Genomic DNA, 72,089 nt, shown 5'->3' with positions numbered 1-72,089 from the left:
TGTACCTCAGAAGACACTTCCAATAGCTGGGAGGTCCACGAATGTACCTCACCAAGGAGAATACTGGCCTCCAACATATGGCCTATACAGCCAGACTGAATAAACTCCTGCTTTACTCAGTGGCATCTCATTTACCCAGAGATGATCTCCGCTTGCCAACACAGCCATGTTGAACTCAGGCTTGATGGATATGCTCCACCTATGGGAATCCATGTCACAGTGAGCCACACACTGTAGTGAGCTGAACCTTGCCACAACAATAACTGGAAGATGCTGGAGGGACAGCTTCCTGTCACAGACACTCCCCATACTTTGGAACAACATCCCTAACTACATTATACAGAGCCCCTCATTAACAGTCTGCAAGAGAAACCTTAAAGAGTGGATGGGGAACAGTAGATGCACCCCAGGGATCCCACCATTGACTCTGCTCCACAGAGGGACAGTTAATGAATCAATGGGGTGGCAAAAGCTGACACATTATGGCTGGGCTTATGAATGGCCTCTAGCAGTTGTCCGAGTACCTACCTATGAATCTATACATACAGTATCTGCATATGCTGATAGCTTAATTTACTGTTCATTTACTGTTCAGGTGTTGACTTATCTTGTGCCAATGGCAGTTGTGTGTGCAATAGTTGAGGGCTGCCTATGTTGGATGCACACAGTAGACTGCCTATACATGGCAATTTACAGATAGTCTTGTGTGTATGCCATCCAGTTTTACTGTGTGTGCAGGTGGAGTAAGGTGTCAGTCCTTAGGTACCTACACTGTCAGTGTGTGTGCTATACGTTCCCTCTTTGCCAAGGCATGGGCATACTGGCCATGCCTCCATCTGCCTACTGGGGCTGGCTCAGGGTGTTCGTGGTCTGAGTACCTCTGTGCCTGTGGAGCCCTTGGCAATGGTGGTGGGCTGTGAGGGCCTTCACCATTCTGCCCCTGCTGCAGCTGTTTCCCCAGGACCATATTGTGTAGCATGGCACACACTATGAAGTTGCGGGCACATGTGCCTGGAGAGTACTGCAAGGCTCCACCAGATTTGTCCAAACAATGGAACCATGATTTCAGCATCCCAAACACATGCTCTATGATGATTCTGGTTTGTGTGTGTGCCTCAATATGGCATTCTTGCATGGGTGTGTGTGCATTTCTGATAGGACTCATCATCCACGGTTTCAGTGCATAGCCAGCATCCCCCACCAGGTGGCCATTTGGGATGTCCCCCCCTGGCAAATAAACGATACAGCTGTGAGGCATGCCAGATGTGGGAGTCGTGATAGCTTCCAGGGTTGCCAGCACACGCATCCATGATAATGCCCTGGGCATTGCACATGACCTGTCAGTTGATGGAGGGGTATCCCTTGTGATTTATGTAGCGCCTACCCTGCTCAGTGGTTGGTGACTTGAAGTGTATGTGCGTGCAGTCTATTGTACCCAGTACCCCTGGGTATTCTGCCACATGGTGGAAGAGACGCATATTGCTGGCCAACTCCTCCTGCGTTAGAGGGAAGTATATGTGCTCATGGGCATGTGGTAACATGGCATTCAAGAACTGGTGTAGTACCCTGGATGCTGATGCCTGTGAGATACCCATGATATCCCCAGTTGGTCTTTGAAAGGTACCTGTAGCTAGTATTCTCAAGCTTGTACATACCTTCGTATCCACTGGGATGGGTTCCCTTCTATTTGTTCTGGCTCTGAGGCATGGTCGGCACAGCTCCACAAGTTGCTGTCCCTGTCCACCCTGTAATGATCTACTATCTCCAGATCATGTAGCCCCTGGTAGGTTACCCTGGGTCTGAACACTCTCCTCCTCCTATGGTGCCTAAGGTGGTCATGTGCATCATCATCCACACCACCTTCAGTCTCCAACACATGCTGGTGGATCATAGCTATGGCAGCCCCAAACATGTACATAATAAAAGTTCCCTGTCTGTATACACCACTGGTGCAGAGTGTATGGGAATACACAAATGTGTGTGAGGTGCTTTCACATTTTATAGTATTGTGCTATGGATGCTGTTGATGTCAGTGGGTGTGTATGAGTTATTCCAGCTGCAGTGTGTCTTAATTATGGGTTTTGAAATGAGTATTGCAAGTGTGGGGCCTTTACTGTGGAGATTTACTTGCCTGCCTTGATTAATCTGTTGCCCTTTAATTCACTTTTAGACCTAGATCCCCTCCCATTATCAGGCATGCATCCACCTGCTGTCTTTCTTGTTTTGTACTTTCCCTACCCAGTCATGGAAAAATCTGCCTTGTAGCTGATATACTGCAAATCGGCTTTGTTCTGCTTTGACACTTTACTGTTTTTTTTGCAGTACAGTACCTCCCCTTTCCTGTTCTGCAGGTAGCTGCTTGCAGCCTTGTTAGCTGTTGTCAGTGGCCCATTGTAGGCTCCTAGGTGTTAATTAGTCATTTGTACTCCAATTTCCCTGCTGCAGCATTTCCTTATTTCTTTCCTATATCTTTCCTCTTTTAGCTGCAGTGCACACCGCGCATACCCGTTTACCGGGTTTACACACGTTTTCATCTTCGTTCACATGCATACTCGGTTACCTTGTGTACTGTCAGCTAAGCATAGCTATGGCCATTTCGACACACCTTTATCCTTTAGCTTTGCCTAGCTAGGGGCAGACCGGTTTAGCAATGCTCCAATGTGCTTACAGCAATGGCGACACACCCCTCTCTTGATGTCATCTTTATCTTAAGGGCACACCTCGGTGTTATAATGCTACACTGTGAGGTGCATCCTTACGCCAGTGAGGAATTTACAATTTACTATTACTCCTCTCATTTGCATGGCATTGCCTACTAATTTCTAGCTACTGCGCATAACACTGTCACTGCCCCTTAGCAACCCTTGCACCATAAGTATGATGTAGCATGCCTGCCATTGACTATTATGGGGAAATTGTCATATGTGTTTCATTGAGGTTTTATTCTATATTTTTATATATTCCTTGAGATCCCCTTTGAGCACCACTTCCCTGTGCTTCCACGTCGTGATAGTGTGACTATATATATTAAATGTTAATTTTATATTTTGCACATGTTTTTTTATGCCGGTGGCTATATATTTAGCCATTGGCATATATTAACAATATAATACATGTGTTTGGTTGGCTGTCAGGCTGTCATGGCTCTGATTTTATGTTTGCAAAAATGTAAACCGTTTTCTATGGTTTACATTTCTGCATGCTTACACTATGCCTGCACCACTTCCTGAATCGCTACATACCTTCATTTGCATGCTACACTGCTGCACATGGGGTAATTAGCATACAAGCTTGGGAGTTGTGCAGGCGTAGCGTACGCAGGTAGTGCACGTGGAAACAGCTCGTACCTGAATTGCTCTGTGGCCATATTTGGTGTTAGAATGCCGATGCTATGCCTGCACCTGGCACAAGCTTCATGAATCCCTGGGCTAGTGTCTAATGGGGGAGTTGATGATAATCCCCAGCTTGCAATCATTTGCAAACTTAAGTCAGCTATAAACTTTCAGCATTTGCTTCTATTTCAGAGAAATAGATGCCAAAAAGAGCCAGCCCAGTACTGAGTCCTGGGGGACTCCACCAGTGACTGGCCTCTTGATGGAGGTGGCCTCATCTATTTTGACCTCTTGGGTCCTATAGTGAGGTATTGTATCAAAAGCCTTGAATAGGTTGAGGTAAGCTGTGTGCACAATCTTACCTTCATCCAATGCTTTTGTGATCCTCTCAAAAGAAATCCACCAGATTTTATAGGCATGACCTTCCTTTAACAAAGCCAAACTGTGACAGGTCCAGAATTTGCAGGTTACCTATGTCCTCATTTATCATATCCATAATGATTCTTTCCATGGTCTTACATATGAGGCTGGTAAGACTTATGGGCCTGTAGTTACTCAGATCAGTGGTTGGACCTCCGTTTTGCAGGGGAATGACCACAGACATTTTTTATTCCTTTGGTACAAAACCTGACTGAAGGCTCCAGTTAAAAAGTGATTTAGGTGGACCAGAGTGGTCATGTTTCATGCTATTCATTAAATATCCTGAGATGTTATCGGGGCCTATCAATGCTGTGTTTTTGGCCTTGGAAAGTGCATTAGTGACCTGTTCTCTAGTAATGGTTGGGGGATTGTGTTATGTGGTCCTTTGGACTATTGCGGGAGGAGTGGGGGAGAAATTTGAGCTGCACCTGTCAGCCAAAAGGTTGGCAATGACCATCAGTTCAGTGTGGGTGATGCCATTTACAGTAAGTACTGTGCATTGTTGTTTATTTCCTCTGAAATTACAGACATAGCTGTAGTTGTGGTTGTTCTTTGCCTGAGAGCCTATTTTTCTTCAAATTTAACCTTTAAAATATTAATTAATCATCTTCGTTGCCTGTTGAGATTGGTCAGGGAGCTTTTATTATGTATGGATTTTTTTCCTCCTAAACTTAAGCCAAGATATTTTTTTTTTTGTTTTGTAGCCTATTGATAGTGTGATTCCACCAGGTTGTCTTGCCTTTTGAGTTTGTCTTATTCTTAATATGAGTGGGCACAGCTTGGTCTATATAGCTATCAATATGGTTGTACAGAGATTTTGTAAACAGCTCAGTGTATTAGTGGGTTTGGGGGTGATTGGAATTTAGCCAAGGTGTTGGTTAGTAGAGACAAGTTAGGCTTGGAATAGTTTTTAATGTTTTTTGGTTTTACTGGATCCCCAGATTTAATTTTTATTTCAAATAATACTTCCTTATGGTCAGATTTGATGAGTGAAGATATAACATTGGGTGAGGAACATTGGCCCCCCATGTTTGTGATTACAAACTCAAGGATGTTTGTACACCTGGTAGGAGAATGGACCAACTCTTCCAGGATGTTGGTATTAATAAAGTTTAGGAATCGCTGAGCTTCTGCATTAGAAGTGATGTAGGATTCTCAATCTATAGAGGAGTAGCTGAGATCCCCCACGGATATCACACTGGGTTGAATGGTGAGGGACTCTAGTACTTTGAGATAGGTAGTATGAGTAGTATGAGTTTCCTGGGACATGGAAGGGGACCTATATTTTGCAAGGATATGGTATAAAACCCTGGTTATTTTGAGTTGCACATGTATGAGATACAGTGGGTCATACACTTTAATTAGTCTGGATGTGAGATTAGTCTTAATACAGACTGACACACTCTACCTTCAGTTCCCTTCTGTGCAGTAGCTGGTCTAAAGGTGTGAAAGGTATTACAACTTTGCATTCCTGGGGTATTCTCCGCGACTTTAAACCATGTCTCCATTAATACAAAGATGTCTACATTCTCCAAGGAGAGGAAGGTTTGTAGGGAGTGAAGTTTCTTGTTAAGACTTCTAGTATTGAGCAGTACCACCTGGAGATATTTCATCATAAGTTTAGTTAAGTTGGTAGGTTTATCAGTTTGGCATTTCCTGAAAAATAAACTACTAGGGTTGAAAAGGCATTTGCCAATGTCTGAAAGCCTTGCGGGGATAAGTGGAGACCAACCCTGGCAAAGCAGCATGGTCTGTCAACCATGTCCTCCCAAACTGTCAAATATTGTACCCCCCTGGATTGACACCAAAAGCTAAGCCAATTGTTAAAATCAATCATTTTCTGCTGGTAACATGGCATCATCCTTGGAGATGGTAGGATGCTGCTCAGGGTTAGGCTCATACCTGCTTCAGCCACATAGACATTGAGCTTGTTCATGTCTTAGTTCATACAGTCAAGCGAGGTATGTTTCAGGTCATTAACACCCACATGGACTATGACAGAATCATACTGCTACCTGTGGTTCAATGACCTGAGTGCCTGTGTGACTTGATCGATCCTAGCCCTGGAAATGTGGCTAACCTTGACTCTCTCCTTACTCACTATAGTGAGGGGGGAATTTAGCTGTGTGCTGGTTTGCTTTAGGGGCTTAGCAGTGGAGGCATTGGATGCAGTGTTACAATGTGTAGCTGTGGGTGGTGTTTCAATGAAATGTTTATGTGATGGCTGAGGATCTTTTCTTTGATTCTACTGTGCAGGCAGTCTTAGTGTTTTAAGAAGGATACCTGTAAATGCCTCAGCATAAATAGTTTTATGTGTAGGGTCTTTACTCTGTGCAGTAGACATGGTGCAAGTGTCACTGACAGCCTCTGTCAGATTAGTTTTGATTGAGAGAGTTTTGCCTTCAGCATTAAAGTGTATTCACACCTCTCACATACACTATCAGTTTCATTAAAAACAAATGGGTGTACATGAGGCAATTGCAACAATCCCTCAGAATACCCTTGTCAAGCAGACTGGCTATAGAGAGTCGAGAAGTGCATATCCATGGCCACTGATCTACTAGGGAGGAGTGAGGAAAACTTAAATATTGAACAAGTCAGTAAGACAAGCAACTTCATGAGCAATGCTCAGCTATGAGCAAACTAGACAGCAATGCAATAAGAGTACAGACCAGAGACCAATTCAAAGACACTTAGAATAACAAGCTTGGGTTGGGAGGGTGGCCTAATGGTTAAGGTGTTTGCCTTACAAACACAAGGTGCATGGTTTGAGTCTCACAAAGGATAATTGGCTAGGCTTAAAATGGCTCGCAAGGGCAGTTAGCTTAGTACTAATCAATGAACCAATGAACCTATGAACCTACAATAAGCCTTTACCAGCAATTCCAAGTTCAGAAGGGTGAAGGCTACCCTCTATTCCCACAAGAGTGTAGACCACAAACATTCTTAACATAAAATAACTGGTTTGGGGCCCAAGTGCTAAAACAGGAACTAAGACACTTTCAGAATAACAGACATAATAAGCCTTCAACTAGCAATTCCCAACTTAGAAGGATGTAAGCTACTATCCTGCCATAAGAATGAAGACTGCAAACTTTCCTTATGTAAGATAACTGGTTTGAAGCCCAAGTGCTTAAATCAAAACTAAGAGGCTTAGAATAATAGTTACAATGTAATCAGGCTACTAACAAGGATGCAAAGATGAGGGCACTTGGAATGAAACTGAGTACAGATAAGGCAATTGTTATGACAGCAAATGGGGGATATCAGAAAAAGCTGAGAACTGAGATAGAAGGGAAAATAATGGAACAGACTAACAGCTTCAGGTACTTGGTGGAGTGTGATGGCTGAGGAGAAGAGACGTCTGAATGAGATCGAGGCTATAGTTAGAGTAATTGGAGGGGCTGTAGCCAGCTGGCACAGAGTGTTGTAAGTAGTGTGTAACAAAAGAATGCCAAAGAAGCCCAAAAGGTGTACATAACAGTGGTCTGACCAGTCCTACTGTATGGTACAGAAACCTGGGAAGGAAATGCAGAACAGTTGAGAAAGCTAGAGGTGATTGAAATGAAGTGCCTGAGATGGGTGGTAAGATGCACACTGAGGGATAGATGAAGAAGAACATAAGAGCAGAAGCCAAAGTAGCTCCAAATTCTGAAAATATCAAAAAGAACAGTTTACAGTGGATTGGGCACATGTGCTGAAAAGCATAAGCAATCTGGTCAAGAAGATTTGGGAAAGAGAGGAAGAAAGCAAGAGGAAATGAGGGCACCCAACAAAGAGGTGTCTGGATTGTGTGAGAGAAAAACAGTGACTGCCAGGCAAGATTGTCAAAGAAGAGAGGAGAGTGATACTGAATGCAGAGATGGTGACAGTTGACAATTTCATGTAGAAAATGGGAAAGGGGGGGGGGTAATGATTATATTCATAACTTCTTTTATAATGCACACATTCAATTCAGTTATTTGTGACAACCTCCATTGCTATCTGAAGTGGCACATGCAGTCAGTACAGAGCTCTGGAGATAGCCTAGTGTAATAGGGAGGGGTTTTAATTGGTAACATCTGTCAGTCCGACCACAATATCAGACAGCATGACTTACACACAGAGAACAGTTATGGCACAAACATAGGGACACCTTTTTCAGATCTTTCCTACAAGGTAGGGCATCCATAGCCCTTATGAAGGAAAGTGCTGTAAGCCCTTCAAGGATGTTCTTCAAGACATAACCAATATGTGTACTTCTGTGGTGTCCATGATTGGTATGCATCTCTCTGATATCTGTCCTGGCATATGTTCAAAATGACATGATGCAAATGTTTATGATGTCATTCATTGCTCAGAGGCATTACCTATTCATAAAAGAATTATGCTCTGTATTGCATGTCTTAATCCAGAGGTTTTCTTACTACTGCTATTGACTGCTATTGTTTTTATGACACTATACAGCTTAATGGCAGATGATGGCTTCCATAAATGTTTCTTACTGCATGGCATGCAGCCAGACCATCAGAAACTGTGATTGGTCCTCTGTTACACTTTCTTGTGTGTTGTTGGTGTTGAATTGCTGTTATGTTACTGTTCCCTGTAATTCCATGTGAGCATGCCCAGTATAGCCACGTCTGAGATGTTTGCATGTTAACAATGTAAAACTTGACATCATGAAATGTCATTCGATCTGTGTTGTTATTTGTCACTTATGAATGTTGTATATTACTATATTCCCATTTAAAATTTACATGACTATACAATACTTGCTTGTCTGTTGCAAGTTTATAGGTGATAACCCCTTTCCTATGGGTGCCACATACATTTCTTTGCGAACACATATCAATTTGTTATGTACATGACACTACAGCTGTAAGCTCTGTTTCTTCTTGAGTATACATGCTGGATTGGAGAAAACAGCTGTGGTGTTGTTTTGCATACATAAATTCCCTGTGCATATATCTCATATGCAATAACTGCAGTCTGTGCATTCATTCCATAGAAGATACATATCTTCTGTCCTTGCTAACGTATCTTGACTTACCATTTAATTAGCATGTTTATCTCATTTTAATTCCCGTTTGTTACACTGCAGCTTCATAACCCTATCAAATCCTTTGTTAGCATGCCCATTTTTATTTATGTGCATAATACTCGTATTGTAATTGACATTTTAACTATCATTGCATCAGTATGGCAAGACTTATGTCAGGAATGTTTCTTTGGCACTTCAGTACATTTGACTGCACTATATGACTACACTTTTATCCATTTGCCCTTGCCCATTAATTATTATGCAGTACAAACTATTATTCCTTGTGTGCAATTCCCTCATTTCACTTACCCTCCTTCAGAATTCTTTCTGTTCTTGCTCTTAATATTTCAGCACTGCAGCATGTGTTGATATCCTAGCCTTTGCATATAAGCAACTGTTTTGTTTACATTCTGTACTTTGTATGCAAGCACCTTTCCGTGGCCACGGACATTATTGCTGCTCACAAACTTGTAGGTGCAATATGCAGAATGCATTGATTAGCATTGGTGCTCACCCTGCTAACATGCTTACATCTTGTAGGCTTAGCACAATGCCTACATGATCGTTAATGAATCCCAAAGGTACAGTTTTCAGCTAACTTCATTTGATAAAGTTTGATGGTCTAATTGTTGCTGTAGCCTCAGTTTACACCTGTTGATTGAGTGTCCCCCATGTCTGAAAATGTTGCACAGAGGTATTATTAAATCATTGTATTCTCATTGCACATTATGTATTATTAATTTAATATTTTATGTTGTCAGCAGTGGTGTTCTGTAATACTTTAGTTCACCTCTTGATCTATGTAGTTGTTTCTTTCCGGGCCATCTAAGCACAGACTCTGTAATGAATTTGCCTGTAGTGCTGGAAAATATTTTGCAGATCTTGCTTAATTTTGCTCAAGGAACACTACTGTCACATGTGATACTTTCAAAATAGAAGCACCAAGACAGGAAGTATACCACAGCTGCAGTCTTAAAATAAGCTCAGAAAAAAAAGACAAGAAATACAAATCAACTCTCGGGCTAGTATGGGTAAAAGTTGCATCTGCATTCAGAAGTGTTCATTGTAACCCTAAATTGTAGTTACTCCTGTTTATGACATATAATTGAGATATATCCTATGTATGAAGCGTTCCTTTGTGAGATGAAATACTCATGAAGTACAATTTCTGTAAGTTAGCTACAGTCCTGTGTAGCAATGTGCATTTCATGTATTTATTTAAAGCTAAGATAATACCTAAAACTGCTGTTAGGATTCTAGGAAAGCAAGCAAGCAACCAGTTCTATAAAAGATGTATTAACATTGTCAGAAATTGAAAAAACAGACAAGTGCACTCATCACAAAGTTATTTTGTCATTAATTTCACCAGCTTTTAATGTGTTCCACATTTGGCGTATCTAAAAAATGTAATGTATTCAGACTTGTACTGTGCCCATTATAACTTCTATGAAATATTTTGTAGTGTAAAGACACAAAAGGCTTCTAATATATATATATATATATATATATATATATATATATGCACATATTTGCCCGCTATAACCATAAGTCTATTACAATGATTAATTTCAGGCTGACTACATTCATGCCATTACCATGCCAAATGACAACTTTTGGTTTTCCTGGGATGAGAAACATATCGCCAGTAGATATTTGAATAAAGCAGCAGCTGTAATATAAATTACCTGTTGCTACTAGTGGAAAGTTACTAGTGTGTCAACCCATTCAAATTTAAACATAGTCATGTTTCAAATGATCTATTATGACTTGGCTCTAAAAATAACACCATCTCTCATTATGTATGATTCATTCTTTAGTATGATTATAAACCCAGAATATCGTAATTGTACTGATGGAACAAGGAAAATGTATGCAGCAACTAAAGGACAAACAGCACTCCTTAATATTTATTTCTATGGTGCGCAGTACAGACAATAATAATCTACAACCAGTAGTTAAAAAGGAAGATGGCAGAAACTACAAATCCTTGTTGATTTATTTGTGATGACATAAAATCTGATTGGCCATATCCAAAAGCCAGAAGTCATGGGTATACCATCAGTTGATTGATAGTGCTGAGATCTACAGTTCCTGCAAAAGATGAGGGTCTGACAATCATGAATGATGCACTCCCACAGTACATGAATTTAATGATCAAAACAATGGCTTACTAAAGGTTAGCATTTGGAGGAATTTCTTTCAGGTGAGAAAGAAAAAACCTCTAGTGCCTTTTGTGATAGTGGATAGGTCTACAAGTTATAGTAGTCCTACCTTAAAAGAGATATTTCAGGCTCTGCTACAGATTACTAAAACACAGATGTTAAGTTGTCAATCTCACCTTCATTCTTGCTGGATGGGTTCGGAGCCGATCCTCGGCTCCGACTCGGTACTTACTAAAGCTCGAGAGCTTATTTTACCGGCTCGAGGCAACCCTATATCCCACGATGCTAGACGATAACTCCCCAGATCTCATTTGCCGCTTTCGCTTGCGAGGTGCGTATTTTTACCGGCTCCTGGTAAGTCTTTATACATATAGTGTTCAGTCATCCTTTTGAGTTAATTTTTCTAGTTAGCAACTACCTTTAACTCTATTACTGTTTTATACCTTCCCTTTTTATCCCTTATATCCCTCCTCCTCCACTCTTAGGTTAGGCCTTAAGCCTGCCCCTTTCCTAAATTTTCCTTAGGGATCCTGTGGAGTGTTTGGGTGTGTCAGTATCCCTATTAACTTTTTTATTGTTATTTTATAGTTTTTTGAGAGTGTGTGTGTGTTTTTCTCTTACCTTTGTGAACCCTCAACACTGTTATGTCGAAGGAACCAAAGGAAACTAAGGTCTCAGGCTTTAAGAAGTGTGACTCGTGCTGTCAGAAAATGTCTCTGACAGACGGTCACACTTCTTGTGTTTACTGCCTGGGACCTCTGCACCTGCAAGAGTCTTGTTCTGTATGTCATGCATTCAGTCCAAGAGTCCTGCAGGAGTGCAGGAACAAACCTTGACCAGATGCGAACAAGATGGCAAGACTCTTTCTGCCGTAGGAGTCCATTTCTCCACCCCTTCAAGACCATACCCTAAGGGTCAGAAGGGTGGGAAAATGTGGTTCTGCAAATCTCAAGGAGTCACGCCTGACGCAAGAGGTCAGTTTACCCCCAGAGGCAGAGGGGGTAACAACAACAGACGCCACCCTAGGGGCAGAGGGGGTCCGCAGAACCAGGGTAGCAGGGAGCCTCTCTCTGACAAACCCTTCCAGCATCCCTGAGATGTTGCCCAATTGTCCACCTTTGGAGGCAGTCGGGGAAAGATTGTCGCTGTACCCAATAGCCTGGCTTTCCCTTACTCAAGACAAATGGGTACAGTCGATCATATCCGAGGGTTACAAAATTCCCTTTATCCAAACCCCAATTCAAAAGGGAACCTTTCCAGATGTTCCACCTGGTCTAAGGGAACTAGCAGTATCAGAAATATCAAAACTGCTAGCAAAAAGAGCCATCCAGCCAGTCCCAGCAGAACAACTAGGATCCGGAATCTACTCAAGGCTCTTTTTGGTACCGAAAAAGACAGGACTGGAGACCAATATTAGATCTCAGCAAACTAAACAAGTTTGTAAAGGGAACAAGATTCCAGATGGTCACGCTACAGTCCATTCTTCCCTTTCTGGGCAAGGACAATTGGATGTGCTCCGTGGACCTTCAGGATGCGTACTATCACATCAAAATACACAGGCACTCCAGAAGGTTTCTCCGCTTTCGGCTGGGGGCCAGTCACTACCAGTTCAGAGCCCTGCCCTTTGGTCTCACTACAGCCCCCAGAGTGTTCACCAAATGTATGGCAGCGGTTACAGCTCACCTGATATGGCAAGGATTCCAGGTGTTTCCATATCTAGACGACTGGCTTCTCACTGCCACCACCAGGCATCAACTTCTCCAAGCCAGAGCTTACACCATTCACATTTGCAGAGGGCTAGGAATCTCTATAAATTTCGAAAAGTCTGCCTTGTTGCCTTGTCAGTCTATTACCTTTATAGGCGCCAACTTGAACACCGTACAACTTTCAGCAAAGTTAACAGATCAAAGAGTCTTAGATATTCAAAACCATGTCCATATTCTTCTTCAGAGCAACAAAATTCAGGCCAGGTATGTCCTGAAAGTATTGGGTCTTATGGCGGCCGCCATAACACTTCTTCCTCTTGCACGTTTTTACATACGTCTTCTACAGTGGATGCTTTTTGGCCAATGGTCTTTTCAGCAACTCCCCATGCACCACAAGATCATGATAACTCCAACTTGCAAAAATCATCTGTCCTGGTGGATATTGTCCCCTCAAGTCCATCAAGGCAGACCCTTTGTTCCTCCTCCCCCGGTCACCACGGTGACATCAGATGCCTCCCTGATCGGGTGGGGGGGGGCATTTTCAGGGCAGGATGGTCCATGGCACTTGGCAACCTTTCGAACGCCACCTGCACATAAATGTCCTAGAGATGAGAGTAGTGCTTTTAACATTGCAAGCCCTCCACGACTCTCTTCCCCTAGGAACTATTGCAATCCAAACGGACAATATGTCCGTAGTGTGGTATATCAACAAGCAAGGCAGAACCAAGTCCTATCCCCTGTGTCGAGAGGCACTCAGACTTTGGCAATGGGCGATCTCTCAGCGGTTTCTGATAGCAACGCATATCCCCGGGAAGTCCAACATCATAGCGGACAGGTTGAGCAGAGCTATACTCATGCCAAACGAGTGGTCTCTGAAACAGTCGGTAGCGGAAGAGATTTTTCAGAAGTGGGGACTTCCTTGCTGCGATCTTTTTGCTACACCCCAAAACAGCAAATGCCCTGACTTCTTCACCCTCTTCCCCCTTCCAGGCCATCCTCTCAGAGACGATCTAGTCCAAGATTGGCCTCGGGGACTTCTCTACGCCTTTCCACCCTTTCCTCTAATCCCACAAGTAATTCAGAAAGCAACCTACTTGAGAGCCAAGTTGATTCTCATTGCCCCTAATTGGCCTCGACAAATATGGTTTCCGTTCCTACATCATTATCTTTTGGTACAGCCTTGGCATCTGGACCCAGCTTCAGATCTGTTGACCCATCAGTCGGGGCAGCTGCACCAATCCCTACATTCTCTCAACCTCACTGCTTGGTTGCTCCACTTCAGTCCTTAGCCAGGCTTCCTATGATTTCTAATCCCGTGTGGGATATCATAGTAGCTTCCCTTAAATCTTCTACCAGAAGGATTTACACTAGTAAATGGAAATGTTTCTCCTTCTGGGCAAAGGCAAGGAATATAGATCCCTTTACTGCCCCAATTCATTCGGTCTTAGACTTCCTAGCTGAAATTTTTCATTCAGGGTCTTCTGCCTCTACAGTAAAGGTTCAGTTGGCAGCCATATCGAATTTTCATACAGGCTTATCGGACCACAACATCATGTCCAATAAGCTTTGCCATCTCAGGTGAGCCGTAACCGCTGCCATACATTTGGTGAACACTCTGGGGGCTGTAGTGAGACCAAAGGGCAGGGCTCTGAACTGGTAGTGACTGGCCCCCAGCCGAAAGCGGAGAAACCTTCTGGAGCGCCTGTGTATTTTGGGTACAGGGTAGCTTTAGCGCGATTTAGCGCGGAGCTGCTACCGTTGCACACTAGGGCAGCGCCGGTTAAGCAGATTTAAACTATTAGGGCTACCTAAAGTTCACTCTTCAAATTTTCCCTTAAAACTACCTTCCTCAAAGTATACTACTGTTCTATTTAGTGTATCCTACAACTATAAATTATCTCTACTTGACTCCCAAGTAGATTATTCTCTATCTGTATAGCTAAGCACTTGCTCTTACAGTACTTATCACCTCGATACAGCACTCTTGTTATAGAAAGTACCCCAAAAAAAAGCAAACCCCATTTCTCGGTCACCCACATCCCCCAAAACCTTTTTTTTAAGTTTTTCTGTCTATTCCTTCTAGCATGTCGAGGGATCAGTTGCTAATGTCCTCTCCTGCTCAGCTGGTGAACCTGGGATTATTGAGGCAATGTTACAATTGCCTCATGTACACAGACAACCCTCTCCTCCTCCCACAAAACACAAATACATGCGAGAGATGCAACTATACGGCCAAACTGGAGGCTGAGCTCTCTCAACATAGGACTGGCAAGACCAGACAGGAGGAGAAGGTAACCACACACACTATAGACCCAGTCTCACATAATACCATCACAACCTCAAATCATACACATAAACACACAAAGACATACTCGGAGGCTCTGATCAAAAATCTACCAAAACAGCAGAGGCCACCAAAGCAGACACCCAAACAACTACCACCTCAGAACACAACACCTGCAACACATAGACCACACAGTCAGAGTGTCAAGCAGTCACAGCCCTTAAGGCCAAACACTATGCCAGACACACTAGTCATTGGTGACTCCATAGTCAGACACACTGACGCCCCACCAGACTGAGTAAGGAGAAGGTCACAGTAAGCTGCCTGTCGGTGCTAGAATCCGCCACATAACGCATGCACTCAGGTCTCTCAACAGCAGGTACAAGTACGACTCAATCATTGTCCACGCTGGTGTAAACGACCTGAGACGTACCTCCTGGACTACATGAAAAGAGACATAGAGGAGCTCTCTGATTATGTAGCCCAGGCAGGTATGACCCTGACCTTGAGCAGTATCCTACCTTCACCAAGAATGATGCCACAATACAGAGATAAGATGATCAGTTTTAACAATTGGCTTAAACTCTGGTGTCATTCAAAGGGGATCCAATGTCTGTCTGCCTGGGATGACATGCTGGACAAGCCACTCTGCTTCGCAAGGGACGGCTTGCACTTGTCACCCTGGGATTCCGGATTTTGGCAAAGGCTCTTGCCACCCCATAGGGCCTTTTTAGGCAAGGCTCAAATTCTAAACCTACCACCCTAGAACAAAACAAAGAAAAAAACTAAGGGTAATGCTGCTCAATGCCAGAAGTCTCAACCTCAAGATGCACGCACTCGAGGCCCTTCTCAGTATGGAGAACATCGATGTCTGTGCTGTGACAGAAACCTGGTTCAAGGCTCCTGAGAGCACCCCAGCACTATCAGGTTTTACCTCATATCATGCGTTCCAGCCACAAAACCTGGACAATACCAAGAAAGGAGGAGGGGTATCCATATTCATCAAGGACACCCACACCTCAAGATTGGTGGCATCGCACGATGCATCGGAAACCATCCAGGTGCAAATAACCATAGGCAAGACTGTTCTGCAAATTGTAGCATGTTACAGGCCACCCTCGCAAACTCAGGAACCTCATATGGCCTTCCTGAAAACACTGGAGGGGATAAATGTATCTCCGAACACCATCATACTAGGTGACTTCAACTACCCTAATATAGACTGGGAACACTACTCGAGCCCAAACAATCTAGCCCAAAAGTTCCTGGAATTCATAAACTCAAATGCCATGGAACAACTAGTCACCATCCCCACAAGAGGAGAGAACATACTTGATCTCATCATCACGAACATGGGAGCACAATGTTCAACGCCAGAAGTATACCCCTCACTGGTGAGATCTGATCACAAACTAATCTCGCTGGAGGTCCTCATCCCGCCCCCCCCCCAAATGAAAAAGACCACAGTAAAGAACTTCTCGAAAGCCGACTTCACACTTCTAAAGACTAGTGTGGTCTTCTTTAAGGCCCCTGAGCCGGCGGTTAACACTACTCAAACCGCTGAATCACTTACAAATGCCTTCTACCAGCACCTGCAGGGCTGCATGGATCAGGCAATCCCAAGCAAAACAAAGACTCTTTGTACCAAAGGCAAGCGTCCAGTCTGGTGGACCCCAGCCATAAACAAACTCTACAACAAAAGGAGAAAGCTACTACAAGATAGAGCAAAATCCTTAAAAGGTAAGACACCGCTGATCACTATAAGTAAAAAGCTAAGAGCTCTCATAAAATCATCCAAAGCTAATTTTGAGAAAAAAATAGCTAAGGACTCTAAAGACAACTATAAGGCATTCTTTAGCTATGTCAGAAACCTAGGAGGAAACTCCCAGATATGCTCAGAATTAGTTCAAAATGATGTGAAGATTACTGATCCTACAAACATTGCCAACATACTGGCTGACAGGTTCAGTGCAAACTTCTCCCCACCCTCCCCGCCTAAAGGAGAGATATCTATACCAAATGATTGTAGCCCCCCAAACATCTCTAACGCTCAGGTGAGAACTGCTCTCTCCAAGGCAAAGAACACAGCATCCATGAGACCTGATGGTGTCCCCGGCTGTGTGCTCCATGAACTCAACGAGGAATTAAACCCACAGTTAGGACAGCTGTTTAATCTTAGTCTCACCTCCGGATACGTACCCAGGGAGTGGCGCACAGTGACTGTGGTCCCACTCCACAAAGGTGGTGCCTCCACCGACCCTGGAAATTACCGTCCCATTAGCTTGACAAGCCTGATCTGCAAAGCCATGGAAAGGATCATAATGGATCTCATAAATAAAGACATAGGGAATTTGCAGACTTTGGATCCAACACAGTTTGGCTTTGTCAAAGGCAGATCATGCCTTTTAAACTTGGTTGACTTTTTCGAAACAGTCACCAAGGCCATTGACGAGGGAAAGGCAGTCCATACAGCCTACCTAGACCTGGCGAAGGCTTTCGATACAATACCCCACTTGGGTATCATTGAAAAACTCATCAGCTTAAATGTAAACCCATACATTACAAGATGGGTTGCAAACTGGCTGAGTGACAGAACCCACAGGGTCAGAGTTGCTGGCGCCATGTCAGACTCTAAGCCTGTCACAAGTGGTGTCCCACAGGGCTCAGTCCTGGGCCCACTCTTGTTTGGCATCTACTTTTCTGAAGTACAAGCAAACACAGGAAGGTTATGGCTGACAAAGTTCGCAGATGACTGCAAACTGGGCCAGAGTTGAAAACACATCTGACACAGATATCCTTCAGAAGGGTCTCACAGAAATGGATAACTGGTGCCAGAGCCATGGCCTCAAGTTAAATGCCAAGAAATGCATAGTCATACCCTTCGGGAAAAATAAGGTTACCCCTAGCTACCATATAGGTGGCAATCCCCTGAACACAGAAGAAGTTATTAGGGACCTGGGAACCCAGGTTGACAGTAGCCTTTCATTCGACACTCATATTGCTAAAGTAGTTAGGAAGACCTTCTACATTGCCCACCTTATCATGAAGGGATTCACATCTAGATCAAGGGAAGTCATAGTCTCCCTATACTCATCACTCATCAGACCAATAATCGAGTACAATGCCCCATTCGGAATGTATCTGACCCGACACTTGCAGCAGCTGGAGAGGCCACAAAAGTTCCTCACCAAAAGGATAAAGGGTCTCAAAAATCTGTCTTATGCTGCCCGACTGAAAGAACTCCAGTTATATTCAGTTGCGTACCGCTTGCTCAGAGGTGACCTGTGCCTGACATACAAGGCCATGTCAAACCCAGATTTGATGAATATGCTTCATCTCAAAAAATCTAGATCCCTTAGAGCCACAAGGGTGGGTGACTTAAACCTCGACACGGTTATTAATAGGACGTACTGGAGGGATAGATTCATCACCCAAAGACTCACTATGCTGTGGAACAAAATCCCGGTTTATGTGAGGCAGAGCACCTTGCTGGCCTTGTTCAAGAGGAATCTTGACCAATGGATGGGAGATCGCAGATACACCCCAGGGGTTACCTCAGTGTCACTGCTCGACAGAGGCACAGCTAAATAATGGGCATAGTTTCTCCAAACTAAGGGGTGGCGTAAGCCACAAAACTATGGGCTAGGCTTATAAATGCCCTCGGGCAGATAGCCTAGTATGAACCTATGAACCTATGAACCTATGAACCTATAAAGGTGTATATTTACTTAAGCCTCCGATCAAAGACCCTCCACCTCAGTGGGATCTTAATTTAGTCTTAACATCCTTGATTCCCCCCCCCTTTGAACCTGCGGTCTCCTGTTCATTGAAATTTCTTTCCTGGAAAACACTCTTCCTAGTCGCCATTACTTCTGCTAGGAGAGTATCTGAGCTTCACACCCTCTGCATTTGTCCTCTCTACTTAATCTTTCATAAAGACAGAGTTTCTCTAAGGACTAATCCATCCTTCTTACACAAGGTGGCTTCGCAGACAAATTTAAATCAATCAATTGATCTCCCAGTTTTTTTCCCAAACTATACTAATAGAGCGGAGCAAAAGCTACATTATCTAGATGTTCACCGCCAGCTCCAATACTATTTGGATAGAACCAAACAAATAAGGAAGTCTGATCAACTGTTTTTATTGTACGCAGAAAATAAGAAAGGCCTTCCTGTTTCCAAGGTAACCCTATCTAGGTGGCTGTCTTCTGTGATCACATCTATTTATCAACTCAGAGGCAGGGGATTAACTTCTAAGCCAAAAGCCCATTTAAATAGAGCACTAGCTACATCTACAGCTTTTCAAGCTAGACTACCAATAGACACTATCTGTGTGGCAGCCACATGGGCCTCTCCTCATACCTTTGTTTGGCATTACAAATTGGACATGGCCTCCAGGGACAGAGCAACATTTGGTTCCACCATTCTTAAGAGTCTGTTCCAATGAGCCACCCAGGATGAAGGTGCTAGGGACGCAGTCTCATCCAGCAATAATGAAGGCGAGATTGACAACTTAACATTGAGAAGTTATGTACCTACCATAACATTCCATGTTAGTTGTCTTCTCTCGCCTTCTTTTTTGCGTCCCACCTACCATCCCCCTAGCCTGGACAGACCGAGAAGATCTTCCCTTCATTGAAAGGTCCTTTTATTCCCTTGTTCACCATCTAGGTGTCCTAGGATATATATAGTGCAGATAATTATCTTTGGGGGGTTTTATCTCTCTTCCTCCTCCTTCCAGTTGGAGGATTTTGTTTTATTGGCCTATGCTAGGTTTTTCAGCTTCCAAACAAGATCTGGGGAGTTATCGCCTAGCATCATGGGATATAGGGTTGCCTCGAGCCGGTAAAATAAGCTCTCGAGCTTTAGTAAGTCACCGAGTCGGAGCCAAGGATCGGCTCCGAACCCATCCAGCAAGAAAGAAGGCGAGAGAAGACAACTAACATGGAACGTTATGGTAGGTACATAACTTCTCATTTTTATCATTGTTTTATGCATTCTAGAATTTGATGCCTTAGTTAAATGGTTTTAAGTAGGCTAGTGTGTTTTTATGATGTAATTTTTCAAAATAAATTAGATGAAGTTAAGGAAAGAGCAAGACAGATGGAGAGAGATGTGCCACTTTTCTATGTAGTATAAGTTTGCATTTTCTTATAGTCAGGAAAAATATTAATGAGAAAAGATTATTGAAACCCTGCTTACCAAAGAATGATATCATACTAAGCTGTGCTAAGCTGATTCCCCAAATGCTAATCGTTTCCAAAATGTAACCTGCATCAAGATTATAGAACTTTGGGTAAGTTATAGTTCCTTTGACTGTCTTTTTTTTATTAGATTTAGCAAACATGTTTGGTGAATTATGTTTCACAGAATTATATTTTGAACATTGAGTGTCTGTCACCAGCCTCTGAATATTAAAGTCATCCACTAAAGCTGTTTATTAAATTTTATGAATGCCTTACATTGAATAACACAAAGTGCTGAGTCAGTACTTCTTTAGTGAAAGAAAAGGCATGTATATGTAAATTTGAAAATATTATATACTGGGAATTCAATAAACTCCATGTAGGCTTAGCGCAAAGGCTACATAGAGTTTACGTGTTTGTGTGGTGAGCCTCAGTACTAATTACATATGCATGCTTTGCACCACGTTAAAATGTAAACAAGTGCAATTTCGTGGCCAGCAACAGTATTGCTGGCCAGCAAGCCATATAAAACAACTGGAACACCTGTAGATATGTGCACCTGTTTACCTATGGGCAAACTAGGTCTGCAGTATTGCATGGAAAGCCACAATGATTACCAGGGTTAAAAATAAAGCAATGTATATAGTTCCAACACATTACATGAAAGTGTATACAGTGCAGAGTAGTGTTGAAACCTGTTTCAGGCATACTAAATAAAAGTTGTGTAAATAATCAGCATGGGCACATAGACTACATTATAAATAAATAGGGACGTGTGTGTGTGTGTGTGTGTGTGTGTGTGTATGTGTGTGTGTGTGTGTGTGTGTGTGTGTGTGTGTGTGTGTGTGTGTGTGTGTGTGTGTGTGTGTGTGTGTTGAAAACAGATGCTCAGATGAATTGTAGGAATGACCACAGGGGAAGAGGACATGTGAAACATGGTAATGTACAGCAGATGAGGGCATGTCAATGAGCACAGTTGTAACTTGAACACTGTCATGTATTGACATGATACAGTACATACTGCACAGTTATTTTATATTATGTGACTGTCCACAGAGTGACAAATCAATGGAGAGGATTCTTTGTGATATATGCATCCTGGGATGAACAATGGACAGGGATGTTATATACAATAGGTGTTAGGTGTGTGATGCCCGTGAACTGGCCCCGTAATCAAGGAGCCTCAATCCTCACCACTAACACTAGTGAAGGGCATCTACATTGGGAGGATAACAAGGTCACACACACACACACACACACACACACACACACACACACACAGTAGAGTACAATTTCCTTTAACAGCACACAGAGATCACAGTCAGTCTGGGGCTGGTTTCTCCGTTTCTTTCCAGATCTCCAATAAGTCTCCCCACTGGTATAGCTATATGGTTCAGATCTCAGCCAAGTGGTCAAGCCAAAACCTCCAGTACCTTCTCTGTCCAACCAGTGCTTCATGTCCCTGCCCAAGTAGCTGACACACACACACACACACACACACACACACACACACACACACACACACACACACACACACACACACACACACACACACACACGCGCGCCCACACAGATACACACACAGACACACGCACACGCAGACACACACACATACACACACACACACACACACACACACACACACACACACACACACACACACGTGCGCACACACATTTTGAGATTTGATTTACATACAAACACACAGACACTCCTGGGGAAGGCTGACACAGGTTCACTAGGTATGCCCCCTTCTGCCCAGGCTATAAGGTAGTAATCACTGCCACAACTACTCTTATCAGCTACTCTAAAAGCCCTTACCAAAGGGTGTCCAATTCTACTGTGCAATGTTATTATTATCCAATTAGTAAGTGTGACAAACACCAAGGCTATTGGAGTGGCTTATACAGTATCACCAAATACATGCAAGTACTTTCAGAGCTTAAATTATCTCTACACAATACAGCCACAGTTAAAAGGTTCAAAATTATTTAATAATAAATAATAAAAACACAAGACAATACTCATTGATTCAACACAGTGACAATAGAGAGTTCAGAAATCACAGGAAATACTTTAAAACAACATAGTAGGACAGTCTGACATAAATATAGAAGACAGTCTGACATAAATATAGAAAACAACTAGACTAATCTGGCTATATTCCTATCTATCTCTAAGACAAATACTAAGATCTGTGTCTTACTTACAGAGCAAATCAAGTGCTGGTGAGTTGTTGTCAGCTTTAGAGCAAAATACAAAATGCAAAATTTTTCTCTCTGAGAACGTCTTAAATTGATAATACACATTACTGCTGATTCATTTCAGATTACATCATTCTTGACACTTCTATTTAAGTTTCCCAGGCTCACAAAACTTAAAATATAACATATCTTTGTAATCTGTTCCTGCCAGGAAGCCACAGCAATAAAAGACACTTTACATGTGAAACCTAGTAATATTCTCTGTCTTAGCACAATAGAAAGAATTTCCTGGCCTAGACATGCTGTCTACATGCTTGAGATCACACCCAATTGTAAATTCTTTACTTATCAGCTTTCATCCAGCAGGGTGGACTGTGGTTACATTTTTGAAGCTCAGAACATAACCCAGTTTTCTTACATTTCTTACACACAAGCCTGTGGATCATATTAATATTTACAATGACATAGAATTATTTACAAAATTCTATCTGGCTAGGTTGGCAGCCTTCACAATGTGCATAATTTGAAGCTATGCAAAATGAATTGGCTGAATATGATTGTATTGTCAACATATGTATCAACCAAGAGGGATACATAGTAACAGGCTTAAGGACAAAAGTAGACAGAAGCATGCACAATCATGGACAATATCAGAATATTGCCACCAGTAACCGCAATGTCTTTGACATAACATATGTGATTATGAGTGATCATGAATCTGCAAGAACATAGTTGTGCAACTATTATGATTTGTCAGCAATGTATGAGGAGAATCAAGCACACCTTCCTCAAAAGTTAACATCTGACACAGGTGTTAGGAGGGACACTGTTACACCTGTATTTGAAATTATAAGCAAGCCTAACTAGCTGACAGACAGGAGTGTATGCCATACATACGGCACAATCCACACTGTCACAAATGCAACCCATATCATCAGTGTTGTCAATCAGTTATGTATTTGCTGTATGTTTCACAGGAACATGTCACACATGCTGTGATGCCTGTGTACTGGCCCAACAATCAAGGAGCCTCAATCTTCACCACTAACACAAGTGAGGGGTGTCCATATAGGGAAAGAATAATACATACACTCAGTAAAGTACAATTTCCCTTAAGACTACACAGAGATCACAATCAGTCTGGGGCTGGTTGCTCCCTTTCTCTCCAGGTTCCCAATAAGATTACCCACTGGCATAGCTATAGGGTCCAGATCTCAGGTTAGTGGGCAAGCTAAAACCTCCAACACCCTCTCTGTCTGACCAGTGCTTCGTGTCCCTGACCAAGTAGCTAACACTCACACACTTTGAGATAAGAGTTTATACAACCAAACAGACACTCCTGGGAAAGGCTGGCACAGGTTCTCCAGCTGTGCCCTTTTTACCCAAACTATACAGTAGAAATCACTGCCACCACCCAGCTAATATTTATCAGCTACTCAAAGGCCCTTATGAAAAGGATGTCCAATTATTGTTGTGCAATATTATTATTATCCAAATGGTTAGTGCGAACGAACAGTCAAGACTTATCTGAAGTGACTTGGTACAGTATCGCGATATACATGCAATGTACTCTTAGAGCTTAAATTATCTCTACACAAAACAGCCACAGTTGAAAGGTTTAAAAATATTTAATAATAAATAATAAAAACACAAGACAATACTTACTACACAGTGCTAGTCAAGAGTTCAGCGATCACAGAGAAATGTTTAAAATAACACAGTAGAAAAGTTCTGACATCACAGAAAAACACAGTCTAATCTTCCTAATCCTAATTCCTAGCTATATATATATATATATATATATATATATATATATATATATATATATATATATATATATATATATATATATATATAAGAAAATACACCATTCTAAAATCCTACTTACATATAAAGCACGGGCAGTGCTGAGTTGGATGTTCTCAAGACAAATTCTCTAATGCTTTCATTCTTTCTGTCCTTAAATTGATAACACAGTACCACTGATTCATTTCAGATTACATAATTTCTTTCTGGTTCCCAGGCTAACAGACTCTCAGAGGTTAATGGCCCCTTTGATCTTGCAGCTGGTCAGGAACCAGAGCAATAAAAGAAATAATGCATGCATATTCTAGCCATTAACTCTGGCCTCAAAACAATAGGCAGGATTCCGTCATCCAGACATATTGGCTCTGAATTTTGACATCAAAGACATATATAAAATGCTTGACTTAGCTTTCTTACAGCAGAGTGCACTGTTGCTATATTTTTGCAGTTCCACATCTAACAGCATTTTTTACCATTTAAAAGAACAAGCCTGTGGCTTACATTAATATTTACAAATGACAGAATTATCTACAAAATTCTATTTGGCTAGGCTGGCAGCCTTTACCTATCTTCACACATCTCCCTCGCTGGAGAACTTAAGCAAGTTTTTCATGTGACCCTTGAGAAACGTTGCTTGAGAGGGTTAGGTCAATCTGAGTATACCTTACCCCATTCCTTGTCTTGAGAGCCCATCTGCGTTGGCATTGCTAATCCCACTGCAGTGCTGCACTGACATATCATATACTTGCAACCCTAGGCTCCATCTTAGCAACTTAGCATTTTGCTGACTGGCTCTGTGTAACAATGTTAGGGGGTTGTGATCTGTCACTACAGTGAATTTTCTTCCATACAGATAAGGCTGAAGTTTCTGCAGTGCCCACACTATGGCAAGACATTCCTTTTCTACAGCTGCATAGCATTCCTCCCTGGGTTGGAGCCTACAACTGAGATAAACCACTGGGTGCTCTTCTCCCTCTGAAGAAATCTGGCTAAGTACAGCCCCCATCCCATGGTTTGAAGCATCCACCTGCACAACAAATTTATTGCTGTAATCTGGACTGGCTGACACAAGGGTCCACCCAAAACTTCTTTAAGCTTCTCAAATGCCTGCTCGCATGCTGTGGTCCACACTACCTTATCTGGCCTGTTCTTCCTTGTCAGGTCTGAAAAGGGAGCAGGTATGGTACTATAACTGAGGACAAACATTCTGTAGTACCCTGCTGTCCCTAAGAATGCCCTCACCTGCTTTTTGGTAACAGGTGCATGCCATGCCTGAATGGCTTCCACTTTGGCCAGTTCTGGTCTGATCTTACCACTCCCCCCTCTATGTCCCATGTAAGAGATCTCTGACATACCCACCTGAGATTTGCAGGGCTTAATGGTCAACCCTGCCCTCTTTAGTCTGCCCAGCACCTCCCTGACATGCTGAAGGTGCTCTTTCCAGGATTGGCTGTAGATGGCAATATCATCTTCATAAGCAAGGACACACCCACTTGCTCCTACTAGGATATGATCTACCAGCCTCTGGAAAGTCACTAGGGCATTTTTCATCCCAAATGGCATCTTTGTGAACTCATATAAGCCAAAAGGAGTCACAAAGGCTGACTTCTATTTAGCACCGGGAGTCAAATGCACCTGCCAGTAACTCTTGGTAAGATCAATGGTGGTAAGATACATTAGCCCCACCCAGCTGCTCTAGGGCCTCATCTGTCCTAGGCATGTGGTAAGTATCTGACTTTCTGTGACTATTTAATTTTTTATAGTCCACACAGAACCTGGTGGTGCCATCCTTCTTTGGCATCAGCACCACTGGGGAAGCCCAGGTACTGTTGGACTCTTGAATTACCCCTAATTCCAAAATTTCCTGTATCTCCTCTCGCATAGTCTGTTTGAGTCTCTCAGGAACCCTATAAGGGGCCTGCCTAATAGGCCTTTAGGGTCCTGTATTCATCTGGTGCTGCACTAGGTGGCTACACCCTGGTTTCCCAGTGAACATGTCCCCACACTCCCATAACACTGCTTGAATTTCTCGAACCTGGGTAGGAAATAGCTGCTGGGACATTACTACCCCTTCCACTGAAGTGTCAATCCAAGCCTCACTGAGGAGGTGAGTCACCAGATCTCCATCAGACTCCTCCTGCAATCCATTGCAAATGCTCAGCACAAGGGCCTCCCTATCATGGTAAGGTTTAATCATGTTAACATGGTACTATTTGTGCTCCTGCCTCCTGCTTATCAGCTCCACCATGTAGTTAACATTACCTACCTTTCTTACCACCTTGTAGGGTCCCTCCCAAGCTGCTTACAGCTTGCTGTGTCTCACAGGAATGAGAACCATTACCTGCTGCACTACAGCATACTCTCTATCTCAGGCATTCCTGTCATACCATACCTTTTTCTGTTGCTGGGCTTCTGCCAGGTTCTCCTGGGCCAAGCTCATGAGTTTCCTGACCCTTGTACTGAGGTTTAGGACATATCCCACAACAGACTCCTTGTGAATTCACACTCACCTTTTCACTCATCTCAAATTAAATCTAGAGGTCTTCTCATCCAATGCCCATACAACAACTCACAGGGTGAAAAACCTGTGGATTCCTGAGGAAACTCTCTGTGAGCAAACAACAGATGGGGGAAATATTTGTCCCACTCCATCTTAAACTGGTCTCCAAATGCCTATTGCATGGACTTGATTATAGAGTTTAACCTCTCAACAAGACCATTAGTCTGGGGATGGTATGTGTGGTCTTCAGGTGCTTCACCCCACAGTACTTCCACAGACAAGCCAGCAGGTCTGACAAGAAATTGCCACCCCTGTCAGTCAGTATTTCTTTTGGAAAACCTACCCTGCTGAAAATCTCTAACAAAGCATTTGGTGCCCTTTCTGCCTCAATGGAGGACAGAGCCACTGTCTCAGGGTATCGTGTAGCATAATCAATAACACTAGGATATACTTTTTCCCTGTGGAACTTGGGGTACTCAGAGGCCCCATAATATCCATAGCTACCCTCTTTAATGGCTCCTCAATCACAGGCAAAGGCATCAAAGGAGCTCTCACTTTGTCTCCTGCCTTGCCTACCTTTTGTCACTGCTCACAGGTCCTGCAGTACCCTGTTACATCTCTGTAAATTCCAGGCCAGTAGAAGTTCTGCACAATGTGTCTCTTTGTACATTTTATGCTCATATGACCTGCAAAGGGAATATCATGGGCTATGGCTAGAAGTCAAACCAAAGTACTTGCTGTAACAACTGGAAAGTTATGTAACTCCAAAATAAAAGAAATCCAATGTCAAGATACTGTTTTATTCACAAACAAGCAAAGCTTTCGGGTCCACACCCTTCTTCAATACTAAAACACATTAACATCAAACATTAGGAATTTAAATAGGAGCACAAACCATCACATGGCTACAGTCAACCAACCATGTGATAGTGACAATATTTATTTAAAAAGGTACATACCTATAAAACATAACATATATATATATATATATATATATATATATATATATATCAATATCTATATATATATATATATATATAAATAAATAAAAAAAATATATAATATATATATATATATATATATATATATATATATATATATATATATATAGCATGAACAAATCTTTTTTAAAAATATGATATATAGTGGTATTCAGAGTTTACACTGCTGTAATCTGGCCAAAATAGGTTTCAAGGTCACTGCAGTGTTAAGGCCATGTGGAACATTTGCCATCAGCTTTAATATCCACTCATATTATTTTGTTTCCAATACATTGTTTATGTCACCTCCCCTTTTGGAGTTATACACTACATCTATCAATCTAAACTTAAATTTATGTGTACGATCGGTGCTTAAGATGTGTTTACTTAGTGCATTCTTTTCATTTTTCCTGTGTATGTCTGACTTATGTTCTATAATACATTCTTTTAATTTTCTCGTAGCTTTACCCACATAGAATGAGGGACATATCACGCAGGTTGCCATATAAACTGCATTCACAGAAACGCAATTTGCTATCAGCTTAAAAGAATAATTCTCATGAGTAACTGGGTGTTGAAAGATCTCACTTCCTTTGCCTAATATATCAATGCAGCATGTACAACCCATACAGCAGAATGTGCCTATTCTTGTGCCTAATACAGATATCAATTTAGAGGCAAAATCCTTGTAGCACAATTTACTTTTCAAATTTCTTAGATTTCTATATGAGAAGTATGGTCTATCATCTAGTACACTCTTAACATCAGGTGAGGCCATTAAAATTAGCCAGTTCTCTTCTATGATCTGTCTAACAAAGTGGGTTCTAGTGTTATATGTCGTAACATATCTAACCTTTTCAGTATTCGATCTGTGGATTTCCATAGAACTATTATGCCCATCTGCTACCTTAAAAATAGGGTTAAGGGACGTCTCTCTTTCCTCAATTACTTTATTACTTAACTCTAACACTTGACTATATTCATACCCACTGGATATACATTCTGCTTTCATAGATAGATGTCGTGTATAATTCCAAAAGGGGAGGTGACATAAACAATGTATTGGAAACAAAAGAATATGAGTAGATATTACGGTTGATGTCAGATGTTCTACCTGGCCTCAACATTGCAGTGACCTTGAAACCTATTCTGGCCAGATTACAGCAGTGTAAACTTTGAATACCACCATATATCATATTTTTAAAAAGATTTGTTCATGCGCTCTCTCTCTCTCTCTCTATATATATATATATATATATATATATATATATATATATATATATATATATATATAATATATATTTCTTTATATATATATATATATATATATATATATATATTATGTTTTATAGGTATGTACCTTTTTAAATAACTATTGTCTCTATCACATGGTTGGTTGGCTCTCTCACCTTTTGTTCCCCACCTTGCCTCCATGGACATCTGTATGCCACATGGCCCCACTGGTTGCATTCAAAACATTTAACCCTAGGTCCTGGACATCTATCTGGACTAGTGGCTTCCCCTACTACAGGCATATTCTGTTGGGGCAGTCTGTGCTGCCCACCATGGGTTCCTTTAGACCAATGAGTAGTACTCTCTCTCTTTCCTGTGCAAGGATGCCCTGCTTGCTAGGTATAGGTCTCCCTTTTTCACCAACTCATCTGAAATAGGACATTGTCTATCAGCTAACCAGATCCTCATGTCCTTAGGCAAAGTGCTAAGGGCTTATTCCCTCACCAAAAGGTCTGCCAGCCCTTCAAAAGTGGTGACCTGACATCCACTCACCCACCTATTAAAATAAGTGCTCAGCTGAGCAACATATTCACACACACTTTCATCTGCCTTGTGTCTATGCTCACAAAACCTTTTCCTATACTTTTCAGGTGTTAGCTTAAACAATTCTAACAAGTGATTCTTAACAGCAGTATAATTAAAACATGCAACATCAGCCATTTTGGACAGCACAGTTACAACTTTACCATGGAGTAAGGGGGTCAGGAACTGTACCCAGAGCCTTTGGTCAACATCAGACTGTTTACATACCCTCTCAAACATATGAATGAAACTATCAAAAGCATCGCTCTCTTTAAACTGTGGAAGAAATTTACTGACCTTTTGTGGTTTTGGGGTCCAGTTACTCCCTTCCCTATTACCTCCATGACTCTAGCAAAGAGTCAGCATCTCCTTCTCATGCTGCCTCTGCCTCTCCTTTTCCTCAGCTTCCAGGCATAGCAGTTTCCCATTCTCCTCAGCCTGCAAATTTCACAGTTTCTCATTGTCCTCACTTTCTAAATGCCTGTTTCTCAGCTGCTTATATTTCCACATGCTTGGCCTCCAACTCAAGTCTCGTTAACTCCAGATGGATTTTTAAGTCCTCTGCAGAAAGGTTGAGCTGTCCATTCTCAGAGTGTGGTACATCTCCACTGCCAGTCTGATCGTCCTCCTGGTTGCTGTTTTCTGATGCAGCCATGACCAAAGCTGCAATCATGTCTGCCTTAGTCAGGTTTCCATGCACCAGTCCCCTAACCTTGCACATCTCAGCCAGGTGGCTCCTTTTCAGCTTTCTGTACTCCTCTGCTGACATGCTGCCTGCTCTCCCCGAATAACTAATCTAACAAAAGAAATAAAACAATTGTGATCTGAACTCTGAGTATTCACTGGTGTCTGATTTAGAGTACAAAACACCTTCAGAGATCACTGTACACAAGCTACAGGAATTCACTCTACCCACACCACTACAAATCAATTAGTATTTGCCAACCAATTAATATGTGGTGTGGATATCCCACCACTGCCAAACAATTAATATGTGATGCCCGTGCAGTTGCCCAGTAATCAAGGAGCCTCAATCCTCACCACTAACACCAGTGAGGGGCATCCATATAGGGAAAGGATAATAAACACACAGACAGTAAAGTACAATTTCCCTTAAGAGCACACAGAGATCACAGTTAGTCTGGGGCTGGTTGCTCCCTTTCTCTCCAGGTCCCTAATAAGACTCCCCACTGGCACAGTTATAGAGTCCCGATCTCAGCCTAGTGAGCAAGCTAAAATCACCAGCACCCTCTCTGTCTAACCAGTGCTTTGTGTCTCTGCCCAAGTAGCTGACACACACACACACTTTGAGATATGAGTTTCTACAACCACACAGACACTCCTGGGGAAGGCTGGCACAGGTTCTCCAGCTGTGTCCCTTTTACCCAGACTATATGGTAGAAATCATTGTCACCACCCAGCTAATATTTATCAGCTACTCAAAGGCCCTTATGAAAAGGGTGTCCAATTATTACTGTGCAATATTATTATCCAAATGGTAAGTGCGAATAAACAGTCAAGACTTATCTGAAGTGACTTGGTACAGTATCATGATATGCATGCAATGTACTCTTAGAGCTTAAATTAACTCTACACAAAACAGCCACAGTTGAAAGGTTTAAAAATATTTAATAATAAATAATAAAAACACAAGACAATACTTCTTACTATACAGTGCTAGTCAAGAATTCAGAGATCACAGAGAAATGTTTGAAATAACATAGTAGAAAAGTTCTGACATAAAAAAAAACACTTAGTTTAATCTTCCTAATTCCTAACTATATCTATGAGAATAGACAGTTCTAAAATCCTACTTACATATAGACACAGGCAGTGCTGAGTTGGATGTTCTCAAGACAAATTTTTTCTGTCCTTAAATTGATAACACAGTACCACTGATTCATTTCAGATTACATAATTTCTTTCTGGTTCCCAGGCTAACAGACTCTCAGAGGTTAATGGCCCCTTTGATCTTGCAGCTGGTCAGGAACCAGAGCAATAAAATAAATTATGCATGCAAGTTCTAGTCATTAACTCTGGCCTCAAAACAATAGGCAGAATTCCTTCATCCAGACATATTGGCTCCGAATTTTTACATCAAAGACATATATAAAATGCTTGTCTTAGCTTTCTTACAGCAGAGTGCACTGTTGTTACTTTTTTCAATTCCACATCTAACAGCATTTTTTACTATTTAAGAGAACAAGCCTGTGGCTTATATTAATATTGTCTTCAAAATTCTATCTGGCTAGGCTGGCAGCCTTTACCTATCTTCACACATGCATCTTGTATAATACCTTGATGGGAGTTCTGCAACATTAACCAGTAATGTTTATACAAAAAAAGAATACCTAGGTATGGTCAATAAGATGTGTGGGAACTCACTGTGGCAAATGTGGTACACTTAGTAACTCATCCCTGGAAGATGTGTTCGGAGGTACATGAAAAAGGGTGCATTGTACTCAGTTATTGGTGTGATGAGGGCTGAGAAGTATGGAACTGTAATGCCCTTTGATGTGGATGTCCCATACATACTCAAGAGTTGTGCTACATACAATGCAGTGCTCACCACTGTGGGTACATGCTGCTGGATGTTCCGCATACCATTTACCTGAGTACACAGTGACATATCACTTTTTCTGCTCCTAGGGGTGCGCTGTCTATATTGTAATTATCTTGTTTATTTGTTTTCATAATGGAACTAATCCCCCATGATTTCCCTTCATCTACAGTATCTCCATGGCTATGGCAGCAATCCTTTGTGTGTGTTGATACTGTCTGCATTATACCTATACCACACTTGGATTTAATGATTGTGCACAATTTACAGTCCTTCACAAAGCTGGTTGGAGAAAGGATGTATGAGTCAGTTTTGACATCTGAGACTTAAATAAAGAACAGGAAATGGCCTAACAAAGAGCCCAGAAGTATGGACCTGGTCACTGGACTCTAGATAGAGGTGAATTCACACATTGCACCATATTTATCAAACACATATGGGATCCAGTTGTCTACCCACTTGGTGATGTACATGTTTATGGCCACTTGAGACAGTTTCTCTTTAATACCTGTGGATTTGTATCAAATGTTTTGGCCAGGTCAAGTTACACAGGATGATAGTGTTGTCATAATGCATGCCCTTGGTAACCATCTTGAAGACAGTGAACAGATGCAACAGACATGATGTAGGCTTAACAAATCAGACATGGGTTTGGTGCACAGTTGGGATATTACCTGTGCCCTTTTAGAGAAAGTCCATGATGACCCTTTGTCTGTCTCACAGATGATGAGAGTTGGGATGTGTCTATAACTCCATGATCAGGTGATGGTCACCCCTAGTCAGAAGGATGCATGCTGATGTACACCCTTCTACAGGAACATAGGCTGTCTGGAGGCTGTGTTGAAGTATGGATCCAAATATGTCTGGTAGGTCATGTTTTGAGTCATGCTATAGGCAACCTGTGATGTTGTCAGGGCCCATTGAGTCTATGTTATTAGCCATAGAGATTGCACAGATGACCTGGTTTCCTTAGAATAAAAAACAAGTAATGTTTGAATGTATACTTTGGCTGATGGGCAGTTCAGACAGAGGGGTGACATGTGAGACAGATTGTCAGCTAGCGGATTATCTATTTCCTCTGGTTGGGTATGTCTGGTGGCATCTACATACAGGTCTGTGCTTAGTTGTGTATTCCCCTTAACATTTCATATGTATTGGAATAAATGATTTGTGACAAGCCCTCTAAATACAACCTTCATCATTCATCACATTCCACACACTGTTACTATGCACACAGTCATTACAACTGTACCGATGTCACATACTTACATCATTTGAATAATATATGCCTATATGTGTTTCATGGGCAAGCTGTGCTTGAGTGGCCTGATGTCATATCAGGACATTTTAAAGATCAGTTGTTTATGGCTCATGCAGAACATTTCCTGACACAAATGCAAATAGTCACACAATAGTGCTGCTGACCACCTCAATAATCTTTTGGTATAGCAACACAATTGCAAATACAATGAATTCCACAAGGTTGCAATTGCATCAAAATGTGTGATACATTGGTTGTATATATCACAGCATAACATTTTTTGCATGAGGCAAGACTTATGTGACCATGTAATCAGTATGAATTTATACTGATGTTTGTCACAGAACATTTAATGACTGTATGTAGATACACCCACACCTGTGCCTTACTCTAAGTGTCACTATGATGGTAGAATGCAAACTGTGCAGAAAGTTGATCTGCTTCACTACAACACATATCCTAATACACCAGCCATATACATACAAGTGCATCATACCATGTCAACAGTTCTCAGGAGGCATATCACATCAGGAAGATGTTATAGAAGAGCATGTACTGCAATGGCATCAATAGCCAGTAATACATTAGCTCATGTTAGCTTACATCATAGTTTGTAATACCCTCTTTTAGCCATACTGTACATCCACACCTCAATATAGCACATGTCATTTACAGCAACATTGACAAGTCAAACTGCTCATAGGGTCATATGATATTATTAGGATAATGACCAACATCATATGAAATCCTAGCCATTATTATACCATGTAAAATAAATGTTCCCTATATCTATATTATGGAAGATAATAACACAATTGTGCATTGTGCATATTTGTTGGATTGCATTACTTCTTGGCACTGTTCATACAGAATATGTGCACCACACCATGACATAATTAACAACCACACATACAGTGGTCTGGAGATGGCAGTGGTCTGGAGATGGCTTGCAGGGGCTCATAGAAGGACTCTGCTTCATGATGTGTGTATGCATATTTGACCCAAGGGCATTCTCCACTTCCCTGCAAGAAGGATGTCAGGAGGCCAGAGAAAAAAGGAGGATGGTGGATGCATGGGGCTGTGTGAAATGAAGAGCAATTCCAATGGTAGTGAAATGAAGAGTGATTCCAAAAATCATACAATGATCATAATGTTCCACCAAACAGACACACAGCAGTAGACTGGGCCTGATTTGAACATTACACCTGTGTAGGTATAAAAGATGAATGCCCTGCAATGTCACATTAGCAGCACCACATATGTCTGACTGTAACACTGTCATGTTGCACTTTATGGAGTATGATAATATCATTATATGCTGAGAAGAACATGTTGGGAAGAGTGTGGGGCATGGATGTATAGTCACATCCCTGTTTAAAATTGTTTCAAAAGTGATAGTTGTATGTATAGACGTGCAAGTTGTCTGCTGTTAGATTAGAACCCCTATAAGTGTAGCTAAAGTAGCTTGTAAATACAGTAGTTAATGTCATTCCCACAGCACATGTTTGTCTAGAATTTTGTCAGAGTGTGTGTTATACAGGATGACATCATCATTGTATGCCATATTGAGATATTCATAGTAGGGTTAGACATATCTGTGGACTTGCATATCATTCTAAAATTGCCACCATAGTGATTGTTGACTCATTGAGACTAGAACCCCTACCTAAGTATTTAGAAAGCACAGCACTTAACGCAGATGCCACAGTACAAGTCTGGCTTTTATAGTGTAGGAAAACACTTTATAACTGATGTCATCAGCAGTGTTTGGTGAGAATATGGCAATAGCAGTGCCCCACATGCAAGTGTAAAATTGTTTCTTGAATATCAGCCAACTGAACACACACACACACACACACACACACACACACACACACACACACACACACACACACACACACACACACACACACCAATTGACCTCAGTGGTAACAGCACCCCTACCTAACTAAGGTACTCAGACTAGAGAGTTCAGTGTTAAATGCAAGCACCATAACACAAGTCTGACTTTTAGAGTGTTGGACAACACTTTATAAATGATGACATCAGCAGTTTCTGGTGAGAAAGGGATGACAATAACAGTGTCCTACATGCAGGTGTAACGTGGTGTCTTGAATGTCAACCAAATTAATAAACACATACATACATAACAGTTGACTGCAGTGAGATTAGAACCACAACATAAGTACACCAACTAGAGAACTCAAAATTTAATACAAGCACCATGGCACAAGTCTGACGTTTGCAATATTGCTGGAGAATTTATAGTGGATAACATCATCAAGGGATTTTTGAGAGAGGATGTTGTGAGGCCTGAATTAAATTGATGTGTAGGCATGTACAACTGTCAAAATATACATACACTATGGGATTCTACTGATGACTGTAGGATACACAGTTACACTTTTTGGAGAGGACACACACAAGTTGACCACAGTGAGATTATAACCCCTACCTAACTAGGTATATCATCTACAGAACTCAGTACTTAATGTAAGCATCATGGCACAAGTCGTACTTTTACAATGCTGCAGGGCAATTTATAATAGATGGCATCATTATTGCTTGTTTGAGAGAAGATGTGAGGTTGCTTGTTTGAGACAAGATGTTGTGAGGCCTGAATTAAATGGATGTGTAGTCATGTACAACTGCCAGAAGATTGGTACTCCATGGGATTGTACTGATGACTGAAGTTAAGACACAGTTATGCTCTTCTGAATAGACAGACATGCACACAAGTTGACTGCAATGAAATTTGAACCCCCCTAACTAAACAGGTACACAAGCTACAAAACTCAGTACTTAACTCAAGCACCACAGCACAAGTCTGACTTTTACAATGTTGCTGGACAATTTATAGTGGATGACATCATCGCTGGATGTTTGGGAGAACATGTTGGGAGGCCTGTATGGAATGGATAGCTAGCCATGTACGACTGGCAAGATATTAAAGGTCTGCATGTTACCAAATTCGTGAGTGTGCAAAGTGTAGTATTGGCTGTTGTGTTTCCAATGTGCAGATAGCTTTACAAACTAAATACAAACATCTGTCCACATTACTACAAGTACTGGAAAATGTGAATGTTTATTATCAGTATAAAGATGTACATGTTATATAAGAAAGCATTTTTTAATAATTTCTGTAGTGTAGTTGATATATTTGGGAACAACTACTTTGAGACCAAGTTTCAAGTGCATGGGTGCAGGTAACACATGTAAATATGTGTTCTTACTTAAGACGTGCCTTCCCTTTGGCTGTGTTTTTACATGTATTTTCATGGGATGAAGACTAACTGGGCAGCAAACATAAATAATACATGCTAATGTGCACATAGCATGTAGCACACTACCAAGCAGCTGGTTTGCATGATCGAGGGCAAAGTGTTTGTGAATGCAAGATACACATTTAAGGACTCTTACTTGAACTTGAGAAGTACTTAGTGGTACTGGCTATGGTAGACACATCTAACAGATACAATGATGTACATAAATAGCTCATATTGGAAATGTTGCATCATAAATTATCTAATCATAAAAAAACTATTTATACTGCTTTCCCTGTTTGCACGTAGTTAAGTGACAAGCAAACATGGACCATTGCTTCATTGATAAAATTGTTTTGTTGTCCTCCGCACTAACATGCTAAGCAGAGAGGTGCAGCAATCATCACTTTGAATAGTAGTGAGTGTAAGAAACAGCACCTATATTACCCAATTGAACATTTAGGTTAACATATACCTAAACGTTGAGCTGGTAATATCCAAACATTGAAACAGTGAATGGCCGATTTAACATGGGGAATGAATTCCCTTGGCTGCAAAAAAAAAATTTAAACCAAAATGAAGTGGGAGGCTTTATCCCCTAAAATCCTACTAATTAAATATACCAACTCTGAGATTGCTCTACAGTGGGAAAGGGGCAAAATTCACATAACAGCCAAGGGAATTTTTCCCTGCATTAAATCGGCCGTTCGCATTTTTTTGCTTTCAATATTACCAGATCAATGTTTAGATATGCTCTAACCAAAATGGTCAGGTAATAAGAAACACACCTGCTGCTTAGCTGACTAAGTGACAGCATGCATAAGTGCAGTGAGGTATTTCTTTTTGATACCAGATGATACAGGGTTCGAATCCAGGTGTATCTTATTCTTTAAAATTTTCACATTCATAACTCTATGTGCTGACAGCCATTCAATGCTGCCTAGTATGTTTGCACATTGGTAAACCATACAGGATACAATTTATCCATTTTAAAATTGTCTACTGCCTGCTTCATGTGTAGTCCATTAGACCATGTTTGTGTGAAGGTAAGCAACTCACAAACATGACAGGCAAAACTTGCCTTGTTTTATCCTTCTATGCAGTGTTTATTGGGTTTTATCCTTAAACGACAAATGTGGGACTTTATCCATGATGTTCAGATAGTATATTCTTTATGGTTCACCATGTTTTCCAGGTGTGCTGCACAGACATTTGATGCACAGGTGTAATTTATGTAGTCTTTATCATAAAACTACAATGCATGAAATTTATTTGATTTATCTGTTTCACCACATTTGTACTAAGTTGCACATCATGCAACTAGTAATATTAAAAACAAAAAAATAATAACTTTACAAAATAAATTTTTGCACACATTAAAGATTTTTACACAAGTCTGGATTTGAACTGTCACACCATTGAACCTACAAAACACAGTAAAGGTGTATTATCCCTCTTTGCCACAGAAACAGCTTTGCAGCAGAAATGCAAATAATTGTGTGTACAAGTAAGTCCCATTTCATCCACACTATTAGCAAGATATATAACACTTGTATAGTCTCAGTTGTTTGTACATCTATTAGTTACATATTTAATGCAATGACTGATTACGCAACCATTTATTAGTATTGTTTGCAGCAATGCAGCTGTCTTTTCTCTTTGCATTGTGTTAATTATTTTCTTATCTGAGCAGTGATCACAGACATGCAATCTGTAAGGCATTTTGTATCATTGTCCTTAAAATGTATGAGAATATTAAATGGCAATAATATGCAGTTTTCAATAAAGGCAGAGGAGCTTGGGTATTAGTGAACAGAGACTGAGAAATGTGTGCTGCTCAATTCCATGTCATAGCTTGGTACAATTAGTTTTACACTTTGTAAGTGTATACTGGCTGACACAACGACTGCAGGTAAGACATCTGAATTGTTGTGTGTTTCTTCTCCCCCCCACTAACCATTCACGGTTGAAATTGATTAGCAACAAACACTGAGGCAGTGGCTGCACTATGTTTACATATGGTACACAAATCCAAAAGTTTAGGATTCAGCAATTTTAATGAGTTCACACCTCATTTGCATATTCATGGTGCTCTGAGGCATAACTCTACATCATTACAAGGTGTGTAGCTGGGGAACTTGAAGGTGAGAGAACTTGTGTATTTGTAGAACATAGAGGAGTGACATTCATTTAGAGTTATCTGCACAAAAGGGTTCTGATGATGCTCAGGTATGCTTATATTTTTCAGGTATATGCTAGATTTGTTCACATGTTATGAAGAGAACTGTTATATATATATGTATTAAGGGATTAAACTGTTATCTGTATGCACTTCTTGTACATCATTCATGGCACAGGAATTTTTGCCATGCATCAACTTTCACAGATAGCCTTATTAACTGTAATTACAAGTGTTATTGTTAAAACTAGTTACCTTACAGTCTTTTTCTATCTTATTCCTTGGCAATACAAAGTACTATATTGTCAGAGACCAGGCTGTAATGCTTCTAAAATGGCCCATAGACACCACCTGGGGAGTGTTGGGTACAGTGAGAGGTGCCTAGCAATCATATACAATTTATTTCTGTGTTGTACATGTGTACACATTTTGTGAAAATTGTGTGGAAAGCATGCATAACAGGTAGATTATGTGTTATTTGTTGGATTCTATGAACTTTCATTTTCCTGTTGTTTTGGGGATGGGCAGCCAAGTACTATTTGTGTGTTTCCACATCACAAGTTGGGTTTCAAGAGTTTTGCTCTTACAATTGTGTAGTTATCCTGGGACCAAGTTGGGTTTCAAGAGTTTTGCTCCTGCAGTTGTGTAGTTATCCTGGGACCAAGTTTGGTTTCAAGAGGTTTGCTCTTGCAGTTGTATAGTTATCCTGGTACTTCCATGGGTGTATGGGTAAATGTGTATGTAATCAGAGACATGTTGTTGCACAGCATTCAGGAAGGATCCTGGATGCTAATTACTATGATATTTCTAGCATATGCCTTGTTAGCCTCTGAAAAGTTCCTGTAGCTGAAATTCCTAGTGCTACACATCCCTTAGTCTCCACAGGTATTGGTTCCCCTCGGTTTGCCCTTGCTGTCAGCTGTGGACCACAGAGGTTGCATAGTTCCTGTAGTGTGTCTCTCTCTACCCTGTAGCACTCTACAATTTCCACATCATGCAGACCGTGGTAAGTTAACAGGGGTCTACATACACTTCTCCTTCCTTGCTGGGGTCTATTTGCAGCAGCAGCAGTGTAGACTTGTACATGTTGCACATACACATGTATAACAGCAACTGTAGCCCCTAATAGTTTTTCAGTGTAGAGTACCTTCTGTGGCTGTATTCCAGTAGGTTTCAGAATTCACAGGGAAAACCTACTACATTATTGCTTTGCAGCTTGTTGAATAGCTGCTCCATCTTGAATCTGTTGATTATTATACAATTCAGCTGCTTATGCTGTAATTGGCATGCCACAATATTTACCATGTTTGCATGGCTATATGCAGTGTATAGAGCCCTTACTGAATACAAAATGGTGCACTATTATGATGCACACACAGCTTTAGAGGACAGTATAGGCTTTATTGAATATGCCTCTCTATTTTAAATAATTGCAAGAGCTGTATAAGAACCATGTGGAATAAATGATTAGGCTGAAACAGTGACTATGGTAATGTGTATTAAGTTTTAGGAAATATGCCAATCAAATTAAGCTAAGTGATTGTATTTAAATCACTTTGCAACAATCTTGTGGTACCAGTTATGTATGACAAAAGTGAATGTAAGCTTATAATTCAGTCTTTGTGGAAAGAAAATGCAGCCATGACCAGAGGAACTAGAAGTAGTTTTAATGTTTTCCTTTTTTGTTAAGTGCAGTACTGTATATTTGTGTTACAACAGATTTCCAAGTTACATAAAATAAGCTCAGTCATAAAATAGTGTGCAACTTGTCAACTTCATAATTTCAACTGGAAAAGAATTATCTGAGCTCATATTGGTGATTTTTATCTCTGTTTGTCTGTATGTGTGTATGTTTGTTTCTATATGTGTGTGGGTGGGTCTGTGTGCAAGCATATGTGTGCATTGTGTCTGTGCGTATGTGCATAGTGTGTATGTGTGTGTGCGCACATGCCTCTTTGTGTACATTATGTACATATGTGTGTGTGTGCATGTGCCTGTATCTGTATGCTCATGTAAGAGGGGAAGACAGAGAGAGACAGAGAGCAAGAGGGCCTCTGTGGTATAAGTTTCTGTAAGTAGCGAATGTGTTTATATGGGACAGCCATTTGTCATATATTGCTGGTGGTGTTTTTAATACATGTGATTTGACAATCTAGGAATGTATTTTGTAATGAGATGTTTGAATACACAGTGTTTTGTGATCTAATGATTCCATGTCATTTTGCAGGATGGTTAGAATACCTGAAGAAGCTGGAAAGACCATCATTTTAACAACAAAATGTACACACTGACCTAATTAAAAGAATACAGTGAGTGAGTAACATGTCCTATGCAAACCACCTCAAGGACATATATCTGTATTCTGTTTCCTAAAGACTTTTGAAGGGATACCTATGTCTGGCATACAAGGCATTGTCAGATTCCACCCTGATGGACCTGCTGCATATTCACAAAACAAACATCACCACAATTACCCATTCTAAATATTTAAATCTCACCTGTGATATAAAATATGACCTGCTGGAGAAACAGGTATGTATCGCAAAGACTACCCCTTCTCTGGAACAGGCTCCCCATCCGTGTGAAGAAGAGTTCCTCCCTAATCCAATTCAAGTGTAAACTGAATAATTGGAAGGGGAACAGGAAATTCATCCCTAGTTTGGGACCTATGTCCTTAATGGACACAGACAGCCTGAAAATGATTGCTCTTCCACACCCCTGCTTGTAAATGTTTCATCTCCCAAGCCCGTTTACACTTATCAAGGGTGTCAGAACTTGTCATAGATTTGGGATGATGGCTACGCTTAAAAAGGCTCCTGTGGTCCTTAGCCTGGTACACACTTATGAACCTATAGACCTATTGCTTTTTCCCAAAACCCATTGCTTCACTATGGAGTTTCATGAAGTGTAATCAGTAAGCATGGACTGGTAATTTAATTATCAGCTGTTTAATCATCATGCATACAAAACATGATGCTGTTAAATATGATTTTGCCCCAGGATATACCTTTTGAAAGACATATACTGGGAACTCTCTTTCTAGGTGCAATTTACTTGAGTTTGAGTCCTTGCAACTTGATGAATTAAAGATCCACACAGAGGTTAGTTCCCTGCTAGTCTGGCAACATCCTTCAGCATCATCCCTATGGTTGTCTTCAACATGTCCAGCCATCTGGTTGTAGAGTGCCTCTTTGCCTGGTTCCTTGTATCTATCCAAACATAATGTCCTTCTCCAGTGATCTCTCTCTCTTCTGATGGTACCACCAAAATAAGACAGTCATAAATTTATCATTTAGGCTTCTAGTGGCATAACTGTTCAATCTCTTCCAAAATCGATTTGTTAGTTCTTCTGGCAGTCCACAGCATACATAGAATCCTTCTCCAGCATCAAAATTCATATGAGTCAATCTTCTTTCTGTCCAGTTTCTGTAGTGTCCAGCTTTTGCATTCATAATTGACCACTGAGAAAACAAGTACATGGTTAAGTCTGATCTTTGTTTTCAGTGTTATTTCCTTGCTTTTGAATACTTTGCCAAAAAGCCTTCATTATAGAGTGACCAAGTGCTATTCTTTGAGCATTTCTTCCCTGCTAGTTGGTTCCAAGTTTACAAAAGAGCCCAGTAGATTACAGGAAACAGGGAATTATAAATACGTGGCACCACTCTGAGATGTTATCTGGACAGTCTAGTTATTAATCCAACAGCAACACTCCATGTGCTTCAACAGGGATTGACAAATTTGGCATACACTGTGAATATGGGTAGAGAGCATTAAACAAACGAAAGGAATTACTTGTATATTGTTTTGTAAGTAATAACCTTAACAAGAAGTTTAATATAATGCACATGGATTCCAGGAGTGATATGTTAATGACTGGCTTGTGACAATCAAATACGTGTTTTTTGTGAAGGCAAATTATTTAATTAATAAGCATTTCAAACTGTGCTTTGGAATCCCACTAAACTTTACATTGCTTGTACAGTTTCTGAGAAAACTATTTTAAGTCAATGGAATTCAAGACTATGAGCTGCATATTAAGTGCCACTTTGGAGTATGTTGCAAAGTATTGTCTACAAGTACTGAGTGTGAGGTAAACATAGTGAATGAGGAATCATGGATTGTATTAATCACCGGAGCATTTTCCACCTATGCATTACCTCAGTGTATACATTATTTTGGGTCTAACATCACTATGCCTAATCCTTCATCCCACATGAACAGTGTCACATGACCGTGCTTGATGAAATAACTGCTTCACTGTCCACAAGAGGCTTTTACAGACTCAGGCTGAGTCATTAATGGCTTATAAGCACAGCTAGATTCCAACAAGATGGCACCACAATCTTGCTACCTTCTTGTCAGGGCAGAATGCATGAGAAGAAAATAGAAATATTTTATGAAGAAGTATTAAGACTAAACAATACACCTGATACACTTGTAGCACACTGACGTCCCGCTCACCAGGCTGAACAAAGAGAGGGTCATGGTGAGCAGCCTGTCGGGCGCTAGGATCCACCACATAACACAAGCACTCAGGTCACTCCAAGGCAAGTACAAATATGACTCAGTCATTGTCCATGCTGGTGTGAATGACCTGAGATGTACCTCCCTGGACTACATGAAAAGAGACATAAAGGAGCTCTCTGAGCATGTAGCCCAAGCCGGTATGACCCTGACCTTGAGTAGCATCTTACCCTCACCAAGAATGATGCCACAATATGAAGACAAGATGATCAATTTCAACAACTGGCTTAAGTACTGGTGTCATTCAAAGGGGATCCAATGCCTGTCAGCTTGGGATGATATGCTCGACAAGCCACGATGCTTCGCTAGGGACGGCTTGCACCTGTCACCCCTGGGCTTTCAATATTGGCAAAGGCTCTTGCTACCCACATAGTGCCTTTTTTAGGCAAGGCTCAAAAGACAAACCCACCTCCATAGGTATCACAAGGGATAAGAAACTAAGAGTAATGCTACTCAACGCCAGAAGTCTAAACCTCAAGATGCACGCACTCGAAACTCTCCTTAGCATGGAGAACATCGATATCTGTGCAGTAACAGAAACCTGGTTCAGGGCTCCAGAGAGCACCCCAGCACTACCAGGTTATACCTCATACCATGGTTTTTGGCCCCAAAACTTGGACCAAACCACAAAAGGAGGGGGAGTATCGATATTCATCAAAGATACCCACACCTCCAGGTTGGTGGCAAAGCACGAAGCATCAGAGACTATCCATGTGCAACTAACAGTGGGTAAAACTGCCTTCCAGTTTATAGCCTGCTACAGACCACCCTCCCAAACCCAGGAACCCCACTCAGCCTTCCTGAGAACACTGGAAAATATGAAGGTCTCTCCAAACACCATTATATTGGGCGACTTCAACTACCCAAACATAGACTGGGAGCATTACTCTAGCTCCAACACCCTAGCCCAAAGGTTCCTAGAATATATAAACTCAAATGCTATGGAACAACTTGTTACCACTCCCACAAGAGGGAAAACATACTGGACCTGATCATCACCAACATGGGGACTGTATGCTCCAGACCAGAAGTGTATCCCTCACTGGTAAGATCAGACCATAAACTAATCTCACTGGATATTCACATCCCGACCCCACCCCCTGCCCAGAAAACCACAGTGAAAAACTTCTCTAAAGCAAATTTCACACTCCTCAAAACTGAGGTGGAATCCTTCAAAGCCCCCGGGCCTGTGGAAAATATGGCCCAGACCGCAGAATCCTTTATAAATGCATTCTATGAGCACCTTCAGGAATGCATGGATCATGCGATCCCAAATAAAACCAAGACCTACTCCTCCAACGGCAGATGTCCTGTCTGGTGGACCCCAGCCATTAACAAACTATACAATAGAAGGAGGAAGCTACTAAATGATAGAGCAAAATCCCAAAAAGGGAAGGCATCACTGATCATTATTAACAAAAAACTACGGGCACACATAAAACTGTCTAAGGCCGGCTTCGAGAGAAAAATTGCACAGGACACTAAGGATAATCGCAAGGCTTTCTTTAGTTATGTTAGGAACCTGGGTGATAATTCCCAGATATGCTCAGAATTAGTCCAAAATGACAAAAAATACATCGAACCCACAGACATTGCCAACATCCTAGCTGACAGGTTCAGCGCAAACTTCTCCCCCCACTCCCCACCAAAAGGGCAAATATCTATCCCAGCAGAGTGCTGCCCCCCTGACATCTCAGATGCTCAGGTAAGAGCCGCCCTCTCCAAAGCAGAAAACACAGCATCAATGGGACCAGACAGTGTCCTGGGCTGCGTCCTACATGAACTCCAAGAAGAGCTAAACCCAAACATAAAACTACTGTTCAATCTCAGCCTTACTACAGGATATGTGCCCAAAGAGTGGCGTACAGCAACAGTGGCCCCCCTCCATAAAGGTGGTGCCTCAACGGATCCTGGAAACTATCGCCCCATAAGCTTGACTAGCTTGGTCTGCAAAGCTATGGAAAGGATCATCATGGACCTCATAAATAAAGATATTGGGGACCTGCAAACACTGGATCCTACCCAGTTCGGCTTTGTTAAGGGCAGATCCTGCCTCTTAAACCTGGTTGATTTCTTTGAAACAGTCACCAAGGCCATTGACGAGGGGAAGGTGGTCCACACAGCCTACCTGGACCTCGCAAAAGCCTTTGATATAATACCCCACTCGGGCATTATAGATAAGCTCACCAGCTTAACTATAAACCCCTATGTCACTAGATGGATTGCAAATTGGCTCAAGGACAGAACCCACATGGTTAGAATTGCTGGAGCCATGTCAGACTCTAAACCAGTTACAAGTGGTGTCCCACAAGGCTCAGTCCTGGGACCTCTGTTGTTCGGTATATATTTCTTGGAGGTACAGGCCAACATGGAAGGACTGTGGCTGACCAAGTTCGCAGATGACTGCAAACTGGGCGCCATAATCGACTCTCCAGCCGACACAAGCATCCTCCAAAAGGGCCTCATAGAAACAGACAACTGGTGCCAGAGCCATGGCCTCAAGCTAAATGCCAAAAAGTGTATAGTCATCCCCTTTGGCAAAAACAAAGTGTCCACAAATTACCACATAGGTGGTAATCCATTAAGTACAGAAGAAGTAATTAGGGACCTGGGGACCCAAGTTGATAGCAATCTCTCATTTGACAACCACGTGGCCAAAGTGGTTAGAAAAACATTTTATATAGCCCACCTAATCATGAAGGGATTCACATCTAGATCAGGGGACGTCATCGTGCCTCTTTACTCATCCCTCATCAGGCCCATAATTGAGTACAATGCCCCTTTTGGGATGTACCTTACCAGACACCTGCAGCAACTGGAAAGACCCCAAAAGTACCTCACCAAGAGGATCAAAGGGCTCAAACAGATGCCATATGCTGCCCGGTTAAAGAAACTCCAGCTCTACTCAGTGGCATACCGCCTGTTCAGAGGCGATCTCTGCCTGACATATAAAGCCATGTCCAACCCGGAATTAATGGACATGCTGCACCTCAGAAAATCCAAATCCCATTGAGCTACGCGCTTGAGAAACTTGAACCTCAGCACTGAAATAAATAGGACATGCTGGAGGGACAGATTCATAACCCAGAGGCTCCCTTCACTCTGGAATAAAATCCCAGTCCAGGTTAGGCAGACTCCCTCATTGACTCTCTTCAAGAGGAATCTTGATGAGTGGATGGGAGATCGTAGGTTTACCCCGGGTATCACTTCTGTGTCACTTTTAGACAGAGGCACAGTATACTAACCTCGAAAAAGGGCATAGCAAAATAAATTTAAAATGGGTGGTGAAAGCCAAACACATTCTGGCTAGGCTTATAAATGCCCTAGGGCAGATAGCCTAGTATGAACCTATGAACCTATGAACCTATTAGAAAAGCATCATGGAATATAATAAATTTGATCTGTATTAGAGAATGTAAACTTCACATTATGGAACAATGAATAATTTATTCAAGAAGTTAAGTTTTGTGGGAAATAAATCAATGAGTACAACAGGGTTATATAATATGGCATACTTGTAAGACTAAAATAGCTGTATGGTGCACAACATACAAAGTGTTATCCTCTCCCATTCACCATGCATATGCATGCTTATACTGCATCCTTCTGTACTCATCACTGCTGTATTTGTGTGTAGACAATATTACACTTTTGTGTACTACAAAAGGTTTGACAAAACTGTACACTGGGGGTTATTCCAGGATTGTTAAGCTACAGCTTTAGACAACAGTACCCCTTAAATCTGCATTAGACACTATAAGGTAATATTCCATGTGAACCTACTGCGGTGTTATACAGGTAGATATGTTCTGTCTTTAACAGCTGTCAAAGCTGTCTCTGTCCTGTTGATACACCATATGTATATACACACACACAAACACACACAAACACACACACACGCACACACACACACACACACACACACACACACACACACACACACACACACACACACACACACACACACACACCAAAGTAAATGTTTTGAAATTTTTGGTTCTCTGCTTCACCAACTAGACCAAAACTATATGAGTTGAGATGACTGGGTGTCTTGGAATGTTTTATGGAAACTGGGGATATACTGTTGACAGTATGCACTGGCTGTTAGCTTGCCAGAGCAGAAAGTGCTTGGTGTGCTATGCCTGCATACCATGAGCTACCATAGAGTCCTGTCAGTGTGCAGACTAATTTTAGTTGGATTTATTTTCATGAATAATATTAATGTAACATGTACAGACCACATCTGGTTGATACATTGTGAATACATGATGGTGGGCAATGTATTCGAATCCACAAGCCCATCAGTCTAATGCAGGCCTAATATTATAGACTTGTGTAAATGTTCAGTTCAGAGAAAAAGTAAAAGTAGCTTTTGGATGTAACTATTTCCTTCTATACAATGCAATTTATATAGTGTCCACTATATATATAAAGGCCATGTGGTTACACTTAGGCACATAGATCTGAAAAAAAAGTATGCTAAAGTTAGATAAAACTTGAAATGGTGACAAAAAATTTGCATAACTTGCACAGGGAGTACCATCAACTAGTCGTTATCCCAATAACCACTGAAATGAAGCCATGCCTTGCTGAGTTTAGTTTCATTTCAACATAGGAGACTTAAAACCAAGAAAAGATCACAATCACTGTGCAGATCTACCTTCCCAGAAGGAGGAATTTCACCCGTGACTCTCCAACATTTGATGAAACAACTATTCAGCATGCTAATTAGAGCAGGTCACCTTGTACTTCTATTTTCCTGAGTAAACAATATCACAATTTCAGAAAAAAATAGCAATAAACACTGAAATACAAACAGTACTAAATTTTACAAAGTTGAATATGAATAGTGTAATTAATGGCGCCATAAAATACCACCTAACAGTGAGTCACCTGCAGTACTCTGAACTATTCCATATAACTTTAACTGCAAACATATCGAACATCTAGCTTTAAGTAAAAATTATGTTATATATGTATACTTAGGTTAGGTTATGGCTGTGCAGTCATCCATCTTGATATATATATTTTTTAAATCCAGTTTGAAACCAAAATCCAGAGTTAATTAGCAAGAAAATACTGTTTTGTGACAAGATCTGCCAGTCAGTGTCTTCTTCACTTGTCTTCTGGGGCAAACTAGAAAACTATGTGACCGTAAATAGTGTAAATACTGTTATTTGTGGCAGAAAAGCTGTGTTGTAGTGTCAGTCTCTTGCAAGGTACCTACAGACAAAATACCAGTATTTTAGAGTGAAGGAAAAAAATAAGTGTGATGCTTCTTGAAGCAAGAGGAAAAAACTATGTGTGTGTGTGTGTGTGTATATATATATATATATATATATATATATGTATATATGTGTGTGTGTGTGTGTGTGTGTGTGTGTGTGTGTGTGCATGTGTGTGCGTGTCTGTGTGTGTGTGTGGGTATATATATATATATATATATATATATATATATATATATATATATATATATATATATATCTATATATAATGTGTGTGTGTATCTTTTTATCTATTTATCTATGTATAAAACAGAGACATCTTCTCCAATCCATGTCCATATCAAACTTAAAAACTATAGTCAGTAACCTTTTCTCCCATTCTGGTCCAACATGTGATTATAAAACTATATAATTGGGGACCTCTCCTCCTGTCTCTTTTTATGGCATCCTTACTGTAAATAAATACATAAATGAACCATTTAACCAGGGCACTTTTTTCCCCATTCCAAGGCCTGGGGCACGCTGTTTCACAACCTGACCAAGCCCTCCAGTGCAGCATCACCTTTGGTAATGGCTGGTCACCTAATTCATAATGCAACAGTTTACTGTTGCAGTGGTAATTTATTTGCTCAAATTTCTTTTATGGGGATTTCCTTGTTTTTATTTTTTTATTCAGCTATTTTTACACAATCATGGGTCGTGACTGCGATTGTGCTTTGGTAACTTAAACTGCAGCCACAGAAAACTCTTTTAAGGTTAGAGTGACAGCAACTAAAAGCACTGCTGGGCACCCCCATCTGGCATATGGCCAATCCTTGTCATAGATCCAGCATAATTGCTCAAACTGAGGAAAAAAATCATCAGGAAACAGTAAAGTAGATTAACTGCATATATGTTCCAAGAAAGAAAATGCAAATCTCTTCCAATGTGGGCACTACTCCTCCAAGAAATGAAAGACAATTACAGCCACTTCTATAATATACCCTTGATTCTACACTGCACCTATTATGTCCAATAAGATGCTTTCTGCATTAATTCTCATGCAAAATGTTAAAAGCACCTGGATCAGGTGAACTAAACTCTGCATACACTTCTGTTTTCTGCTCAGGACAAACAAAAGAAAAGAAGAGAAGGAAACAACAAATGCATAGCTATATCTATCTATCTATACACACACACGCGCGCGTGCACATGCACACACACACACACACACACACACACACACACACACACACACACACACACACACACTCAGATATATATATATATATATATATATATATATATATATGAACCACTAAAAGTGCAATACAAAGCATATAACCAGTAAAACTGCAATACATACCATGCCTTCACAAGGGTATCTTTGCCCCACCTCCAGAGTTACTCAGATATGTTAACTCCACAGTCACCCAACAACAACAACCAAACTAAAAAAGAAAATGTAGTATTTAGTTACTGTAACATTATTCAGCTAAACATGTTTTCAGTATTCAATGAATAGCAGTAGTCCGTATAATATGGAGGATTATGTAACCAGGTTATTATGTGTTTGAAGCATGGATGCCAACAATTTTATCTCAGGAGCAAAGCTCATGATTCTTCACAGCCATATCAAGAGCACATAATAGCTTATGAGTGGACACCAGAACTTTATTCACCGTAGTGCACGGAGCTTTACCTGCTCCATGAACTACTGGTTGTAGGAAAATGAATTTTGGCAGCACATAATATTTTAATAACTTATCTTGTCAAACAGACAAAAAATGGTGGACATGCAAAGCATTTTCTCAACTTTAGCACTCAAAAAGGTAGAAGCGAGGAATGGAGTGCCCCTTTGTAGAACTAACTGCTTTAAAAGCTGTTAGACAACTCATTCTACCACCAGTTTATGAATAAATCAGATAGATTGAAATTCTAACAAACTATAAAAGCTCCTTTTTTCTTCTGCCACTGTTTTTATCAGCCAACAGTTTCTGCTGTTAGTTTTGAGTGTGACACAGGATCTTAAGAGTGCTTAATATCCTAAACAAACGTTTGTTAAGCAACCCTTAGAATATTAAAATTGGGTCTTGCATTACAGAGGTGCTTAAAAATTTTATCTTTTTCCTGATTTCAGACTGTAATGACAATGTTCCATGCACTGCTTTGCATACAGTGACTGACTAGACTGTATTCTAATATGAGGCAAATGAATTATATGTTCTTTTATATGCAGCATTAATTTAGAAAAGAATATCTTTTTGTACAGAGCTCATCCCATTAACCTTTGAAATGCACTGATTCACTTTCTTTTGTCTCACTCTGATTCATGCTCTCTCTGTGTTAATACACACACACACACACACACACACACACACACACACATATATATATATATATATATATATATATATATATCTATATTAATATGAGCTTCTTTCTCAGAAGACTCGCTCATATCTGATACCTTCATTCCACACTGTAATAAATCTCAATCTGTTAGACAAAAGAAGCTTCATGCGGTGTCATCACTAATGATGCTCCCAAAATATGTCAGTCACTATGGTACTCATTTCAACATTTTAACTTCTATATCTCAGTTAATGATGGGTTTACACACACATTGTAGGGGTGCCTGTGCTATATATTTTTACAGCCGTATTTCAGATTTTTTTTTCTTTAGAAGTAGCTGACTTGGGTTATTGGTATTTATTATATAAAATTTGTGTGATAGTTTGAAGGTATATCAACACTGCTATATGAATCATTCAGACTAGGACTCAATGAATATATAACATGTCTCAATGTGACCTATTTTTCTTCAGAAGTATGAAAGATATTATATTATACATTTCTTTTAGTTTTGTGCTTTTGAGGACGTAAGCTAATGATGTTCAGATGAGCTTGCTTCATCCAAAGTCACTTCCTGACAACATTACTACTAAACCTGCTACCATTTATCAAACAAATGTTTTGTGTTTCTGTTGTGCTTCACTAAGAGCAGAAAGCACATCAAAAAGCAAATTCTCCAATGCACATGGGAAAACACCTGAGTTGTAATACAGCATAAAATGAAGCTACAAAACCTGCAGTACACATTTCAGTATATTAAAATATGTTAACATTTAACTAGTGGTTATGGGGCCTAGTGCTGATTTCAGGACATCCTGATACCTGATATGTTACTGAGCTAAAGATGACTTCAGTGACATGTTGTCTTCCTAAAACAGCACGTAACTGTCTGTGGCTTTACTGTCCATCACACTAATCACTATTTGTTGCAAATAACTAAATAACTAGCATAGACCTTAAACAAAGGACTGAAAGCTCATATTAGACAAAAAATATCAATCAATCACAAAGATAATTTTGTCAATTTCTAGATAGCCATTATCAGCCCTGCTTCATTTTATTTGTTTCTTTCTTTAGGCTTGCAAGGAAAAGACAATTTAGTATAACTTCAAGTTTTAATAAAGCAACGCAAAGAAAACATAATTATATGAGTTTGAAATATGTCTTTATTTAAAACTCAAGTACATTTCTACCACAATGTTAAAAAAAAAAACAAACAAAAAAAACAAAGAAATAGAAAATTTTAACTGGGGGTCGGGTGCATCCTTTCACCAGCCACCCAGAAATTGCACAAACAGAAGAGTAGGATCCAGCCAAATACAATTGACTTTGAATACATTAATATTTGATATTCCTTCACTATTCTTTCCACCACTTAATTATTACTAAAGTAACATCTTTCTTATACTGACAAAACGTGGGTGCTGTACCACGTACTGTGATGAATGACTTTGTGTCTCTATCTATCTATCTATCTATCTATCTATCTATCTATCTATCTATCTATCTATCTATCTATCTATCTATGTGTATACATACACACATAAACACATCACACAACAATGACCGGATTGAAGTCAGTGGTAAAAGTGTATCCATGAATATATGTCTGTGCGTGTGTGTGTGTGTGTGTGTGTGTGTGTGTGTGTGTGTGTGTGTGTGTGTGTGTGTGTGTGTGTGTGACTGCACGGATCTCCATAACTCATGACAGACTATAAACCAAAGTAGAGACAACAGAGAGGGAATATGGGCATAAACACAGATGTGCATGCTTAGGAATTAAGGTACTTTTCACTCACTCCAAAAATCACTGTCACAGGGCTCTCTCAGCCTGTCATTAAATGAATTTGGGATCAAATTGCAAGAAAATAAAGATTCTGACAAGACTGTTGGTATTTTATGCCTACTACTAATGTTCTTCATCAAATAGACACTATTCTGAATCAGTATTTTTAGCATTACATGTTAAATGTTGTAACAGAGTTTTGGCCCTGTTTGTTACATATGAAGTCTGTTGCTTTCATTCTGAAAGGAAATCATTAAAAATAATATTAGTTTCTTATACTTCCCATTTGAACTTCCCATTTGACCCGTCTGTACGATGTGTACAGATCATTATTTATTAATAGAAGTTTTGAATGCTTTTCACTTCTCAAGTACTGTACATTATAGCAATATATTAAATCTTGCTCACTAAGAAACAAATTAAATTAACTTTAAACATGCCAATCTTTCTTATCACCTTCATGCTCAGGATCATTTGGTAAATATTCTACCTTTCCAGTGACCCTCGTTTTGGCTCATCTTGGTTTATGTCAGACTCATACCTCTCAACCTCTTAGAGCAAAAAATCTGGATAAAGGCATAAATAAAAGTGGGACAAAGGCCCAAAAATAGGGACAATTTTTAAATATTGCTCTTACAAACTTAGAAAGTTTATAGAACAGCAGGTTTTGCTTTAGTATGAATTTTCTGAAGGGTATAAAGTCTGAATCTCAAATGACTGTCATTATTTTCTATATTCAGTCTTTAATGATTTGCCACTAATTTGTCAGAAAAGTATAATTTTATGAAAAATGGACCAAAAATATGAGGCACACATCTGGACATTCTGCAAAAATCTGTACATTTGAGAGGTATGGACTTAGCTTTTATTAGGGCTGTGTGCACCTCCTAGGGTAGTAGATTACAACACTGTTATGTAGATGATCATAAGTAATTCAGAGTTTTCCTATGTTTACTCCATCAAACTCCCAAGATATATAGGAAGCTATTGAGTTAAAGATGACTACTAAGACACATTTGTTTGTGCAGCCACCTCTTTCAGTGACTTTCAGAGAATATATTCTAAGGAAGAGGTTGAAAAGTATATATATAATTTTTTTTTAACTTACCCTATACTTACGTGCCCTCAGAGTAGGTTATATTAGCTAAGGATATGCGATAGATGAAGACCCTTATGCTTGCCTGTAAAAATTTCCATGAACAGCCAAACAACAAACAGAGCACAGAAAACATAATCAATGCCTAAGAAACTAGGGCAAATGGCAAATTATGTTACTGAACAAAATACAATTTGGCTCAGATATCAAACTTCTCAAGATAAGCCTGAGGTTGGATGAAGGCCAACCATTTCAGGGAGGCTGATACTATCAATGCAAAATAAGATAGGATCTTTGTCACCAAAGACCAAATGGGTAATGACAGCAAAACCTAAGCAGGGAAGATAGCCCAAGCAGTTCTAATGCTGTAGACTTTTGAACACCATCCTAAATTAATCTTAGCATAATAATAATTAGCCAAGAAGCAGGCCGAGAAATAATTGTTGAATTCTGACCAAAATGTGAAGCTACTATGAAACAATCTTCATTTAAGGATCTTACTAAAGCAATTGACACTTAACATGAATTATACAAACATATGGCTGACCTAATTTGGTGATGAGGTGAATAATTATGTAAACCAACAGTGTAGCTGGAGTGAGGCAAAGGGGGCATCCAACCAGGTGCAATGCGTTAGGGAATGTAATTGGCTAATACCAGTTGCTCTTCTGTGCTTACCAACATTAAAATGCCAGCACTGCATTTGTGCTGAAAACTGAGCACTGCAGAGTGTGGTATAAACTGTAGCAACAAATGCAGAGAAAGTAGAAAATACTTTTTTTTTATTTTGTGGGTCACTAGATCAGGGGGTGGCACTGAGCAAGTTATTAGCTAGCTGCACCTCAAAAGTCAGAATTAGACCCTGAATATGAAACAGAACCAAAGCCAATTATTTTTCATAAGGAATTTTATTCTTTTGTAATCTTATTTCTTATAAGTCAGGCAGTTTGTACAGTGGATTAAGGTTTTGAGTTGTTAACAAGCTGCTTCCAATAGTTAAAGATAAAGGGATTGATTCAATTTGCCTCTGTTTGCCTACTCTGTGGACCCGAGCAAGTAACTTAACCACACAGTGCTCCTGGTCACACTGAAAAGGGACACATGTCCAGTGGGCTTACACCTATAAAAATATATCAAAGAACAACATGTTTTAAATTCAAGTCATAATACCTTGACACTACATAAACAAAACATTGTTCACACAACACTATTCAACATTCCTTTATACAAATATTCAAGACACAATATCCTCCTAATACACCAATATGACATCCTCCATACACGATCTTTTCATACCACTCCTACTTTTTTAAAGACTGCAATTATAATTTACCTTGTCTACAACTTTTCTCAGATGTTACAGATATGATAATTCCATTTAGTCTCTTGTTTCATCTTTATTCCTTACTCGGCTAATGAAGAACTGAGTTTTAAACAAGAACATTATCTTATACTATTTTGTCCAGAATTACCTCTGTTCAGAAATGTATGCATTGGCTTTTACCCCTGCTATTTGTATTCAACATACTCCCCTTCTAATTACAGCATTTTCATCCTGTCACTAGCACTTCCCTCTTCTTTCTTGTTTCCATCTTTTTGTCTTCTGTTTTAGCTCTCAGTTCTCTACCATCTGACTCAAGTCTCTATGTTTTAGAAGTCACCCAAAATTTCCTTTCCCATTCTTTACTTTTGTTACTCAACCCCCTCCATCTCTCACTTTTTCCACTATATAATTGTTTGTTATTTAAGTTCTCCAGGTGACCACTTGCAACTCCCTGAACTACCCCCTCACCCATCTTTGCTCCTCTAATGCAACTCAAAAAAAGGCGATGCCACTCAAAAAGGCAGAACTTTCAACTCATTTCTATACATTTTACCAAAATAATGAGTTTTAATAGTGTGTGTATTGGGGGGGGCACAGTACATGGTTCAAAACTGTATAGTGTGCTACCCAAACACATGTACTATGCATTGTCAGTTACATATCAGTTTTGATATAAAATGAAAGTTTTGATACAGTGGGTCACTGGAAAAGTAAGAATACACATGAAAAGGCTGTATTTGTCTGTATGCATTAATGCATGCTGTAATATGATAGACTTTCATCATCTGATGATTTGTGATACTGAAACCACAGAAAGATGATCAGTTTACATGTTAGGGTCCAACTCTTTATTTGAACTATCACTTTTAAAACATAACATCTTTTTAACATCCACTTGTATGAAACCTATGCTAAAAACATAACTTTCATTACAGTAGAGAAAGGTAAATGGAGAACTGTGTAGCATACCACATATATAATAATGAAAAAAGTTGAATATTTTAAATAGATACATGAGCTTTGCTTTGTGGAGAGGACAATTTACATTGCACTAACAAGCTGGAAACACTTTTTTCCTTCTCCATGAAACCATTCTGTTTAGGAATCCTAGCATAATTGTTACAGTATGTCTGATGTTGATGTAAAACATCTTTGCAAAAATATTGATTTCCATGTCCATTTTTGATAGTTTCAAATTAGAAAAGTTATGGTTACAAACATAACTCTGCAGTACCCACAGAAAGTAAAATTAAAGTAGATCATCCAGTTAGTGAAGCTGTTTTTATGAAACACACACACACACACACACACACACACACACACACACACACACACACACACACACACACACACACAAAATAAAATAAAAAATAATTCAAGGTTACTGCACCTCAGGGTAATCAGCATCTCTCTAGTCCCTTTTGGCTTATAGCACAAACATGTAGTCTGTTCTGATCCTTCAATGGACTGTGATCTGCTAATTCCTTTGAACTTAGCAGCAGTTCCACTACTGAGCCTGTGATGAAGACACCCTCAGGAAGCTTCACTATAGCATGGAAATGTGTCCTGTTTTCACTGAGACATTAATATTGGCTCATACTGCCCTCTAAGCTGGATACTCAAACTATCCATACAGACTTCACACATAAGCAGTTGAAGGGTTAACTCAGACACAACCACTAAGATGGTAATTTCCCCTCAACATTGTCTAGATATCATACCCATCTATCTTTTGTAGTCTAAGCTCAAGATCACCATTGTGATGGAAAAGAGGAGTATAGCAACTCTCAGAGCTTTGTGAATACAAATCAAACTGGTGCCCTTCACTCCGCATTTACAAAATCTTCATGCATGCATCCTGCTCTATCATAACATATACTACACCTTGTCAATTGGTCATCGGAAACAACATGCATTCAAACACCAGTCACATAAATGAGATCACAAACCAATACTTGTGCCATTAGACTCACATAAGCATGCCTTTGGAATACAATTAATTAATTTTATTTATTTATATTCGGTGATTGGACTAGAGTACTGTTTCCTCTGGACCATTTTCAGGCTCAACCTAGAGACACAAAGATAGGTGATTATGGGCCAACTTATTCACAGTAAAAATAACACAACTGACAGATAAGAATAAAAGTTCCTGTACTAATACAATTCATTAAAATGTTGAGCAAGGGTTATGATAAAAGTCCAAGTATTTTGCAGTGAATAGTTACCAAATAAAGAACAACTTATTCTGAAAGATTATATAATTTATAGATAAAGTTACATAAGGTAGAGACATTGGTTAGAAGAATATTTTATGGAGGGTGCACACCCAGGGTGGGATATGCATATACGAGGCAAGGAGAGGGAGGGAGGGGTGAATTGTGGGAGAGTGAATAGAAGACAAAATATGGGGGTAATGAAGTGAGGTGGAGGAGAGCATGAGTGTGAGTGTGGGAGGAATGTTGAGTGATATTATTTTATAAAAATGATATCGTGATTGTAGGATGAAAAGGTATGTTAATGAACATCAGACTAGGTTGAGGGAGGGAATGGGTTTGTATTAGCTTAAGTGACTCCTTTGTTGTGTAAGCATTTCCATTGTTCTTGTATGAAGAAGAATGGCATGAATATGGAATGAAGAACAGGAAGGAGGATAATTATTTTATGTGAGGAAAGATGGGCGACCAGATTGTAGGTATAAGAATAGAGGGGTGTGTTCTATTGACTGTCACTTTGATGGGGCATACCTTAGTATAAGAAATCTGAACAAGCATAAAATAATGGGGAGTCAAAGGCCTCAACAAAGGGACAGAATTTAAATGTTGCTGTTCATAAACTTAGAAAGTTGTTGAAATAACATGATTTGTGCTACCATGCATTTTCTAAACAATATGTAGTCTGAAACTTCAATGCATGTCATTATTTATTATCTTCAGTTCTCAGTGATTTGTCTGAAAACCACACATTTCATGAGGTACTGAACAAAAATATGAGGCCAAAATCTGGACAGTCTGGGAAAATGTGTAGGTTGGTTTGAGAAATGGTCCGCTGGATTCCAAAAAGTATGACTCACAGAATGAAAGTGACCAAAGTAGTGAAACCAGTCTACACTCTAATGATTTAATACATTTTTTCAAATGGATAAGAAAATGAGGTATCCTATTATGACTGACTATGCATTGCTTAATTCTACCTTCATGCAGTGGACAATACTTTTCAACCGCTTAGCACAAGAAATTGGCACAACGCCAAAATTAGTTTGGGGACAAAGCCCCAAAATTAGGGACAGACTTTAAATATTGCTATTATGAACTTAAGAAATTCCTAGAATAACATGTTTTGCATTAGTATGTATACTATGAAAGATATGAAGTCTAAAACTGAAATGTCTGTCATTATTTAGTGACTTCAGTCCTTAATGATTTACCAGAAAACAAAATTTATGATGAACATACCAAAAATATGAGGCAATAAATCTGGACATGCTGTGAAATTATGGGCAGTTTGAAGGTATGGGTCAAGGTTTAAGGATAGCATACTGTAAATATGTTGTTTTTGTGGGTGTGGGGGGGTTACACATGCCATATCAGTAGACTATTTTGAAGGTTGTCTACTGTAGGTAAGAATTATATGGTGCTATAGCTCAGTGTATAAGGCTGCATATTGTGAACATGTGCCTCTGTGGAATGGGTACATTGTTTGTACCTGTGCATATATCCTTAGCCAGGCTTATTCTTACTTTCCTCATGTACAAACAGGATTCAGCATGTCCAAGGGAGAAGGGAGAAACAGGATGACTAATTTTAGCAATGTTGAAAACAGCATTCTGGTGTAGAAACCCAAGGTGCCTGGCTTTTGGATGACAGATGTTTGGGCCAACTGTTATGGAACCAGATGTGACAGTGTGTTTGGGTGGATGTAAATAGAATGGGTAGCACAAACCAGGTTCATTATTTCATAAAGAATTACTGAATTCATTTGACTCTTTTGGTTTCTCTCTAATGGAGCTTATGGTGAAGCACTATTCTCTACAGATAGACAATATTTCGACAGAAGTAAACAATTTGGATAAAGACATAAAGTTGGATGTTGATTTTCCTAGATATAAGTATGACTACGCAAGAGCTTTTTGAACATTGACCAATTATTGGAGAAACTAAAAACTAATAAGATTAAGAAATTGAACAGGGACCGTTTAGCGTATTCAAATGGGTCTGCCTATCCAAAGCCTCAACTACCACAAGTTTGGAACAACAAGGCAGCCCCTTTAATTGTTAGTTCTAACCAACTAACTGTTGTTCAACAAAATGTGGAGGCTACTAATATCCAACCTGAGGAACCTTTAAGACGTAGTGAAAGACTACGGTCTTACAACAGCAATCATAACGTGATGGCTAACGGTCATGCTCCTGTTCAACCTTCGAATAACTCTCAACCAGATCAGGTTTTTCACCAAGGTACGAGCTCAAGAAACACTCCAAATCCATGACATCCTCACAACCAGAAGAACAAAGGTTGGAACAACAGGAGGAGGAGATGATGTCTCCACCCTCAACTGATTCTTTTCCAAAATTGATTATACTAAAAAATACTATTGGGGACTTCAACATTTATAATTTTTCATCTATTACTATTGACCCAGTGTTGATTGACTTACTAGCTAAGGGCAACACTTTTGTGCCCAGTAAAAACATAAATATAGCTACGACGTTAATGGACTTAAAATGCTTTGTTCGGAAACTAAATTTATCTTTTTTTACTGGGTAATAATGAGGTAACTTATTCTCATTTAAGACCTTTAAGTACTTACAATCCACCTCTACACACTCTGTTGTTTTTGTTTGAACATATTTGCGAATTGGATTTTAGGCACATTCCTTTTAACCGTAAACAGGGTAATCATCTCAATGGAAATAATGTGAGTGTAGAACAAATAGAAGCATTGAATTTGTTGAGATCTACTTTGGTGCGATGTATAAAACCAGACAAGGGTGGTGGCTTGGTCATTTTTGACATTCCTGACTACAACAATAGAATGGAAATAGTATTGGACAGTCCAGCTTATATTAAAGTGTCATTAAATGAATACAACATAGCTCATCTAGAGTTAAAAATGACTTTAGAGACTTATTTATAGAGGCCAGAATCGACCTTGACACTTTTAACTATATTAACATACCTTTCCCTAAATTGCCACTGATGTTTGGTATTCCTAAAATCCGCAAGGATTTACTAAATCCACCAGTGAGACCTCTTATAGATGCTAGAGCATCTTTGACGTATCCTTGTGCAAAACTCATTGATTCTATACTCCAAAAATATTTGAAACTGATCCCACAGATTTGTAAAGATTCATGGTCATTTTTACATAACCTTAATGGTTTATTTATTGAACATGATCATAACTTTTTGACTATCAATGTGGTTGATCTTTATACCTCAATTCCTCATATGGAGGCAGTTGAATGGGTAGCCTTAATGATGAAGGAAACAAATGCTCCGACTAGAGACATCGATCTTGTGTCTGAACTTATTGACATTGTTTTAACTAACAATTTCTTCACATTTAATGGCCAATATTGTTTGCAAAAACATGATGTAGCCATGGGCTCACCATGTGGAGCGAGTTTAGCGAACCTCTTTGTAGCATATTGGGAAAAACTGTATATATTTGACAAGCCTGCTATCAAGGACTCTTTTATATACTACACGAGGTTTTTAGATGATATTTTTTATCATCCTTAAAGGAGACAGATTAGTGGCTGATAAATTGACTCAATATTTACATTCTACTACTACATTCTTTAAATTCACATACAAATTCAATACGACTTGTATTGACTATTTGGATGTCAAATTGACCAAGATCCCTTGTAAGCACAGTTTACGTTCTAGTATCTATAGGAAACCGACATACTGTAGTTCTTTCCTACATTATTCAAGCGCACATCCTTTTAAACAGAAGTGTTCAATCGTTAAAGGTCAGTTAGTTAGAGCCGCAAAAATGTGCTCTCTTGAAGATGACTTCTTAGTGAAATGTGAATTTTTGGAAAGGATGTTTGTTAACAGAGGATACCCTAAAAACTTGGTACATGACTTAATGGTAGAGGTAAAAGATAAACGTAGGTCAGGTATTTTTTCACCTATTCTGAATGACAGGTTAGTTTACAGCAACCTGGACATAGATGCGAACAATATACTCAATGACTCAGTAACAGGAGACACATCTAATAGTTGTCCTGTGTTTAGTAATGATCAGTTTGACATTGACCATTCGACTACTACTAGTACTACTTTTAAAACTAGCTTTATTACCACATTTAATAACGACAGTTTTTTGATTAAATCTATTTTATTTAATAATTGGTATTTACTGCATAAGGATAACACACTTATGGAAAGAATAGGCCTTCACCCAGTAACTGTCTATAGAAGAGAAGCTAATTTAAAATGTCTTCTGGAGACACACAAAAAGAGATCAAACAGTAGAATATTAGGCTGTTTTTCTTGTGGAGCTTGTAAGATGTGTAAATACATCAAAAGTGGTAGTACATTTACAATAGCCAACAAGAATATATCAGATTTTGCATAAATTTGATTGCAACTCTAAGGGTGTGATATATCTAGCTGTATGTAAAAATTGTCCCGCATTTTATGTGGGAAAAAACAGATCAAAAGCTTCATGATAGAATCTACGAGCATTGTTATGCAATTACTAAAAACAAAGCTGATAATGCTCTAGCTAAACATATTAGCTTTAAACCAGGCCATTCTTTTCAATTTGCAGCCATTGATCATATAGTTTATAATATAAGAGGGGGTCCTACTTCCCTTGTTCTAGAATGTCACGAACTGGAATGGCAATTATTTTTAAACTCTTTTTCATATCCAGGTTTAAACAATAATTCTAATATTGCTTGTCTTCTTAAACTAAAAAGTTGCTTGAGATGAATAATGGTGCACCTTTGTATTAGAGTACTTTATCATTTTAAGGTAATTTTATAATTTTTTACTGTTTATTATTCATTACACATTATACATACTGATTTAGTTGATTGTGTTAACTTTTGCAACATTGGGTCATTATACTGGCTTTTTTGCCCTTTTTGATTACAACTGTGGGAGGTAAATGGTTGAGTTCCTAAAAAGAACATTTAAAAAAAGTTTTTATATGTAGTTTTTAACTGTTTTACATTGCAGTGCCTCTATCTGATTAAATATTCATTAGACATAGCACTGATAGGCTACACTTTTTGGCGCCTACAGCAAGAGATTTTAAAAGTGAGTACACCTGTGTAGTGTATTGTTTTTTTCTGATGAAGTTCCTCAAGTTGAGTGATGAAAACGTTGCTTTGTTTTAATAAACTTTGGATGCGTTAAAGTACCTTCACATATTCTTTTTGATTTACTGCTGGTGAGTGACTGTTTGTACTCTCCATTTGGTTTTGTTAGTAGTTTTTTCATTTTGGTTTGGTTCAGGTAGCACAAACACACAATGACCCAAGTTTGTAGTCATTTGACCAACAAGAAAAGCTGTGCTATGCAAAACGTTATAAGATTTCAAGGGAGCAATTTACCTCAGGAGGTGGGCTTTTTGGTTCAAGAAGTCTGAAAGACCCTTATATCTTCACAGGAAGCAGTTGAAATTCAGTTTATCCCCTACAGGAGTGGGGATGCTAGTGTTGTACTAACCCATTCCACTTGTGTTTGAGTATGTGGTAGGCTTACTAGTATACAGTGATGATTAGCATACAGGTTTTACACCAGCAGGTGTACCTGTGCAATGCAGGCTTAATGCACATTTCTTTTTATCGGAAATCAGGAGTCACCATCAAAGAAGTTAAGGTTGAATAAGAAAGAATTGGCTACATATACATGTTACCAGAACAACCTCTTTTGTACACTATATACTGCTCACTATGATTGTCTGCATGTTATATATTACGAGGTAAAATAAGGCAAAATATGCACACAGCTGAGGCTAACAAAGGTGCTGATTTGCACACATCTAAAGAGTCTGTTGAAGATACTCATGATTTTCGGAGATACACCACATTCATAGCACATGGAAACATTAATGCTTATATCTGTCCAGTACTCCTGTGTGGAGATAGTGGATTGTCTGGGGGTGTGCTGGTTGAGCACAAAGCATTCCCTGTGTGGGAATAATCCCTTGTAGCTGAGAACATCAAAAGTATTGCAACCTGTCTGAAACTCCAGCTTTGGAGGTGTACACTATTTCTTCAGTGAGCATACTCATCACAGACCAACAACATAGGGGTAGCTGACACAGTCAAACATCACAACCCATAATAGGTGAGCAGCATTTGGAATTAATCATCTGATGTGTAGGAGTGTGATCCAGGGATAGTCTACTACAACACAGCTCTTAAGGGAGGTGAAATGTTATCTGCACTCAATAGTGATGCCGCCCACTTTTAAGAAGACACAGAAACCGGGTATCTTGAACTGATTTTTGTGGTGACTGCTATGGTGACACACAATGCTACAGTGAGAACCAGCATCCAGACAATTGCCAGTGTCATTGTATTTTCTCAGAATTGCAGAATTTTCTTTGATGGTGTACAGTACATACACTGTGTGGGTGTGTATATGGGCCATTGCAGATGGTACACGCAACAGGCTTCTGTGGATTTGACAGCAGTCATGTCACATCTCATTTTTAGCAGTGATAACTCTCGAAAAGTGGCACCTCTCCCCAATGAGCATCAGCCAGATCTAGGTCAAATAGTACCACACCTTGCTTATCACAAAAAGTCATGAGCCATGCACACTAGCACCAGAGAAGTAGAGCAGGCTGAGGTCATGACTTAGAATACCATCCATGTCATGGGGGGGCCTTTAGTTCTGACTTCACTTAGCAGAAAAGTAACATAAGAAGACAAGAAACATAATATTTCTCAATCCATGCATCAGGAAGACATGACTGCTGACAAAATCTATCCTTCCATCAATCACAGATCCTGTATGCCATAGTGAGTCATATATTCATTTTCTGTTGTCAGTTTTAAGTTACTGTGTCCCCTGGCTCCCCTGCATCTGTTTCCTTGTGTTCACACCCTCCATCCTATTTCTTCCATCCATAAAACAAAAACAACCAAACCAAGCACCAAAATAATAAAATACATAGATGATCGTATATTTATCTGCAAGCGGGGACATGATAAGATGACACAATTTATTACAGATTTACATAATAATAGGTCTGGTCAACACCAGAATTTACCTTTTGGACTCGTTTTTTATTGTTGTCATGTTTAATATTTTTTTTTATACACCATCTTACTGAACGACTCTTTGGTGGACGTTAACTTCCATATGGTGAACTAATGAGGGTTAAGAGACTGTGTAATGATAAAGAAATATTGGAGAAAGAATTAAAGAAAACAGTTAGAATGTTCACTGAGAGGGGATAAGATGAAGGAATAGTGAGATATTCTCTACATAAAGTAAAGGGTGATACTAACATGGCCATTTATGACCATGAAAGGAATATAATAAAGAACAAACAGGAACAACAAAAAATATATGTGGTTACTACCTAAGTGAACAAATAGTGGTAGTTATAAAACACTATTGGAATTATCTTTTTATGTTTAAAGAATTGGTAGATTTATGTAGGTTTCCATTGTTCTAATTTGAAAGGGGAAGAAGTATAAAGAACAGGTTAGCACATAGTAGATTTATAGCTCCGAGCAGTAAAATGTATAAGGTTCCTATACAGATAGATATATTTCCCTATCGAAAATGTATAGTGTGTAGGTATATAGTTCATACTTTTGATAAAATTAATGGACATAATTTTAATGCTCTGGGTAAATTCAGTTGTGATACAGAATGCATGGTATATGCTTTAAAATGTCTGTCTGATATGTTTTATATAAGGGAGAGCAAGAGGGCTTTCAAGTTGCGATTATAAAAACATGATACAGGTATAAAAAATGGTAAACTTGAAAGCTCTCTTGCAAAACATTTCTTACAGTACCACAATGGTTGCCCAGAGGGCCTGCAGGTTACAATTATAGAAAAGGTGGAGAAACAAAGGGCAGGATTCACAAAACCTCCATGTAACAGGATTCACGAAACCTCCGTGTAAGAGTTAATATGTCTTACACGGAGGCTGCAGTTAAACGGTGTGACATCAGCGTGCCATGCATATTCATGAAGGCATGCTGAATCACACGGTCCATGTAGGAAAGTAGGGGGCGTGTCCGCACAGCGAGTCCTGCAAAGGGATACGCCCCCAGAAGAGTCACAGTCCTGAAAGTAAACTCCCATGAGCGAGTCCGCGGAAATGTCAAGAAACACAACAGCAAACTTGCCCCCACAGACTATAAACCCAACTGTAATGTAAAACGTAAAAATCAACAGTTTAAATTTTCTTTTATAATCTCAAAAATGTTTGCCAGTAATTGCGCTCATTTGCGCGGGTGTGCCCTTCGCTCAGCCACAGTTAGCAGTCATTGGAAAAGCATATAAGATCTAAATATGCAAATTAAGCCAAGTAGCAATACCGTAGCAGTAGAGACGTCGGCCAAAGAGGAGGTAGTCATGGTTCGAGCCCCAACAACATCATTTTCTATTTTTAGTGAAATAAGCACGAAACAATCCCCTGACATATATGTATATATATATATATATATATATATATATATATATATATATATATATATATATATATATATATATATAAAACTATAATTTAAGTAAAATGTAATGAAATGGGCCATGTATTTTTGAAGAAATCTGACACAATAAAAAAAAAAATTTTAAAAGTGCCCATAGCTGAGCAGCGCTCTAACAGGCTGAGTATGACTGCCCGCAGGTGAGCAGTGGTTTAACAGGTGTAATATGAGTGCCCGGAGTTGAGCAGTGCTTTAACATGCTGAAACTGTGTGCCTGTAGTTGAGCAACATTTGACACAGCGTAATATGCATGCTCATAGCCAAATAACGCGTTAACCAGCATAACCCGTTTGCGTGGAGCTGTGCAGCTCGCCAACCGGCGTACCGGCGGGCAATGTTGAGCAAGCTGTATCAAAGCCGCCTTTACACAGACACACCTCCTAGCCTGTCTAGACAGTAGTAAAATAAAAAAAAAGCAATGCCCAGGCTCGAACCCAGGATACTGTGCATCACAGTCAAAGTACTGAACCACTAAGCCATGACAGTTGTACTGAAAAATGCAGTATTCGCATATATATAGGAATGAATGAAAATTGAAGCATGACAAAGCAGGTTTTCTTAAGCTGATACATTTCCAAAATGGCCAATCACAGATAAGTGCGGGAAAAACGGCACATATAAGCCCCATAGGTGGGAATACACAGCATAACTGATTGTGGAACCTATTTGCAGTCAGGATGGCAGGTGTAGGAGAGGGCAGTCACTTCCAAGCACAGAGGTGGGGTGTTGAGGAGTCCAAATATATGGTTTGGCTCCTAGTCCACAATCATGAGGCTCAACACATGCAGGGCCAGGTTCTCTGGGGTGCGTACAAGGCAGAGGCATGGAACTGGTTGGCACATGATCTCACCAGTGCCACAGGCATGCCAAGGACTGGTGAACAGGTCCATCACCACCATGCGGACCTGAAGAGATGAAAGCAGTACCAACTGAACCATTGGATCCAGGCGGCCCGGCAAATGCCCAACTCCACTACTGAGTAAGTATCCATGTAATTAAGTATGTAAGAAATTATCCTAGCTGATATTATGGAGATGTATGTTCCAATATTACTTCATTTATATCACAGCTGCAGGTGTGCGTTCCGTGAATCGGCGAGCCTATGATGATAGGCTGGTGCGGTTGCGCCACCAGGCAGGTTAGTAATTATTTTGCTGCAATTGTTATAGAATATAAGTGAGACAGCTTGTAAAAGAGTTCAGTGTTGTGACATATTAATAAAGTTCAAATAACACTAGAAGAAAGATTCTGCTAGTACTGTATGATTCGATAAGTGATGCAGCCTGTAATCCAGAAATACAAATTAAACAAGTCTGAAACAGAGATTATACACCTGTATTGTAATATCAGATAACTTGCTTCAGCCTGAAAATTACTGGTAAACAAGATAAACACGATAGATGTGTCAAATACATCCCCTTTTAAAATCTGTCATGTGAAACAAGTGAGTCTGTTGGAAAGGATTGTTGTAACCAAGTAAGAAATGTTAATAATGCCTAGAATTAAGTACCATCTTGAATTGTAAAAATAAAACAAGTGAGAGTGTGAGAAAGAGGTATGAATCGACCAAGAAAGCTGTAATAAGTCTTGAATAAAGTTATACTGCAGTCAGTACATAATGAAATGAATGAGACAGCCACAACCAAAGAGTGAAATGTTTGTAATAAAGTACTGAAGCTGGAATGTGTCTGTCCCACAATTTGGATATGTTGCTGTACTCTTGCAATATGGAGATAGTATGGTTGTATGAAATACTAAACATCCACAGTTGTGTAGAGTCATATAAATCAAATGTAGCAGGATGCTGTACCTGAACACAGCCAGATATGAACGTGTATGAATAAAAATGCAATGTATATTAATGTAGCAGTAACATTCCCATCACCAACATTCCTAAGGTTACATATAGGAAACTGTACTAAGACCTGGAGGGTATATATATCTGCAGCTACTAGAAATGTACAGCATATGTATAGGTAGTTGAAGTTGTTAATGAAATATTTCTTCACCCTACCCTATTTTCACAAATAATGCCATTCCACACCAAACTGGGTATGTGTATTCACAATTAATTCCCATGGACATTTGCCCTGTTGGTTCATACATATTTGCATGTACGTTGATGCATGTGCCCTGTTCACATATCCAAACGTGATGGCCTGTTGCCATCAATCAACCATGCATACTGTTGGATTGTGTACTGTTGTTCAAAATATGCATGTGTTATGCTTGCTATTCAATGTTTGGAATTCATTGGTGTTTGGTTAATGGGAATACGGATGAATGCTGTTACAACTAATTTTGAATGGTATTGTTTGTTACTAATCCAAAATGTCATAAAATATTGCTAAACATAGGGCAACAGGGAAGGCAGGTTCCAGCAGACCCACCTCTCCCACCTCAGCTGGCGAGTGCACCTGGCACTAGTGCCCAGGCCGGAACCTCCTCCGGTGGCCCTGTGCCACCTTCAGGTGGAAGCACTGCAGGGGATGGGGCTCATCCCCCCTCTGCAAACATGGCCAGAGGAGAATGTCCACTCACCCTCCAAAGTGTCCAGTCTGTGGTGCGTAGCGAGATCAAGCATTCTTTGCTTGAACCCCTACACCAGCTTGAGGCATGGGTGGCGCAACTCACGGGTGTGAATGCCCATCCTACACAGCCCCCAGCACAGCCCCGTTCTGGGCAGTGAAGGCGCAGTGGCAACTGCCCATGGGTGGGGATCTCAGTTCCACTGTTGCCATCTTTGGGCTCATGGGCTCGCGATATCCAAACATCCATCCCTGTCAATTGTGTTCACCCCCCACATGTGTCATACTCCGCCCCTGTATGCGTCTTGTTTGTGTTGTCTGTTAACCTCCCCAACCTACCTCCCCAAATATACCTACTTTCTGTACGTCACATTCCACTCTCACCTGAAAGAAAAAATAAAAAAAGGGCACTCTGTTCCCACAAAAAAAATTACGCCCCATACATAGCTGCCCATTTTGCAGACATGTCTGCTGGACATGTCAACTGGTAATTACAATTGGCTGTACAACATATTTTGTTTTCCTCACCCCTCTCTCAGGGGTGGAAGGTTTCAAATATCACACCAAATTACACATATACGCACAGCTGTTGCTGATAAAGAAATGGGCAGCTATGGGGCTTTCCTACATCCTTCCTGCAAATCCCGAGCTTGTTTTCCTACTGTCCTACCTTCTTTGTGCCCCCTTTTTCACCACTTTCCTATCTCCCCATTTTCTTTTCTTTCAAAGAAATTAGCACGGGTGTGCGCGGTAGTAAGCACTTTTAAACAGTAGTCAGCGGGTGTGTGCTTGTGTGTGCTTAGCTAAGCGTGTGTGCGCAAAGTTAAGCGACAGTGCGCATGCATGAGCACCACGCAAACCAGCGCTAACCAGCTTGCAACTGCTTAAAAGTGCCTTAGTCACTCTGAATGACAAGGCCTGTAGTCTGCTCAGCAGCAAAATAAAACTCCTCTGTCAGTCTCGAACCCAGGACCTTGGAAACACTAGTCTGTATGACTTACCACTAAGCCATGACTGATATACAAGAACTTTGTGCTGAAAGCAATATATCATGAAATAGTGGGACTGAATGTAAAGGGAATATAGGAAGGCTATTACACAAAGCTTTTCTTGTATCTTTACTTGCAATTCTTGTGGAATTGCATTACATTAGTGTGATAAGAGAAACAGCCATGCTAGTAGGTAATAATGTGACAGTAGCACCTTGCAAACCACACACACTATCAGAGCAGGATAAACACTGCCATATTTGAATAGGTAAGAGGCCAGACCTCGCAACTGTGACTGATTTACAGGGATGTTCCTGATTTGCAAACAAATGTTAACTGTGCCCCACTGACTCCCTGTGAAATGTACTAACAGTAGGCAGAAAGGTGTGGAATCCCATGTAATGGTAACTCTCAATTAGTTAAAGTACACACTACTTGCATGTCAGAAATGGTGTAGTAATACATATGCTCAAAATACCCCACAGTCACAACTGCAGAATATCTGAAATATATCACAGGGTATCCCACTGATATGTACCATTCCCTGAGGCTGCTAAAATATACACCTGAGAGTATCTGAGGCCTGCAAGTGTCGGAAACTCACAGGCACATCATTCTGTCTGCTGTCACACACTGTGAATAGCTGTACAATTGCTTCCACAAGCACATCCTCATGTAGGAGTACAACCCAGAAATATCAAAGGATGTAGCCATCTAATAAAATAAGGACAGTATAGCAGTTTACAAGCACTGCATGTGCCTAATATTCATAACTGTTAGTACAAAGTACAAGGCCCCACTACTGCTCAGCAGCAAAATAAGATACCTTTGTAGGTGTCAAACCCCACACCTTGGCCTTACCAGACTGCATGCAGTACCACCAAACCACACCAAACATATAAGGAATTGCTGCTGAAAGAAATATATCATGCATTATAAGGAGTGAATGTAAATGGAAAATAGGAAAGCCATAGCAACACATTCCAGTAAAGACACTTACAAGGCCTTCAAGGAGTGAATGTAAAGGCTAAATAGTGAAGCTATAGCAACAAATTGCAAGAGCTACTGTTGTATAAAAGTTAATCCAAAGTCCCACAGGAAAGCACATACTCCCATTTAAACAGTATTAGTAGGTGTCAGTTAACATACCCACTAAGAAGAATTAACTGGAAGAAGCAACAGTCAGGTTTCAGTACAACATGCATTTCAGTGCCTACAACACAGCCTTAGATATGAGAGACATACCAACCTTTACATTCACAGAACAGTGTTCACAGCAAATCAGCATGGTCCCCACCTTGAAAAACTGAAAGGGCTACGCCTACCTAACCTAATATTTTATAGCACTGTCCTGAAATCACAGTGAGAACTGCAATTACCACACAGCAGGCTGCATGCAATTAGTAAATGCTGGCTAACAATTGGTGCAGAGGCCATCACATGCACATGTGCAGATACCTACAAAAGCAGCCTGTACACCCAGTCCACACATGCAATTATATCATTGCAGCAACTGGAGGGAGAGAGAGAGACAGAGAGAGAGACAGAGAGAGAGAGAGACAGAGAGAGAGACAGAGAGAGATACAGAGAGAGAGAGAGAGACCAAAAAAATAATAAAAAGGAAAAACCATCAGCAAGCCAGCCAGCAGCAAGCCAGCCAGCAGCAAGCCATCCAAAACAGCAGTCAGAAACAAAGGTAATGTAAAGTACATAATCTAATAATCTACATACTGTGAACCCTCCATATGTGTTAGCAGTCTGTATCTATATTTATATGAAGATGTGCATAGGGCAAGGGACATACTGCAACTGTTAGTGAAGGCTGGACATACATATGTAGTTGAAGGTTGCTAACAGTATGCTGCCATAGGCACAGGGCCAATAGCATACTACCTACCTATGACACAATGCACATACACATGTACTCATTGCAATACCAACTATGTGAGGTGGAATGAGTGTGCCACTGACTGTGTGCAAGGTCTGTAATGGTGTGATTGCTCAGCATGACTTTGTGTCTGTCATGGTAGTGTTTGTCCTTGGTGTGAGGCCAGAGAAAGATGTGTCAGTTATTGGGATACAAACATACTACATTGCCATATTTTGTGCTGTGGTTCAGTGTATATGACTGTGGTGTAGGTAGGGGTATGGCCGAAAGACTAGGGTGCATTACCATTGAAATTGTAACTGTGCATTGCATGCATTGCATGGGATGACAATATTCCCCATCCATTACCTTAATACATACCCCCAGTGGAAGGTTGTGCATTGGACCTCAAACAGTGTGCTGAGTGCTGGTGTATACTAGTTTGTTGTAAGGAGTGTGGCAAGCACTGTCACACAGTTGTTGGCTGAGCACTGATATGTGGTAATTTACATGTGTATCTGCTGATAGACAGACAGATGCTATATATGGCAGTTCAGTGATATTAGTACAGTAGAGTATTATATGTGCCATGTTACTTGCTCATATATTTTCCTTTTCCTTCCAGGGCGATGGTGCATCAGCGCAACCCCTGCTATTCGACAGCAGAGGATGAGGAGATACACCAGAGCCTGGTGCGGGAATTTTCAAGACTCTTTTCCCGGACCAGCCAGAACCAGCAGGAGAGGGCTGCACTGTGGCAAGACCTTGTCCGTCGGGTAAATGACATAGGCATGCGTAACTGGACATATGAGCAGGTACGCCATCACTGCAGTGATTTAATTAGAAATGTCCGTCAGCGTGTGTCTGATATCGACAGGCAACAGCTTGCCACAGGTGGTGGGGCACCTATACACCCCCCCCTCACCAGACTGGAGGAGCTCCTCCTAAGTGTTGTGTCTCCAGCCCAACAACAACATCCACAGACGTGTGTAATGATGGAGGCTGGAGCCACCCAGCATGTGGACATGGAGT

This window comes from Protopterus annectens, chromosome 1.part0 (assembly GCF_019279795.1).
Source record: "Protopterus annectens isolate FY-2018-M chromosome 1.part0, PAN1.0, whole genome shotgun sequence".
Lineage (NCBI taxonomy): Eukaryota > Metazoa > Chordata > Ceratodontiformes > Protopteridae > Protopterus > Protopterus annectens.
This window is presented reverse-complemented; position numbering follows the sequence as displayed.